The 69995-nt window shown below is 49.2% G+C and overlaps 2 protein-coding genes across 5 annotated transcripts; one reads left to right on the plus strand and one right to left on the minus strand.

Moving 5' to 3' along the window:
• Positions 1-15041: 15041 nt before the first annotated feature.
• Positions 15042-27798, plus strand: Tada1 (transcriptional adaptor 1). The gene is made up of 8 exons (XM_076832333.2): positions 15042-15189; positions 18225-18316; positions 18551-18616; positions 22316-22413; positions 23667-23876; positions 25029-25180; positions 26014-26176; positions 26573-27798. Exons 1-8 carry the CDS (start codon positions 15116-15118, stop codon positions 26723-26725), a joined length of 1008 nt encoding a protein of 335 aa, XP_076688448.1. The 5' UTR covers positions 15042-15115; the 3' UTR covers positions 26726-27798.
• Positions 27799-29278: 1480 nt separating this feature from the next.
• Pogk (pogo transposable element derived with KRAB domain) lies at positions 29279-42002 on the minus strand. Of its 4 annotated transcripts, XR_013088490.1 has the most exons (8): positions 41913-42002; positions 41228-41387; positions 40704-40837; positions 35865-35991; positions 35157-35255; positions 32323-33792; positions 29849-30949; positions 29279-29481 (listed from the first exon to the last, which is right to left on the minus strand). XR_013088490.1 is itself a non-coding variant. In XM_076832332.2 (7 exons), exons 3-7 carry the CDS (start codon positions 40833-40835, stop codon positions 30915-30917), a joined length of 1797 nt encoding a protein of 598 aa, XP_076688447.1. In that variant the 5' UTR covers positions 40836-40837; positions 41228-41387; positions 41913-42002; the 3' UTR covers positions 29796-30914. The 4 variants fall into 4 exon arrangements, 3 of the variants coding, with proteins under 3 accessions (XP_076688447.1, XP_076688445.1, XP_076688446.1); XM_076832332.2 differs by lacking the exon at positions 29279-29481 and having other exon boundaries at positions 29796-30949; positions 32389-33792; XM_076832330.2 differs by lacking the exon at positions 29279-29481 and having other exon boundaries at positions 29796-30949.
• Between the last annotated feature and the right edge of the window lie 27993 nt (positions 42003-69995).

Consider the following 69995-nt stretch of genomic DNA (forward strand, 5'->3'; position numbering starts at 1 on the left):
GTGAAAGGGAACCTGGATATGGAGTTCGGGCTTGGAAGATACAAGCCAGGCAGGAACATAGAGTGAACACTGCTTTTCTCCAAAGAGCCACCTTACATTTGGTTCATTTTTTTCCAAATCTCTTCTCAGAGTTTTCTTGTTAGAGTTTAGTGTGAAAGTGAAAATAAAATCAGTTTAAGGATTCTCCTGAACTTCATGTCATCCCTCAAAGAGTGTCTGTTCTAGCGTATCAGAATCATCTGGGATTTACAAAAGGTATTTAGTTTGTGCCTTATTCTTGATATGCTAGGTTAGAGTCACACAGCTAGGTTCCAGGGATTTCTACACCCAACTCTCTACATATGAGGGATTGATTTATGAATTTTGGAATAGAACAGTTTGGGTTCAAAGGCACATGTAAAACAGAATTTGCACAGCCAAGGCTATTATTGCTTCCTGCAACAGGTTAGAAACTCCTGGAGGCGGTAAGGGTGTCTCCTTCTCCGAAACAGCAAGTGAGGAATTTGGAGCAGTTCTCCCTCAACTCATGAACTCCCCGCTCCCCGCCTGTGCCTGTAAAGGGTGCTGGTTCATGGGGGTGAGTGTTAGGGCTGTGGATAGAACACTGATAACATCTGCTGAAGGAACTGACACCATTAACAAAAGACAAGACTAAAAATACAGATGCCCCTAGGACAGCAGACTGGGCTAGACCGGGTCGCATGCGCCCAGCCTTCCTTCCTGCCCTGTCCTTGCTGGGCCAAAGGGTACAGAGTGACCCACCCCATGGGCTTGTATTCTCTATGTGACTATGTTTTTCAGTGCAAGGTCAAAAGATGTCATAAGAGCAGCTTTAAGAGACCTGTGTGTGTTGGTTGACCTCCTGAGCTTCTGTCCTGTTTTTAACCTTGAATGCCATCGGGGGAATCAACCCACATAAATACACAGACACACAGATAAATTATGCAAAATGTGGCCATTGCAGAATTGAATACGAAGGCAAAATTTTGGGGAAAACACAACAGAAGAAAGGGTAAATAAGTTGTGGCACATTCTTACTATGGAATTTCATCTAGTACGCTTTTACATGGAAAGATGTGAAGGATATGTAAACTAAGAAAAGCAAATTATAGAACTATATACATAGAGAGTCCCATTTTTGTCATGACAAAAATTGTAATTATTCATATTCAAAGATACAATATTTGTGTCTTTCCTATGTAGGTAGAGAAAAAAACAGAATGTAAGAAGTATCTCTGGCCATTGCAGTTGGGGGAAGTGGAGAAAAGCAAACTCTGACAGTTTTCTAAATGTCATATGTGAAAACATGTAATTATGAAAAATTTAATAAATAAAAGATACAAAATGGAAATGAAAGTTTCTTTCCTTCTCTTCACACCCGCTCCCATGCCACTGATAACTGTTTCCTGTAATTCATTCCCAAATCCTTCCACACACATGTAAACACCATCCACGCATCTGGTTATGTTCTTATTCGTCATATTGCAACTTGTTGTTTTGATTTTCGAGGTTGCAGAGCTGCCTTGTTCTCACCCAGGCATTCTTGGTCCATCGCCAGCATGTACTACTATTTATAAACTTGTCCTCTACTCACGAATTCTGGTATTTCCAGTGTTTTGCTTTTGCCAAACAATATATAAACAATATATAAACACGGTTGTATGTGCATTTTGCTAAACATGTACAACCATGTCTCTTGGGTAAACTTCTGGGAGAGGGATTACCAGTGGACGGAGATGTGCAGTTTTAATTCTGACAGATGCTGTCAATTTCTCCAGAAAGAATGCACAGCACACAGTTCTACCCAGGACTCCTGAGCTCCCCTCAGCCCCAGCGCCAGGGGTCATTGCGCATCTCTAGTCGCCAATCAGAGAGGCAAAGAAATCCTATCTCTCTATTCATTGCTGTTTTGATCATTTGCATTCACTTGACTATGAGTCAGGCCGTGCGTCTTATCCCACCAGTTGTGCCCATTTTTTTGTAAGCGTTAGGGAATTTGGCCATTTTCCTCCTGGCTTCTTTTTCACACTGACTTGCAAAAGTTCTTGATAATCGAAGAAGTTAAGCTTTTTATCATTTGTTTTGCAAATACCTTTTCCAATTTGTCCTTGATCTTTTGACTTTGTTTATGGATTTTTTTCCCTTGTAGTTTTTTGAAATATTTATGTGGACAAATAGATTAGTTTCATTTCTTTATGATTTCTGGATTTTCTGCTTATTTAAAACCATCTTTCTTATTATGTGTCATAAATTCTTCTGGAGATTTATTTTATGCTTAAATTGTTGATCCACAGCATTGATCTTAGTGGAGACAGGAATGGTTTATTTTTAACCTTGCAGGCATTTTTATTGTTTGAGTTTTCTAAAATGAGCCTGGGCTTCTGTAATTTAAAAATCCCAGTAAATAAAAAAGGACGACAAGGTGTAATAACCCACAGGACTGAGCCTGGACACAGAGAGAACAAGGAAGCCCTGTTTAATAGTCTCGAGCAGGCTGTTCCTTCAATACCCTGACCACCCGTTATTTTTCAGACCAGCGCTAGATCCTGAAGATATAATAAGAGGCTGGATTGAAAAACCGACAATGGTAATAGGAAGGAGAGAAGGGATTGATGGAAGGGTTTTAGCCCATAGAAAATCGCCATGGCAACGGGAGCCGAGTCATTGCTATGGAGACACAGTGCTTGAAATTATGACTAGAGGGCTAGTGTGACACTGCTGGTGAGGCTCTGGAGAAGGTAAACAGCATGTTATAGATGTTTCCCAATCACACTGCTGCTTGCCAGACCCAGGTCATTGCCTTTTTCCTTCAGTGTTCTCTCGTGGGGGTGTCTGGAGACTAAATAATTCAGACAACACAGATTAGGATGAGCACAAGCTCCACGTGGCCATTGCACTCATGACCACACCAGTGGGGAACAGGAGTCCACTCAGGAACTTGCCACCCAGTACGACACACATTACTTACGGTGCCCCCGTGTCCCAGAGCTCTGACCCCTGTGCTGCTTGACTGTCAGAGAGACTTTTCTCCCTGCAGCAACCATGAAGACGCCCTGTCTGTCCAACATGGACAGAAGTCAAAGGAAAACTGACACCTTCGGGTGTGAGGCTGGGTTTTCATGGGACTTGATCAGGACTTGATATGCTCTGGAGCTATCTGATGATTCCTTTATGTGGCCGACTTGCTCACCAGCACAGGGGGGTCTCATTTATCACTATGTCCCCTTCACTCGGAGCTTCCAGCCACACTTCAGGGGTGCAGGCGCCCCAGGCAGTCCCAGGGCAGAGGGTTTGCACAGGCTCTAGGGTGGTCCCGACAACACTGGGCTTCTGCTGCCACCTGGCTTTGGGCCCTGCTCCTTGTGGTTCCTTCTCATGCTACTGCTGCCCCTTGCTGCCATGTCCAGCCACCACCTCAGCCTGAACAAGGCTCCCACTCCCCTTGCTCCACCTTAGACTCTGACTCTCCAACCACAGCACAAACCAGGTTGTCACCTTGGGTGCAAATTTCACTGAAGCTCGGGAATAAGCAAAAGGAACCCTGTCTGTTATCAGATGAGGCTGCCTTCGGCACCAAGACCAGGCTCAACTTCCTCCAAATGACAGAGCCTGCCCTTTACAAATAGACTTTCCTTTTTATAAAATGTCCCTGTCAATCTTTTTTTTTTTTTTGGGGGGGGGGAGTGCCATGGACTGATTGAACCCAGGGGCACTTTACCACTAAACCACATCCCTAGTCCTTTTTACTTTGAGACAGGGTCTTACTAAGTTGCTTAGAGCCTTGATAAATTGCTGAGGCTGGCCTCAAACTTGTGATCCCCTTGCTTCAAGCTCCCTGAACTGCTGGGATATTAGGCATGTGCACCACCGTGCCTGGTTTAATTTCTGATTTGAATCATTGCAAATGTCTTGGAAATTGCTTCCTTGAATTCAGTCTAGTCCAAGTTCAGGCTCTTCCAGGAATGTGGGGGGTTTCCAGCCCACAGGGATTTTCTGCCCTGGCTGATTCTGCAGGTGCTCTGTACGGTGAGTCACCTGTTAGGGTTGGGGGAAACTAGGAACAATGGCTGCAAATGGGAATCACCTGGGGAGCTCTGAAAAATACATGGTTCCATTCCGTAGACATGCTGATTCATTACTCTGGGGTACGGCCTGGACAAGGAGTTTTAAAACATGTCCAAAGCGATTCTAACACCAAAGTCAAGAACCATTGCTTTTATCAAAGCTAGTACACAGTATGGCAAATGAAATAGAAATAATTCTCTGTTAGAGCAAGCACAGTCCAGTAATCTCCCTTGGCCATATCAGTTTCCAGAAAGGGAGGCTAGACACCTTCATGTAATTTGTAGTCTCCCTTGGATTTTCCATGACAACCAGAAGGAACTGGATTCATCATCCTAGCCTGGTTCATCATTCCTAGGCATCCACTAAATGATATAGAAATGTCTGGGGTAGACTAGATATTAGAGTAACATATTACATAGAGTGACATATTAAGTGCTTGGTAAGTATTTATTAGCAGTTAATAAATAGTTATCTGGTCAGAAACTTGCTGTGCTGGGCACTAGGACACATGCAGAGGTGCCTCCCTCCATTGGCAACAGCAGAAAAACCTGAGGTTTCTATTATTAGCATTCTACCAAAAAATCAAACAAAAATAACAATAACTAAAACCCTGCCGTTCAGACACTTGCCAGCAACATATTAGGTCTTGTGGAGTTCAAGTCTATCCACAGCCCACTTTCGGCAGAAATCCCACAGGTTAAAATGATGGTCCTGGAAGCAGCCAAGCCCCATGAATCTGGTTTTTACAAGCTGCACCCTCTTCATAAACAAGTGTAAGTCCTGAGGCCTCCGGTAGATGGAAATGATGCACAACTAGCCTGGGTGGGATCTGCTTCATCTTCCTGAACTTCTGAATGGGGCCTGCTGTTCAGATCTAATTTCCACGTTTGAACTTTACAACACACTTGCTCACTGGGGACAGGTAACACACAGGTATCAGATATTTGTGCTTAAAAAAAAGTACAGTCTGTAGAGGGGGGTCTCTCAGAATGTAGCTAAGGGCATGGCTGAGCTCCAGCTCCAGTGTGCACAGGAACTGGGTTGCAGCAGGTTGATGGCTTCGGCTACCCTGATCCAGCATCAAGGAGTTTCATGTGTCTCAAATCGTCTCAGATAGAAGGAATGGGCAGGGGCCCCTGTAACAGGCTGGGCAGCAGAATACAGTAGCTAGTGTGAGCTCTGGAGCAGAATTGCAGGCCTCAGATCCTGCTCTACCAGTTACTAGCTGTGTACCGGTAGTTTCTTTACCCTTTATGATTTAGTTCATCTCTCTGTAAAGTGGAAACACTACTACTGCTACCACCTATTTCACAGGGTTGTGATGAGGACTAAATAAAGCATTGAAAAATACATACAGTTGGTTCTGTATTACTGTGGGTTCTCCACCTGCAGTCTCAACCAACTATAGATCAAAGTATTTTAAAAATCTTGTGCCTGCACTGAACAAAGCAGTAGAACAGCTATTCACATGATATTCACTCCGTATGCGTATTAGGAGTAATCCGGGGATGACCTAAGGCACATGGGAGGGTGTGAGGAGGTCATGCGCGACACCGTGCATTTTACACAAGGGACTTGAGCCTCTCCAATCCTGTTAGCCTGGGCCCTGGAACCCACCCCTTGCGGATACCGAAGGTCAGCAGTGTTAGGACAATGGTGGCAGCTGTTAGGCGTTCAGGGGCCGGGACTTTGGATTATGTTAGATAAACCTTGGACGCGGAGTCGGTCAGCCGTGGGCTCCAGTCTTGGTTCTGCTGCTTATGGCACAGCCGGGACAAGGGATTCGCTGAGCCTCGTCCCCTCGCTCGAGGCGTGAAGTCAGGGCAGTTGGACCTCCCAGTGCCCGAGTCTGGCTTGCAGGGGGCAGTGCAGACACGGGCTGGTACGGCCTGATGGAGGAGAGGCACAGCGGCTTCCGGCTCCACGCCGCCCTGGGGCCAAGCTCTCCAGCCCCCTCTGTAGGCCCCTGCACCCAACTGGTGAGGCTCCCTTTCTTTGGTCCTCTTTGGTCCTCAGTTCCCAAACATGAGAGTTCTGCGACTTCTTCCCGTAGGTGACAACCCTGTTTGGATCCCCGCAATGGTTTTGAGCTCATCTCTGTCGTTCTTGGAGGGTCTGAAAAATCCCGCCTTCGGACGGTCATGGAGTGTGAGTGCGAAGGCCAGCACTTCCCAGGGGCTTCCCTGAGACTCAGGGCGCAGGGGGAACCCTTCAGAGCCCTGGCTGGAGAGCGACGTCCCGGGCACGCGCGTCCTGGAGAACGGTGAGGGCGCACTGCCCCCTGGCGGCCGCCGGCCAGCGCCGGCTTCCTGCTGCCAAGGCGGCTGCGCAGGGACCCTTCGCTGGCGGCCCGGGCAGCTCTGAATCTTCGCTCCGCTTCTCAGAAGGAGTGGGCAGAGGCACCTGTAACAGGCTGGGCAGCAGAACACGGTAGCTGGTGTGAGCTCTGGCGCAGGATTGCCAGACCTCACATCCAGCTCTACCACTTACTAGTCGCTCCGGGCAGTTTCTCCACCCAAAGCAAATTAAGTGCTTCTACCACAGTTGCAGCCAGCGACAATTCGAGGAGTCCTTCACGTGGCACAGCGCCCTGCGCCAGAGCGCAGGTGCGTGCTTCAACTTTAGAGAGCCTGGGCAGGTGTCTGGGTCACAGCCCACGAGAGAGTCAACCCAGGCCCAGGAGGCCAGGTCAGAAGCCAGCAGGTAGGCTGGATGGCTTGAGACCCTAAGCCTGCGCAGTGCTGCTTCAGTGCCACCTTCAGGTCTGGGCCATGTCGCAGCCTACACCAGCCCCGGGTGGGGGGTTAGCTTTCCCTGCCCAAGAGCTTTTGGCTGCCCTAGAGGTTTCTTGGCTGGGTACAGTTCTGTGGGGCTAAACATAGACCTTCCAGGCCAGAGATTGCTCTGGCTGCCAGAAGAGACCAGCCACTGAAAGTGGGTTTGCCAACACGAGAATCTAAATGCCTCTTTAAATCAGACAGATAGACAAGCAACCAAAGAGCTAGGACCCAGAAATAGAAAACCCAGAGCATGACCTTCCTCTTAGGGGTGTCCCTCCGGAGTTTTCCTTGGAATGGTCACAGCAAATTAGGCCAGAAGCAGGGTAGGGCATGGGTAGGGGAAATATAATAGTGTATCGTGTGTCCTCCAAGAAGCAAGAAATGTGGTGGTGGCAACCAAGGTGTCACCCACCGCAGGAGCCCATCTTGAGCCTGGCAAACCAAGCACAGGTCAAGAGGGAGCTCCTGGAAGACCTGGGGGGAATGGAAGAGCACGCAGAAAACCAGAAATTAACAAAGGCGACTCTCCAAGGAACCATTCCAGGAACCCAAAGGCCAGGGAATTGAATTGGACATTTCCAAAAACCTGTCTCTTAGCCACCAAGAGAGCATGCTCAGATGGTGAATAAAGACGCCCCCCTCCCTTTTTAAAAAACAATTTGAGGATAGAAACAATAGAGAAAATTTTCCAACTAATTTCATGATGCAATATGTAATCTTGATATGTGCAAGGCACTAAGAATTATTAGACAAATTTTACTCATGATCATAGATAAAAATATGATCACATCAAATATAGTGATGTATTATAAATATGCATCATGACCAAAAAGGATTTACCCTGAAAATACTAGGGTGGTTTATCAGAAAAGAACCTATTAGTGTAAGTTACAGACCAAAAAGGCAAAGGAGAAAACCCATTTCATTCCCTGACTAGACAGGAATGAATTTGTGTCTTGTGATGGTCAACTTATGTGTCACCTTGATTTGGATGCCTAGGGAGCTGGTACATGTGATTTCTGGGTGTGTCTATGAGGAAGAGATTAGCCTCCCCATTATGCAACCCACTGAGTGCCATAACAGAACAACACGGTGGGGGAATTCTCTCTCTCTTGAGCTACAACAGCCAATTGTTCCTGCCCTGGACATTGGGGTTCCTGGTTCTTGGGCTTCTGGACTCAGGAATTTAACACCAGTTCCTCCTCCTTCCTCCCTGATTCCTCAGGCATCTGTACTTGGCCTGGGACCTACACCATCAGCTCCCTAATTCTCCAGCAGTTGGTAGATGGAGGAACCTCTCAGTCTCTGTAACCACATGAGCCAATTATCATAAATCTCTCCCAGTGGAGAGACGCTGTTGGACTTACAATGGCATTATGTCCTGACAAACTCATCATTATTTGAAAGTATCATGAATGGAAAAGCATCTAATTCCCCTAATTGATGGAGGAGCCTAGAATAGCTCCACGGTATGTGGTGGAGTCTTGGTTGTACCCCTCATGATCCCCCAGTTGACTGGGAGCTGTGGGTAGAGGACCTGCTGCCCCTGCCCAGCCTCCAGGGACAGTGTTGTATTGCATATGGCTAGCCCAGGAAAAGACTGAAATTCAAAACTCACAGTATGCTTTTTGCTGAATGCATATTGCTTTTGCACCATTTTGGAGTTGAAAAATCCTATGTGGAGTTCATCCCAAGTCCGGGACAGTCTGAGTGTGTGAGCACACATGCATACATATGCACGTGCGCGTACACACACACAGGTCTCCTGTTGGCTGTTTCTCTGGAGAGCCCTAACTAATCCACACATCCAGTGATAATTCCTGGTGAGACTTCCCCTGAACTGGGAATAAAGGGTATACTGCCAAACAGCAGAGACACTCCCTGGTGAAATGGGAGGGCTTTGTGAAAGCCAGGTGCTTGGCAGGGGGCCGCTGTCGGTGCGCGCCAGGCTGTAGTGGAGCATTAGTGTTGAGTGGTCAGTAGGGTTGCCACTAACCACGTGTGGACAGTCAAATTTAAATTCAAACTTAATTAAAAATTCAGTTCTTGAGTCCCACTGGCCACATTTCAAATGCTAAATAGCCATGTGTGGCTACTGTATTAGATAACCAGCTACAGAATGTGCCCACTGACATAGAAAGAAAGTTATGTTGGATGGCGCAGGTCTAGCTGGAGCAAAAGCAAAAACAAAACAAAACAACAACAACAAAACACAAAGCAAAAAGCGATAATCTTCCCCTTACCTAAAGACTGCCCACATAGAACATCTGAGAAAATCTGCAGAGAAATTAGAATAGAAGAGTTTGGCTCTATACAAGATCAACAGAGTCTTTATGCCGTCACAGGGTGACTTTCAGGTCTGACACTGTGTCACAGCTTTCCTACACTCTTACACCTTACAATAACTTAATTTTATGGCCATCCTGAGGCACTCTGTGGAAACTGAGTGATTAAGTAACTCGCCCAGGGTCACACACTTCTCCACTGAAGCGGAGAAGCCAGGACTGAGGCCTCAGGCTGAACAGCCCTGGGCCTGCACTCTACCCCCAAGCACTGTAGGCAACAAGGTGGACAGCATAACAGGAGGGAGAGAGACCCAGGACAAAGGAGATGTGCTTGTAGGAGCAACACAGTTTTAAAAAGAAATCAGGCACAAAGCCAACCAAAGACGTAAGACTGAGCGCCTTCCCTGGGGAAGTCCCAGTGGCCAGGATAGAGCAGACTCGGGACACCAGCAGGTGGATGCGGTGCTCTGCTCAGGACATTTGACGGCAAACACCCCCAAATTTCAGCCAATGAGCTGACCGGGCCTCCTAAAACTCACCTCCTGAAGGTCATGTTTTAGGGCAGCCGGAGAGTGCTCTCTTTCTGGGTCAGCCTCGTGGCTTCCCTCCTTCCAGAGAGCTTCTGGCATAGTCTCCCTCTGTCACTAGTAACCCCAGTGTGGACCTGAATCAGTCTGGACCTGCACCTGCCCAGAGTGCCGAGCCTCCCTCCTTGACCTCCATGAATGTGCAGCGATGCTTCCTCGCGCCCAGGAGAAGCTCGCGTCCACCCAAGAGTCGTGGCCAAAGGTTTCAGCCAACTTTTCCAAATTTCAGTTTGACTAACTGCTGATAGAGGAACGAAGAGGTTCTTTCCCAGTGTGTGCAGTTTGATAAGGCGGGTTTGGGGAGGCTTGGGAGGTCAAGTCCAGGCCAACCCCACCTTGACAGGAGCTCTGAAGCTGCTTCCCCGGCATCATCACAGCCTGTCCTGTTCTTACGGCCGTCTTGGAGCCAAAGGGACCTGGCAGGCTCCTGGAGTGAGAAGAGGACGGAGAGCTCCTTCTGAGGCTCTTCAGGACGTACAGACACCCAGGGGCAGCCTTGGGACTGTGCCCGTGTGGACCTGAGATCAATCAAGGACAAGAGGGAAAGCTCATCTGGGCTCACAGCTGGAGGGTTCAGTCCAGCTGGCCCCATTGCTTACAGGCAACCTGGCAGGGTGCGGAGAGCGGTGGAGCAAGGCTGCTCCCCAGGGCTGGGCAGAGAGAGGAAGAGGGGCTTGGGGTCCCAGCATCCCCGCAAGGGCACACCCTCAGTGACCTGCCTTTCTTCCCCCAGAACCCCCAAAGTTCCCACAGAGTGGAGGACCTAGCCTTCAACACAGGGCCTTTGGGGGACTCTTGACCAGACCATAGCAGCTGGCTACTTCCTGTGGGCAGAGCTTAGGTAGGGCCCCGCCCGGCCCTCTATTCTCCCCCTTGGCACCTGTGTTCTGGAGTTGGAAGTTACACTTGTAATTTGACTTGTACGTTGCTAGTGGGGGAACAGAGAATATCTACAGGATAATTCCACAAGTGGATTGAAAACACTAATATTTGTAGAATTCTTTGCATTTTCTAAAGTACACAGTTGATTGCCTTCTAGTTGTCTCCACTTGTGTGCAGAGGTCATGCTTACTCCTTCTATTCCTTAATTCCTTCTCTGTTCTGACTCCCTAACTCTAGAAAAAATGCTCTGATCAATTTGATTACACTCACGAGAGACTCAAGACGCATTGAAAAACAGTGCCCACTTTTCTGTGCCTTGGGGGTTGAGTCCTTAGACACACTCCATTTTTCAGGGTCCTGGGACTTTGGTCCCCAGGATCACTTGAGAAAAGGAAGTGGAAACGTCGTACTCTCTGTAGAACTGCCATAGACTGAAGGTTTGTGCCCCCGACTTCACAGGTTGGAGCTGTGACCTTCAGCATGACTGTTTTTGGAGAGGGGCCTCTAAGAGGGTAACCAACGTGGAATGAGGTTGTAAGGTGGGCCCCTGATTGGACAGGATTAGCATCTGATAAGAAGAATCTCCAGAGAGCCCACTCTTCCTCTCTCCTTCCATGATCATGCAGCAAGAAAAGCCATGTGGCTCGTAGATGGCTGCAGCGAGCTACAGGCTAGGAAGGGAGCCTCCCCAGACACCCCACTTGCCAGCCCTTGGTCATGGACTAGTTCTAGCCTCCCAAACTATGAGATCCCGAGTTTCTGCTGCTTAAGGCCCGCAGCCTGAGTAAACTAAGGCAGGCACCTAAAATGCTTCAGAGGGTCTTAAGCTGGGGCCTCTGGACCTTACAAGGGTCCATGGACATAGCTGTTTCAATCAAACTGGTTTAAATGTAATCCTATATAATTTATGGATTTTAAAGTGTTATTCCCAGAAGGGCTCCAAGTCGTCACCAGATAGCCAGTAAAGCCCGTGGCATTAAAAACAAACAAATAAGATTAGAGCCTCCTCTGGAAGATGTAAAGTAAACACAGGGTATGCAGTGCTGTGGCAAGGAGGCTGCAAATCAGTTTTAAGCCATGAATTTACTAGGGTGTAATAGATTCCAAATCCATAAACTTTAACTCTGTTACCATCTATAGATTGATACAGAGGTCGATGGGGTAAACATCATATAGAATTCTCTAAAAATACTTAATTCTTACGTTTCTGTTGAGCCTGAGCCCCTCATACCCCAACGTGCCCGTCTGTGCAGGCACCCCGTGTTCAGTGCCCCTGTGCCTGCACCCAGGTGCCACAGCGGGCACCGAGAGAGGCAGCCAGTGCTCTCCCAGCAAGCCCAGTGGGGGAATGTAAAGGCTGGCCCCAGCGTCCTGGCAGTGAGGGAGCCGCTGACGTCTGGAACGGGGGAGGGCAGACATCTGCTGGCCATGCTTAGAGAAGAGGTGAGGAGTCAACACTAACCTAACCGGTCAGCTCTCCTGTGGGTCTCAGCCCTGGTCAGGCGGGGTCAGTGGGCCACAGACAGCTCTAAAGAACCTAAATATCTATCGTGTCTGGGAGAGAACAATCACTTACAGAACCCCGTCAACACTAACAAAAGGCAAGTGTTGGTGAGGAGGGGAAACGGGAACCCCTGCCCCCCACCTGCACTGGACCACTGCAGGGACCTCAGAAAATTAAAAGTAGAACTGCCATACGATCAAGCAATCCCACTCCCGGGTTTTATCTAAATATCCTGATATCAGGGTCTTACAGCGATATTACTACTCCCACACTTACTGCTATTCTATTGACAACGGTCAAGATGTGACCAACATCACGTCTGTTGAAAGGTGAATGATAAAAAATGTTATATATATAACAGAGTACTACTCAGCCTTGAAAAAGAAGGAAATTCTCCAACATGTGACAAGGAGGAAACTTGAGGGCATCATGCTAAGTGAAATAGAGTCACCCAAAGCTAAATACTGCATGATCCACTTACGGAAGTCATGTAAAGTAATCTAATTCATAAAATCATGACAGAATGGTGGTTAGCAGGAACTAGGGGAGGGGAAACAGGGAGATACCGATAATAGATCTTCAGTTCAGCCAGACTGCGGCACTGGAGGTCTGCTGTTCACCTTGTACCTAGAGTCAGCAGTGATGCACACTTAAAATCAAAAACAGATCCCATGCCAAGTGTTCTTACAATAGAAAAATCTTAATGAAAAAAATCAAAGGAAACCAACCAGTGCTTAAAAAAGTATAGAACTGAGAGGAAGGAAAGAAGCAAGCAGAGGCCAAGTTTTTATGACTATATAAGTAAAATAGCTGTGAAAATAAACTCTTCAGGCACTTTTTCTTTGTATTGTGTTTGCATACAATTATCTTTATGAGGGAAAGAAGTTGCATAAAAACAGGTAAGATGTAAGAATAATCCCAATACCATCCATCTTCAATTATCCATCCTAATAAAATGGATTAAAACATATTGATAATGTAAATAGTGGAAATTCAGATTTTAAATGAGAACACATACATATACACTCATATTCCTTAGGACAGCTGTTGGTCATTGTCTGTGCTGGATTGGCTGACGACCCCCATAATGAATTCTGGACACTCAAGTTCCTCACGTGAAGTGTTGTACTGTATTATCTACACATATTCTCCCACATTTAAAATCATCTCCAGATTACTTACAAAACTAGCAAAATGTAAATGGTATGTAAATAATTGCATTTTTTAAAGGAACGACAAGAAAAATGTTTGCACATGTTCATACAGATACTATGATTTTCCAGGTATATTCTCCATGGATGTGGGGCCACAGATGGGGAGGAATGACTGCTCTTAATATTAGGCAAGGTCCGACCTTTAGATTATGTCTGTGTCCAACTTCCTATTGAGTCAACTCTACTAGTTACATTCGACCCACTTATAGCAGGTGACCACCATGGGATGGTCTGAAAAACAGATTTAAAAACACTAAAGTAACATTTGTCAAGTTCTTTACATCTCATAAAGCGCTTCCACACACGTGCTCTGAAGGCATTGAAGAATTGCCTATACAACATACACAATGTGCAAGCTCTGCGGTAACTAAGAGAAGATTTAGAATTAGTTTTTTTTAAACTATCAAATTAGAAGTGGTTCTAGTATTCATTCTATTAAGCACCTTGTTAGATCAGATGTCTGTTGTCTATATCATCTAATAATAAAGGAAAATTTAACTGAGCCAGGTGTGTACAGACGTAGGCATGTCAAAGGGGGCTCAAAACAAAATCTTCAAGGCTGTCTTTCTTGGTGGGTAGGTGGAGATAGAGGAGTCAGGCCTGTCCTGTTGGACAGTCCCTTTAGCATTCACATATATGTTTGAACTTGACTGAGACCACAAGTCTCAAAACCAGAAAGGGGGAGATGTGTGCAAAGGGACTGTTTGATGCCATTGCTCTGGAAAGTCAGGTTGGAATACCCTGCAGAAGGCAGAGAAAGCGAGGGCACGTGCCAGGTGAAGGGGCAAGTTAGTAGGCCCCAGGTAGCCAGGGAGAGCTGTTCACAGAGGAGAGTAATAAGGTCACGATTTCTCTGGAGTTTTATGACACAGAAAGACTTCACTTTCCTCATTCACCTCTGCATCCCCAACACCCGGAGTGGCAGGCACCGGGAGGAAGGAGCTCCCCAGTGGATTCAGTGCCCCCAGGAGAGCCGTGGCCCTGTGGGTAGCAGCAGGCTGGCGGGCTAGGTGGGGCCAGAGATGAAGCCCGTGAACGGGTAAGTTCCACGACTTGTAGGATGATTAGCTTCTGGCTTGATGTAGGTTCTTGCGAAATTTGGGGAGGCATTTGACAATGGGCACAAGGGCACTTACAAACACTCCTGTCATCCCATTTCCTAATTGCATTTGTGGGTCTCTACCCTAAATCAACAACCGAAGCGAGGGAGGGCTCTGTGCGTAAAGACGCTAACCACAGTGCTGCGTTCGTGGAAAAGGGGCCACCCCGCCTGGGAAACGGGGAACGGGCCTGGTACTCAGTCAAAGGCAACGTCCTAGGACAAGTGACACCTCCGGTGCTAAAACGCGCCCAGTGAACACAGTAGGTCTGCAGTCCCGGGGGCGAGGGCACCCCGGCTGGACGTCCGCCCGCCTCCCTCGGGGTCGTGCAGGGCGTCCTGCGGCCCAGGCCGGGAAGCGGCGGCGGAGGAGGCGCCGCCTGGCTCGGCTTGGCCTGGGTAGGGCGGCGGGCCACCTCCAGGCCCCGGCGGGCGCGCGCCGACCGCGACACCTGCTCGGCCGCCCAGGCTCCCGGCGGGACGCGCGGCGGAGGGGTCACGTGACCCGAGCGCGGCCGCGCGCCTTTCCGACAGCCGGGCGGGCGGAGCCGAAAACCAGACGCACGTCGCGGGCGCGGTGGGCCGGGCGGGGCGCGGCGGGGCGGGCCTGCGCGTCCGGGCGACGCCTTCCGCCCAGTTGGTTTCGCGGTTGCTGGGCGCCGCGGCCGGCGTGCGCGGGCGGGCGGAGCGCGCGGGGCCATGGCGACCTTTGTGAGCGAGCTGGAGGCGGCCAAGAAGAACCTGAGCGAGGCGCTGGGGGACAACGTCAAGCAGTAAGCGCTGCGGCTGCCTCCCGGCCGCGGCGCCGCCCGCCGAGGCCTGCGCCGGACGGGCCGGCGTCCCGGGCTCGGAGGGCCTCCGCGCGGGTCCCGGGGCTGCGGAGCGTCGGCCCTGGCGGCGGCCTGGGGCGGGCCCCGGGGGTCGTCCTGGAAGAGGCGGCCGGGGCGGGCTCTGGGGGGCGTCGCGGAGAAGGCGTCCTGGGGCGGGCTCCGGGGGGCGTCCTGAAGGGCTGAGGGGCGTCTTGGAGGAGGCGGCCCCGGAGGGCTGGGGTCGTCCTGGACGGCTGCGGGGCGTCGTGGAGGAGGCGGCCGGGGCGGGCCCCGGGGGTCGTCCTGGAAGAGGTGGCCGGGGCGGGCTCTGGGGGGCGTCGCGGAGGAGGCGTCCTGGGGCGGACTCCGGGGGGGGGCGTCCTGGAGGGCTGGGGGGCGTCCTGGAGGAGGCGGCCCCAGAGGGCTGGGGGGCGTCCCGGAGGAGGCGTCCTGCTCCCCAGCACCGCCCCCTCCTCACCGCCTTACCTGCTCTGTGTGGCGAAGTTCCGTGGCTTGGTGCCGTCTGTGATTTTCCGAGGTTCCTTCGTGTGTGAATTTGGGGTGGCAGTTGATTTTGGTTTTCATCTAGAGAAACGACCCAAACTTTGACAAAGATAGAATTCTCTCAAGTGTGTCCTAAGCGCTTGGTGACTTCCCCCAATACAGTGTTCTCCTTAATGTTTTAATATTCGCGTTTGTGGTCCATCTAGTCTTTGCTCATTTAATGAACAGACTTTAATGATTTTAGTAGGGATCCCGCCTTGAGCCTCGCCAGTTACGTGGCTTTTGGTTTGGTAATATGATAAGGGGTACGTTTTTTAGTGCCGACTTCACTGTTTTGTCTAGAATGCTTACAAATATTTGAAAGTGTTGATTTTACCCGGCACCAACTCGGAAGGACCCAGACTCGGAAGGACCCGGCAGGACCGTGTGAGGGACTTCAGCCCTGAGTGGATGCAGGTGCCCTCCATTGTCCCCCCAGGAGCCCAGCAGCGTTTGGAAGTTGGCGCCCCTGTTCTGTGCTGAGGGCCAAGGTGTGGGTGCGGTGCCATCAGGCATGGGTGCTGAAGCGGGATCTGGTGATCCTGCAGTGGCATTTGTGTTTCAAGCCCCCACCCCACAGTTGCAAGGATTGGACTCTGGGTGCGCTGCCCCTGAGCACATCCCCAGCCGCCTTAGAAGAACCTTATTTTGGAGAAGGTCTCAGGGACGTGCTTCAGCTTGTGCTCTCCCTGCCTCAGCGCCAGTGCGGGTGGCCCAGTGCGGGTGGCCCAGTGCGGGTGGCCGTGGGGCCTCTGGTGGCCAGGTTCCCTCCAGGGTCGTTGGCTTTGCTGTGTGCAGCTGCTGTTGGAATGTGATCCTGGGTATGGGTAAAACAAGGTGCACGACGCTGAGAGGAGCCGCGCTGTTCACCCAGGGGTCTGCGGGTCGTCCGCACCTGGTGGAGTCAGACTGTGGCCCTTTCCAGAGGGAGGTGGACTTCACTAGCAGACGCAGCTTGCGTAGTAATGGTGGAGTTCATGTTCCCATAGATGCCGAGTCTTGGGGGCCCTTGGCCGCAGCTGCTCACGGCCTGCCTGTGTCTGTGAGCCCTGCCACCTCACCCTTGCCTTGAGGACAGTGACTGGCTCCCTTCTGAGTGTGATGGAGCTGCCATCCCTGTTGCACAGGGTGGGCCTGGGGAGCAGCTCTTGGGTTCTGAGTGGCGCTGGCTGTGGGGCTGGGAGGTCGGCCCTGGAGAAGACAGCCCTGTGTTGGCACCGCTGCCTGGGAGAGCCGCGTCTTGGTCCTGGAAAGCTGGCGCGCTCCTCAAGGGCTGCATGGCCGTCTTGTTGAAGGCAGTCAGGGCTTCCGCACTGTGAGGCTCTCCCGTCCGTCCGTCTCCTGTTAGAACCGCGTGAGACAGGACCTCTGGTTTTCTGCAGAGCTTTATTGTACTCACTTCTTTATTGTTCCTGTCCTTCAAGAAAAACATGAATGTGTTCACCCTTGTGAAGTTGCTAGTGACCTGCTGAGCGGGGTTATCAGTGAAAGGTGTCAGGTAGAGCTGAATGTGTTCTGCTGTTGAAATAGGCTCGAAAGTGGCAGTGTTATAGGTTATGTGTCACTTTAAGACTGTAAAGTTTCTGGGTTTCCTGCTAAAAAGAATGCGCAGGACCGGGCAAGGCCTGGGGTGGGTCCTGCCTGCACGTTGACCCCCAGGGCGCTGAGCCTCACTTGGGAAGCCTCTCTTTTCCTGAACTCAGATGAGCTCTAGAAAGTAGGTGAGCTTGAGTTGAAAGTGGTAAGGCATTTACTGAGCCATTTTTAAAATCCTGTCCCATGAATAAGAAGCCCCCAAACAAGTGTGGCGTGGGAGACTGGAGTCCCTCCTGGTGCTGAGGAGCAAAAGGTGGAGTCGTCTCCTCCTGGGGTTGGGTCTGGCTTCCTTACCTCTAGGAACCTTTCGGGGTGAAGTTGAGAAACCCGGTTCTCAAGCCAGGCAGATGAAAAGGCAGGGCACTGCCCCCAGTAGGTGCCAACAGCCACCCGCTCCCGCCCAGGACCTGTGGATTTCTGTAAACCGTGGGTGGATGTGGGCTCTGGGCAGAGGTCCTGAGAGTGGAGTCAGTTCTGAGACCCTGGCCGTCCCTGTGGAAGAGACCATTTCCTGCTTGGTGCTCGCTGGTTTCCAGGGGGCTGAACAAGAGAAGCTTGACTCCTCACAGTATGGAGGCTGCAGGCCCAGGGGAGGACACCCATCCGCTGTCCCGTCTGGAGGCTTATCACATTGGATTTGGGCCCCACAGTGGTCCCCCTTAAATCCCTGCTGCTTTACAGGCCCTGTCTCCAAGTGGTCACTCTTTGGGGTGTGGGGTTGGGGCTTCCATGTGTGGATTTTGAGGGGACAGTCAAGCCAGCAGTGCCAGGGAGTGCGGAGTTTCTCCCCCGGGAGTTGGCGCAGGCGAGGTGGACCTGGGAGGGCAGCGTGGGTTCTTACTGCCGATTCTCCTCTGCAGATACTGGGCTAACTTGAAGCTGTGGTTCAAGCAGAAGATTAGCAAGGAGGAGTTTGACCTGGAGGCCCACCGGCTGCTCACACAGGACAATGGTACAGTGATAATACGGGGTTATTTTGCTGTTTGGATGTCTTCCCAGGTTTGCAATAAATTAAGGACTTTTCACTTTTTGAAAAAGAAAATTTTGGTCTTAATAGCATGTGAAACCATCTTAAAATGTGGTGCTTCAAGTGCAGGGTGGTGGGGGATCTTGGACCCCAGAGCAGGCTGCGCATGGAGCCCTGTGCGTGGGCACTGGGGTTTGACCTGCTGGCCTTCCCTTGCAGTGCATTCTCACAACGATTTCCTCCTGGCCATCCTCACGCGCTGCCAGATTTTGGTTTCCACACCAGGTAAGGAGTGGCAGTGCTCCAGTATGTGCCCAGGAGCCCTGGGTTTCCACCACCTCTAAGCCACGTCCGCGTTTGCAAGTGAAATGTTCTTTGAGCTGCTCTGGAGAAATTTTTCTCACATAGGTGCAAATTCTTATCTAGAAACTTTTTTCCTGCACTCATTGGTAACTGCTGGTCTTGCCCTCAGTGGTCAGCCGCGGTTCAGATTGCATAAGGAAGTGAGCAGGCCGGAGAGGCCGGAGAGGTCGGGTGGGGGACAGGTAATAACATGTGAAATCGTGGGGTGGGGTGACTGTGAGCACTAGGGAGCTGGGCTCCACCTGCAGGCTGGGGTGCTTGCTGCTCCTGGAGGGTGGGGCTGGGGTGCCTGTTGGCTCCTCACTTCGAGAGCCGCGGGTGGGGGCTGGTGAGAGTCAGCCTGCAGGGTTGTGTTCAAGACACTGACCCCTGAGATGGCGATGGCCGACTGTTGTAATATACCTCTTTGGGCTATCTTGTTCAGTGAGGCAAAGCTCCCCTCGTGACTGAGGTTGTCCTAGAAGGCGCCTCCTGACTGTGTCGATGAGGTTGGTTTATCTTTCAGCATCTCGGTGGCATGCTGTCTCAGAAGCCTGTGTCTTACCAAGAAGGGCTGGTATTTGTGTTGTCCCCCTTCAGGTTGTGTTCCTTGGAGGGTAAAGAGTCCCCAGGCTGTCTCCAGCTGACGCCTGCCCTTCCCAAGCGCTGCACAGAAGCTTCGAAGGGTCCTTGTCCCCCCCCACAGCCCCCTTGCCAGCTGCGTGTCTGATTCCTCACCCTCAGGGGCAGAAGAGGGCTTTAGCCAGACGTTTTACATCCAAAGTGGATGAGATCGTTTATCTACTTTGTTGCTCATCATTTGGTTGAGCTGAAAAGGCAGCACTGTGAGGACTGGTGGCACTTTCTAGGTGGGTCTGTTGTGAAGTGCCGCCACCACAGGTCGGGGGCCTGCTGAGAGGGGAGAGCCCTGGTTGGTAGAGCCCATGGGGTCAGGCTGGTGTGCTGCCAGCCTCCATCACATGAGCAAGGACTTGCAGGTCCTCAACTTCCACATCCACGTCTAGGTGTGCCCTGGGAGTTCACGGGAGAGCCAGGGGAGAACAGGAAGAAGGTGCCGAACAAACATAAGTGGTGTCAGTGTAGGAGCCGGCTTCAATTAACTAAATCTAATTAGTTAAAAACTTGACATTTTTGAATGTGTGTAACTGGTTATTTTAAAATAAGAAGCTTCCTCTTTGGACCGAAGAGTGTATGTCGCTTGCACGCTCAGTATTGATTCCTTTAAGACGAAGGGATGCTTGCCAGCAGTAGAGACGTCTCAGTGGGGATGGTGCAGTGCTGTGCACCTGCCCAGCGGCTGTGGCCGACTTCTGCTTTTCTGAGGCAGGCAGGAGCAGTGACTGAGCCGTCATGTGTTGGTGGCTGCAGCCTGAGGACACTGCGCCTGTCCTGGTCAGTGTCACAGCACGACGCAGGGTAGTGAGGCTGCTCTTACAGATGAGGGACAGCTTCAGAGAAGAGAAAACAGAACAGAAGCCCAAGACTTGGCTGAGGTGCTGTCCCGCCTGCCAAATGGAGGTGCTGATCAAAACCAGGATCTATGCTGGAGAAGCCCCCAGCCAGGGCCACGCTGCGCGTGCTTCATCCTCAGCCCGAGCTTGTCCGCGAGTTGCAGGTCCAGCCTGCGCCTTCTCCACCTGTCCAGCACTTGCCCTGGCCAGTCTACCTTCTCTCACCAGGAGAAGCTGACCTCATCATATTAGACCTGGGTGTGCGAAGGGCAATGGACAGGAGGGCCTGACTTCCCAAGAGTCCTCTTTTAACGAGGAACCTGGATACGTTTTCCCCCAAAAGTTATAAAAACTCCTTTTTTCCAAAAAAGAGCATTTACTGGATCATGGGTGGTTTTTTTTTTTTTTTTTCAAATTCTGGAGGCATTTTTTCGGGTGCACTCTGAGGAGCTCCTGCTGCTTGTGTTTGCATTGAGCTCTGTTCACTTGTAGGCTTCAGTGGCACAGAAGGTGCTGGGGGCTGCCCCCCGCCTGCCCAGCCTGCTGGCCTCCTGCTTGCCCCTCACGGGGGTTTGCCCGGGCCGGCCACAGTCTGACGGCATGCCTTTTCTCCCTTCGCCCTGTTGCTTGGGGTGTCCCCAACCCTTATCTGCTGTCTTTCTGTCAAGTTCCTTTTTTTTTTTTTTTTTTTTTAAATTCCTGTGGATGAACCCATACCTTTATTTATTTATTTTTATGTGTGTTGAGGATGGAACCCAGGGCCTTGCACTGCCAGGCGAGTGAGTGCTCTACTGCTGAGCCCCAACCGCAGCCCCTCCAGTTCCTTCTTTGATTCAGCATTTTTTACGGCGTTCTCCTCCTCTTTGGACGCGGGTCTCAGCCTCTGCCAGTGCCAGCTCTGTAGGACCTCTGTTTGCTTGGGTAGCTTGGTCGACTTATGGTGTCCAGTGACTTGGATGTGATTTGTCCCCCAAGGGCTCACTGTTAGTGGTGCTCAGTGGAGGTGTGCCTAAGGTGGCACCCTTAGGACATGGGGCCTGGCCAGAGGTCCTCAGTGGTTGAGGGAGTGGCCTCAGAAGAGCAGAAGGGAGCTAACAGGACTCCTGAGTTCTTGAGTGCTGTGGTGCTCTGGCTTCCTGTGGTGCCACGTGACCTCCCTCTTGCATGTGCTCCTGCCCTTGGCCATGAGCTTCTCTTAAGAGCTGAGCTGACACTGGAACCTTGCCCTGGGGACTCCAGAACTGTGGGCCAAATAAACCTTTTTCTTTGTAAAGCAGTTTGCCTTAGAGATTTTATTATAGTGATGAAAAATGGACTAATACAGTGTATTACCAAGCAGGGTCCAGCATCTGGTGATTTGCTGTCCTCTTCATTATAAGAATATAGAGTGTGATTGTCAGGAGACTACTTTGGAGAAAGCTGGTGGGAGTTCCCCAAACCAGTGTACAGAGAGCTTTGTGCTGGGGCCAAACATCTGCAGCAGCCACGGTAGCCAGTCCTGGAAGTTTTGTTCGGTGTGACTGGAGCAGCCCTCTGTCCCTCCTTCCTCCTACCACCCGCCCTGCCGTGCCCTGGGCCTGGGAGTGAGGGGGCCCCCTCACTTGGTTTGGGATGTTGCCTCCATGGTCTTGAGATGGTCAGTTTTTGAATGAGCGGCTAAACATTTGTTCTGGGCTGTCCTGGGTGCAGGCCTTGGTTAGTTGGTGTCCTTGCCTCCTATGTCCACTGGCCCTGTCCTCCCCTTGCCTGGCACAGTGCCGTGTCCTCGGCCACTGCCTCCTCCCTGCTGGCTGCTCGCTCTTGCTGCCCCTGCTGGGTTCCACCGCTCCTGGCAGGAGAGGAGATGTGTGCTCATGCTGGGCTCACGGGGCTGGAGGTCTGTCCTGCCTTTACAGTAATGCCCCAAGGGATGAAAGCCCAGTAAACACTAACTAAAGCAGAAAAATCACATTTGTCTTCCTAAAATATTTTTGGTTACGGCTAGAAAAAAATGTGATTTGAAGTGTCTATAATTTTGTTCAGAAAAGTAGAAAGAGAAGATCCAAATTTGAGCATTCATTCCTTATTTTCATTACGTGAGCTTCCATGCTTTAAAATTCCAAATGAAAACAGACTCAGCAGCAGGCATCGTCATCGCTTTCACTTACGATTGCTGTTTTCTGTCTCACAGAGGGTGCTGGATCTTTGCCCTGGACGGGGGGATCTGCGGCCAAGCCTGGAAAGCCCAAGGGCAAGAAAAAGCTCTCTTCTGTTCGCCAGAAGTTTGACGTAGGTCTTCCCTCACAGTGACGGCTGGTCATGACTCGAGTGGCAGTGTGGTGACCTGGCTTCATTTGAAATGAACACTAAAGAACTGGTGGGAGGGCTGAAGAAAGGATGTGATTTAGGGAGGAAAGGGTCTCAAGACTGTGGTCTGTCGACAGCTCTTTCTGTAACTTCTCCAGTGTTAATATGTTCTCACTCATACCCAAGGGTTTCCCGGGGTGGAGCGGGCCCGCTGGTTTCTCAGGTTGAGGGCGTCCCGGATGGGGCTTAGCAGCCTGGAGGCCCTGCATGCACCTGCAGTGCCTGCCTGGTCTCAGCCTCTTTGCTTATAACATTTGTAACTGTTTGAGAATATTTGGAAAAACCTGTATATTTCAAAAAGTTTATCTCTAGGGGAAGAAGTTTTTGATAATATCCCCCTTTGAGGTTGGCCTGGGAAGTAATCGTTTTGTTGACTAATATCACCAAACATTTATTTCTTCCCCCTTGTCTCAGTAACAGTATGCACTCTGGAGGGCCTCGGCATCTCCAGAGGCACACGGGGTTTACATAGGCCCATTCAACGTGGAGTGCAGTTTTATACTTAGAAAAAGGAAGATTGACAGTGGTCATTTTTATAATAGAGGCTTGGAGCAGGAACACTGCCTTCAGTGCAGGATCTGGGCGTTAGCCAGAGCTTCCAGGAGCCTGTCTCCCAGTGATGGTGGACAGTCCTGAGGAAGGCTGAGTGGTATGAACGAAGGGAGATTGAGAACATCGACTCAGATAGTGTGGCGAGGGCCGAGGCTCTGGGTTGAGAATTGTAAGTAGAAAGTAACAGTCGAGAGGTGGCACTGTCTATGGCGTCTTCAGGGTGCTTGTTACGCATCTGTCATTGGCCAGCGAGGTGGAAGGCCAAATGGCGGTGCTGACAGTGCCTTCAGAACTGCCAGTTAAAGTTCTCTGCTCTTTGAACATAACGTCGTGTCCTGTTCTGCTCCTGAGTTGTGAGCTTTAGCACAGGACCATAGAGCATGTGGCCACCATGGTCCTTGCTGAACAGAAGGAACTCTGTGTGGCCAGTGTCCCTGAGCTCACGTCTCCATTGTCCAGTGTGATGGGCACGAGAGTGTGATTATTTGTGAGTTACTGTTTTCTTTGCCACTGTCACGTTTTGGTGGCATTCATTTGAAGGGTCTCGAGTCTAAGACATGGCTTCCTCTTGTCTGTCTGCTGCTGTGGTGACGAGTGGCCCTGCAACGTTCTGTCACTCTCAGCATAGATTCCAGCCCCAGAACCCCCTCTCCGGAGCACAGCAGTTCGTGGCAAAGGATCCCCAGGATGATGACGACTTGAAACTCTGCTCCCACACGATGATGCTTCCCACGCGTGGCCAGCTCGAGGGGAGGATGATTGTGACAGCCTACGAGCATGGGCTGGACAACGTGGCCGAGGACGCCGTCTCAGCCGTGGTCTATGCGGTGGAGGTTGGTGTGCTGCCGGCAGAGGGGCTGCGAGTTGAGCGTGAGGCGCTCTTGTGTGTGGCAAGTGATGCTATCGCAGAAGAGCCGGGCGCCACCTTGGTGTCAGAGAGCCATCTCTGTCACACGTCACAGTTCAGAGAACTGCGCCATTGATGGACGGGCTCTTGGGAAGGTCGAGTAGGGCCTAACACTTCTGATCTGATGTGCAGCGGTGAGGGAGTGGTGTCAAGGACGGAGTGAGGCTGAGGGTCCTGGGGTCCGCCTCTGCGTGTGTAGAGTGCTGGGCGTAGCGTCGGAGTAGCAGAGGTGGCTCGCATGCTAGCCCATGCGTCCATGTACTTATCTAGCTGCTTGACAATTACACATTGTACTGTGACCTGGAGGTGCTCAGGGAGCACTGGGTAATTCCTTTCAATTCCTGGGGCCCCATTTTCCTCCTCTGTACATCAAAGATAACCATAGCTGTCTCATGAAGGTATAGACAGTCATGGGTTCTCTGTGAACCCCGTGTTAAATCGCAGTTATGACTTGATAGAAGATGGTCCTCTTGGTGTAAGTGAAACACCCTCCCAGGTTCCGGCTCACCTGTTAGTGACCATAGGCTGGCATAGTTCTACATCTATTTTCATAGACATTCTGCAACCTTTCCTTATATACTTGGCTCTCACAGAAGAAATTAAATACATAGTTTTAGAAAGGCAAAAAGAAATTAAATAGACATTGTTTGTGTCTACTTCTCTGAGAGATCCTGTGTTTGTTTGTGTGGCTTTTGAGAACACAGGCTCTTTTCACGTAAGGAATGTATAACCAGTAAATATCAGATCTTGAAACTTTTCCTCCCATGTTAAACCAAGTCTCCAGGTAGCTTGCCTTTCTTTAAAAATAAATTATCTATTGAAAATCATTTTTGAGAGAAATGAGCCAATTTAGAGACATGAAAACAAATTCATTGTAGGGCAAGACCATTTTTAAAGGGAGCCGGGTGAAAATGCGTGTGCCCTCCTCCCCGTGCCCCTTCTCTTTAGAGCGGCTGCTGGCTCTTGGCTGACCACTCACGTGGTTCTGGCTTGTGCCAGCCAGTCCCACGCCTCTGCGGATGGTCAGTGGAAGCCGTGGTCTGCTCTGAGGTGGTGGTGCTCTCCCTCTGCTTTCCAGAGCCACCTCAAAGACATACTGACGTCAGTTGTGTCCAGAAGGAAAGCGCACCGGCTGCGAGATGGCCACTTTAAGTATGCCTTCGGGAGCAACGTGACCCCACAGCCATACCTGAAGAACAGTGTGGTGGCCTACAATAGCCTAATCGAAGGGTAAGTGCTTTTTTGCGATTCTCCCTCTGCCCGGCTTGTTGGTGGCAGACCTCTCGTCAGGTCATTGGTCACTGGGTTCCTGTAGTGTAGCAGGAGTTCCGCCCACTCTTTGGTTCTGTTCTCTTCAGTCTTAGCCTCGCGGGCCATCTAGCGAATTACTGTCATTTTTATCAGTTCCAGGGTCGGGCTGCTGCCTGGGGTCTCTCTCTGCTGTGCGGCGGAGTGTGGCTCCCTCGGGCAGCACCCGTCTGCGGGCAGTGGCCCTGGGCCACAAGTGCCGGTTCTGGTCTGATCTCATTCTGCCATGTGTTTGGGATTTTCACTGAAGTCCTGCTTCTCTTGACGAAAACAAAAAGTGGCTCCTCATGGTGGGGGTGCTGGCCAGGGCGTGAAGGCTGCTCTTGCTGGATGCTGCCCGCTGTCCTGGCGTTCCGAGGAACCGAGCTCCTTCTCCAGCTCCTCTGACGAACACATCCCACCCGGCTTCTCCGCGCACTGTCTGGGCAGTTTTGGAAACGAGCTGCCCCTTGCTGGCCAGTGTCCCCTTCCTGCGGCTGCTGCTCCTTGCCTGCAGTGCTGGCCTTCTCCCCGTCAGCTTCCAGTGACTTGTGGTCTCTTTCTTTTTCAACTGGAAGCTCCTCAGGCAGGAGACAATCTGGCTCAGCCCCCGAGCTAACTCAGTATGAGTGTGCTTGTGTCCAGCCTGACGTGGGCACTAATGGGTTTCTGTGGAGTTAAAGGCAGCTGTAGGGAGCCGTGGCCTGGCCAGCCCATCTGTCCATCTGCGGGTTGTCTGTGGGAGATGCTGGGAGTGTTTCTGCCATGTCTTTCAGCCCTCCGGCTGTGTCCACTCCCTGTGCGGGTCAGAACCCAGCTGCCCACCTGCCCCCGGACGCTGCTGAGCAGCAGGCCGCACTCCTGCTGGCCTGCTCTGGGGAAGCGCTGCCTGCGCCTTTGCCTCCAGTGAACATGTACGACCTCCTTGAGGCTCTGCAGGTAACTCTCGGCTCCTCGGGTCCGACAGGCTGGCGGCTTTTCAAGTCTGTGGAGTCGTGCGCTGGCTTGTTTCTACTTCTTCGTTCTGTTTTTCACTTTTTGTTTATTATTAAAGCCATTAATACTAGTCTCATTTTTAAAATCCTAAGCCCAGGTGTCTTTCCTGATTTACCTCCCTCATCCTTGACCTCTCCAAAAAAAGGAATCGGCGTGCTTGCCGCTTATTCAGAACTCGGCAGTGCCTCGTTCCTTCTTGTCTGGCTTGGGATGCATTAGGCTCTCGTTCAAGTTCTGGGTTGTGTTCTGTCCGTGTGGTGTTGACGCAAACCCATTCTCTATGTTGGAAAAGCAAGCCTGCTGAAGAATAACTGGAGATTGCTGATGTTTGAACCCCAGGTACACCGGGAAGTCATCCCGACACACACCGTGTATGCCCTCAACATCGAGAGGATCATCATGAGGCTCTGGCACCCGAATCACGAGGAGCTGCAGCAAGACCAAGTCCACCGCCAGCGCCTGGCGGCCAAGGAGGGGCTTCTGCTCTGCTAAGTGGGATTGGAGGGTGTGGGGTCCTCACGGGTCATTGCTTGCTGAAGAGGGCATGTTTGGGGTCTGCATTTCGAGGCTGAAATGTAGAGTGTACATATAACCTTTCCTATGGAAATGGACAGTGAGTGTGTTTTCTGTTGCTGCTGCAAGGCCATTCGTGTAAGTACAGGCCACCCTGTCTGCGTGTTCCCAGTTACCGCAGCAGGTGTGATGCAGTGCTGTGCCTGAGAGGGGACGCCTGTCTGAGGCCCTGTGTAAGACGGACCATCCTAGAGTGAAGGTGCCGTTGCAGCCTGTCCCCTCGACTGGCAGGACGTTCTTGTGTTCTGTGTCTGGCCAGGTAAAACTTCTACACTCTTGCTTTTTGTTGGTATAACCTATCCAGTGTTGAAACTCGGACACCTCCTTTAGTGACGGGTTTAGTTTTTAACACCTTGAGGTAGCCTCCAAGCCATCCACCCGCTTCAGCTCCACAGAAAACGTGATTTGCAGATGCTGTGCTGTTGGACAAAATTAAGCCCAGCCAACCCACCCTCCTGGAACACAGTCTGCTTTAGAAGACGTCTTCCTGCGGCTCCAGTTTGTTTAGTGTTGAAGTGCCCAGGGATGATTGGCAGGTGCTTCTGTTAATCATCCTTAAAAGATGTCTTGCTATAGATAATCTGTATAGTGTTAATATGACCAGTGGTGACTGAAGGCACATCTACTAATTATTCCTATAGAACATGTTTTAAGAAATCTTACAAATTGGATTTATGGTTGGTAATTCTATTTGTAGGAAATATCTGTTTCTACCCTTTTAAGTGCTAAATTGAAAATAATCTACTTTGACAGTGTTACTGAAAAACCAGTTTTGTTTTCTAGAGATACATATGCTTTTTACTCAATAGTGTTGATGGACAAATTAGACTGTAGGTGGGTTTGTATAGGACTGAGGAATGGATGTATGTGTATGTGTATATAGTTCATACGTCTGAAGCTCTGTATTTGATTTTGTACTTTAAGCCTGACAAATGTTTTGGCAGAAAACCTTTTTGTTGTTTATTAAAGTAAATACATAAGGAAAAATATCATACAGAAATAGTAAAGCCCTGCTTTGTGAGATCTTGGCAGAGACTTTTCAGAGTGTACTAGATGAGAAAGACTGAAGGGTAGGCTCCCGTTAAGCTCTACCATTTCTCTCTTTTGTGATGTTTTTAACACCAAAGAGAAAAAGCAGCTTAGTTTCAGCTTTTGCATAAGCCATTTGGAGTATTCGGTAAGGCAGGACTCTTGACTTTAGAATCTGGAAGAATTTGAGCTGATACTGAAGTATGGAGGTTTTGTTTGGGACTGCAGTACCCCGGGCCTCCGCTGCCCAGGAGCATGCCGGCATCCCCTGTGCTCCCACATGGAGGCAGCCAGGAGCCGCTGTCTTTCTGCCATAGTGACAGGGCCCCTTGGAGCCTGTGCACAGCAAACCCAGGATGCCACTGGAGCTGCTCCCTGTGCTTCATGTTCATTTCTGTACTGATATAAGAAAGTCTGCCTCCATGACAGTTCTCAAGAGGACTCCCAAACTGGGAGGTGGCAATGAGGCAAGGCAAGAAGACAGAGTAAATGGGGTTTCAGGAGAGCCTCAAAAGGGAACCTTTGTGCCAAAGATGGGCTCCACCCTGCCACCTCCAGCTGGAGGGTCCCGGTGTCTTCTGCAGTTACCATCAGGAGTTACCCAGAAAACAGTTCAGTGGGGGAAAAGCAGCCAGAGACCAGGTACCTTCAGGAGGGTCCCAGTGATTTCTCCTGTAGACTATGGATGAGTCTTTGCTGCAGGTGTGCACACTCGATGAGGCCTGCCTTCTCCAGGGTGACAGGGCTGGTGTGGTGTGTGCCAAACACTCCCTTGCACTGACTGGTGGCTGACCTTCCTGGATTTCCCAAGGGTCTTCTCAGTGCTTGCTTTCCCCTGGCCACCTCTTACTATGTCTGACTCAAAATGGCCCTGGGAGGAAGGGTAATAAAGCAGCCTTAGGGGTCAGGCTTGGCCAGTGTGGCCAGCAGAACAGTCCATTTAGTTGAAGGTTTAAAAAGGAAAAACACTGTCTAGATGATTCTTGGAGAGCAGATGGTACTGACTTGAGTTCACAGAAAAGGAGCATTAACACGGCAGGACTCATTTTACTAAGCACAGGATAAAGGGAAGTACGGGCCCATGATGCTTTTGTCTTAGAAGACATTTATGAGAACAAGATACCAAGTTTTCTACCCATCAGCTTGTGGCACTGGATTTTCACTGATGGTAAATTCATATCCCTTAAGGACTTTCCTTATGTGGTTTGGTAACATTCCATTCCTGAGCATCCAAAACGAGAAAAAGAGCTATTTATGGTAGCCCTCCCCCACCTTTCTTCCTTTGCCTTCAAGGACACCAATATTACTGTATCCCATGAACACTTGGATTCAAAGGATAGTATGTTGGTATAGAACTAGATGGGGAATATAGACAAAAAGCTTAAAATGTAAGTAACTTTTGACACTGTCAGCAGGTAAATAAAAGCACTATGGCCTAGGGACTTTATTATCAAAGTTTATTGTTGGGGTCACTTCCTATCTATCTGCCAGGGAGTACACTATGTCCGGGTGTGCTATAGTCATTCTGCAGAACAGCTGTACTGGGGCTGTTAGGCATAGACCGCGGAGGGAAGCCAGGAGACCGTGGTGGCAGTGCCGTCCCTCCAGGAACGCTCCAGTGCTGCGCAGCCTGTAAGGCATCATCTCTGCTGGCGAGGAGACGTGAGGTATGGGTCAAGATGAGTCGAACCATTTCTGTTATCTCGGCAAGGTAACTGGCTCCCACAGAGGAACCTAAAATTAGGTCCTATAGCATCTTTTAAGCTTCCAAAGCAAGAGAAATAGGACATGGAGAAGGGCCAGGAACTGGGCCACTGGAGAAAAAATTAAGGAAGGAATGGAAGCTTCTGGAATGAAAAGTAACAGGTTCTGGGTGTCGTTTTTGGATGTGCAAGAATACAGAATATAAAGCAAATAGGGGAACAATTCAGATAGTGAAAGTTGAGTTTTCCTCCTATGGGGAGACTGGTTTAAAAAGATCAGAAAGGTGAATCACTGAAGGAAGAGGAGTACCTGAGTAGAAATGGGCGTTTCAAGATGCCAAGAGAAGCTTGTACGACGGCTGCGAGCTGCGTCTGTAGGAGTGACTACAGCAGCCAGTGAGCAGGCCTGACTTGGGAATGACGGCTCCTAGTGATGGCTTCTTCTGAGGATCTGTAGCTCAGACGGGCTTGAAGGAATGTCTTCATAACTTGCGACTTGGCGGGAATGTGAGTGACCACTGTGTAAGAACTCAGCGGCCTTCCAGCTGTCCTTGCAGGGTGGATGATCCCAAGTCTCCAAACAGCAGTGGCAGAGGCCTGTGCCCTCCCACATCCCTTGTTACAAGAACATTAAAAAGTACCAGATGAGTCTGCAGGCCTTGTACCTTGTGGACAGCAGACCCCTCACAGGGACGTCTGCAGGTGGCCCGAGAGCAGGAGCTCGTGCACCAAGTGCTGCCTTCACCGTTAAGCAGGACAGTGAAGAGGCAGGCCCATCAGACAAGACCCCACAAGTCTAGCTGCCATCCAGACTGGGAAGGTAGAACAGCAAGTTTACTTTGACCATGTCTTCCATACTAACCTAGTTTGTCTTCAGAAAAGCCACCTGCTGGCACCAGGCCAGGGTGTCTTAATTTTGCTGTTAGCATCAGTATCTCATATTCCCTAAGGGGCTTCTGATGCCCTTCTACAAAACCTGTGACCCTGTGGGCATGGCCTGTGCTCCTGGAAGCATTCTCAAGGCAAGACACACACCGACTTGAGGTCTTCTCTGCAGAGAGCTGCTTCACAGCACCAGAGCTGTGCCCACATGCGGGTCTCCATGTTGCGAGGTCCTGCTCCCCAGGAGCACCTTGCCCTCGCCTACTTACAGGCTTCTTTTGACGGAGAGGTGGATAATCTCCAAGAAATAGGCAGAAGGGTTCTTTCCTAATCTTGTTGCTGATGAAATTAAGGGTCTTCTACTTGGCTGCGGACACTTCAAGGGGCAGGCAGGGCGTGTCCCAGGATGGACACTGTTCGCTGTCCAGAACTGGGCTGTTGAGAGCCCTGTCGCCTCTTCCTGCTGCTCCCTGTGTATCCACTGCGTTCGGGAGTCATTTCCCCCCTCTGTTGCCGTCAGTGCCATTTGCTGGAAAACAGAACTAAATGTGAATTAACCTTTGGATTTCTGGATATCTTAACAAAAACAGCAATTCCATTAGTTTTATGTCCGTCTCCTCCCCTGCCGCCTGAGCAGCCAGACAGCTGCGTCTGTGGCAAGAAAGCCCAGGCTGAGGTGTGCGGAGGTGCCCGCGCTCACAGCTGCAGGGTAGTCAGCTTTCTTCCCTTCTTGGCAGTTCCTGAACGAGGCCCTGGGGGGGGGGACACTCGGAAAACTGAAAATGCCCCCCCCTCCCCCCCGTTATCTGACAAGGAGAGGGAAAAGCAAAAGGTGAGAACACTGGCTCCAGAAGAGGGAGGCTGGATCAGGGGCTTATCAAAGTGGGGGACGTGAGGAAGCAACAGGCCATTTCTGTTACCCGGAGCATACAGTAAGGTCTTGCTCTGTGGTAACTGCAGGGGCCCAGAATGACAGTGGAGTTAGGGACATGACTAACTGATGATGTGGGGGTGTGCAAGGAGGCCTGAGCCACTCTTCCACACCCATGGAACTGTACTTTCACATACAGAACCACATCAAGGTGGTTCAGTCTTCTGTCTAAGGGATGACCTCACCTCTTGTGAAGCAAGGAGGTTGGAGTGGCCTGCCCTGGGCCCTTCCTGGCTGCCTGCGGCCTGCTGCTCCCTCCAGGGGAGTGTGGGTAAGGGAGGCTCCTTCCCTCTTCCTCTCAGCTGCTGCTCTGCACTCAGCCCTATCCCAGGCCCTCCATTTGTAGTGTTAGGTGGCACCCTGCTTTATTTTGTTTCTGGTGCAAAGATTTCAGTTCTACAGCACCATCCTGCAGACATCTGCTGACATAACAGCCCACCCACCCCAAAGGCCAGGATGAAACGGAAGATGTGAAGATGCGTGTTTACTCCTGGCAGGTGTTAGGTGTAGACCAGGCCAGGACGGAGACCCGAGGCCCAGCAGATGAGGTACTGAAGGCAGGCCTCCTGCCCTGTGTCCTGGTCCTTCAAGTACATCAGGCACACACTGGCCCTAAACATTCTGTGTGAATTATAAGGGAAAGAAAAAAGCTGTCTTTTTCAGACAAAATTTTTTGTGAGCTGCACATTATCAGACCCTTTTAGGCCCAAATAGTTTCTTACAAAGTTACAGCTGTCAGATTCCGAGTCGGGCAGCTCACCCTTTGTTCATTTCACTAGTATATAAGTGCTCCTGGTCTGGGCCCCAGGGCACAGTACCCATGAAGGGCGTCAGACAGCCCTTGCCTGGGAAGGAGAGAATGCTGCTGGTCTGGCACCCGCACACTGCCCCGTGGACTGAGAACTCGAAACAAATATCGGAGAGAGGTAGGTTGGCTGGCAGCCTGGGATGGCAGAGCCCTGAGCACTTACTCCGACCAGCCACCAAGGAGCTGGCCCCTCAGTTGCCCTCTGCTGTGCTCTCCACAGGGGGTTCACCTCCTCCCTGTAGCTCGCTCTCCACTTCCCACAAGACATCATCTTCCTCCTCCAGGTTGCTGGAGATGTGGCACTTCTTGAACCCCTGGACAATGGATTCGCTGGAGATGCTATTCCAGGCCACCATGACCCACTCCAGGAAGAGGCCCAGGGGCGGCTTCTTGGCATTGCCGGTGGGGCTCAGGGCCAGGTTCCCAGCCAGAAGCCAGTTGGAGTACTGGGCGCGCACGCTGTCGTTGAGCGGCTTGTAGACCACCACGTCCAGCACCTGCAGCTGCGAGGTCAGGCCCCCGGGGATGATCACCATGTCGGTATTCATGCTCTCCATGGAGCTCTTCACCGAGTCGGTGGCGTGGCCGCGGAAGCCGTTCAGGATCAGCATGCCCCGCTGCTTGGGCAGGGCCCCGGTCCGCCGCCGCCACACCACCTCCAACCAGTCCTGCATCAGGTCCTCCGTCATCCACCCATAGCGGTGGCAGCGGATCTCCATGCCGCTGGGGAACTTCCCAGGCGGGATGTACGTGCCCCTCAGGATGATGTAGGGCGGCAGCTTCCGCCCGTCGGCCAGGACGCCCAGCATGGCCGTGATCTTGAGCTTCTCCCTGCCCGGCGTCTTCACCAGGACGGGCTTCTCACCCTGGTTGTCGACGGTCACCCTGGACGGCACCTCCAAGCAGATGGGCGTCTCGTCCGCGTTGCCCATCTGCGCCACGTGGTAGTCGTGCGCCCTGCGCAGGGCCAGCACACTGCGCTGGTAGGTGACCAGTTTCTCGGTCAGGTCCTCGGGCAGATGCTGGGGCACGGGCACCTTGTGTCGCAGGGACAAGTCGTACCTTCTCATCATCCTCCGGCACCAGCCCAGGCTCGCCTTGAAGCCCTTCTCGGGGATATTCATCTCCTGGGCGATCTCCAGTGCCTTCAGCTGCATGGCCTCCCTGGTGATGGGGTCCCCCTTGGCCTGCATGTACCGCACATACTCGGCCACGCGCTGGTCCACGAGGGCGAACCTCCCGTTCTTGGGGCCGCGGAAGGCCCGCCGCATGGCGTGCGCGTTCTGGAGCTGCGGCTTGACCTTGCGCCAGTCCCGCACGTTCTTCTCGAGCACCCCGAACTGCTTGGCCGCCTGGCAGTTGTTGGTGCCCTCGGCGTACTCCACCACCATCAGCTTGAAGCCCGCGTCGTAGCTGCGGCGCATGCCCCGGCTAAACTGGAACCTCCCCGCCAGGTCCTCGGCAGACAGGTCGCACCCCGGGAAGCCCATGGCCATGTAGAAGGGGTACCCCTCGCTCCACTCGGGCAGCTCGGCCAGGCCTAGGCCGTCCAGGTGCTGGGGCTGAGGAAACTGTGCGTGGGGGTTCACGGGGCCTGCCCAGTATGGAGGCTTCACGTCGGACTCTTCCTTTTCTGGGAGACAGAACAATGCCAGTGAGTGAGACGGCGTTTCCCAGAGCTTCCGGGTCAGAATGCTCCACCCGAGGTTTACCAAGACAGTGACTCTCTCAGTAGGTCACAGTGCCTAAGTCCCACCTGGAGTCCACCAACCTCTCCAGGAACTGCACACCCTCTGCCAGGAGAAGAGAGCTGTGGAGGAACTGACCTCCAAGCTTGGACTACATAATTTGGGGGCCACATGTGGGTAAAAATGTTTATGGCCAGGTGTGGTGGAACACACCTGTAGGCCCAATGATTCTGGAGAATGAGGCAGGAGGAAGGCAGGTTTGAGGCCATCTCAAAATAAATACAAAGGACCTGGGATGTAGCTCAGTGGTATAGTGCACCTGGGTTCAATCCCTAATACCAAAAGGAAAAAAAAAAGTCTATGTAGATGAGAAGATAAAGGTAACCCATACTACCACATGATATTACAGAGATTTAGGTGCACCCTGCACTGAATCATCTCCTTTGAATCAAGAAAACTACAACAAAAGCCACATTAGTTAAGTTCATAAGGCAGAAAACTAGTTCTTGCACACCAATGTTAACACCTGTTCCACTCACTGTGTGTCTGTATCTGGAAGGTGGCAGAAACTGAGTATGATCTGAGGAAATTACTGTGTTTCACCAAAACCCAAATGCCATACTGCAGGATGCATGACTACAAGCCATTAAAAGAAAAATAAAATGCCACTAATTGTAACTATCACATGCCATCAATTTTAAGGAGCATTTCAGAGTTGGTAGTGTTACAGGGGAAAACATGTCTTAGAATTGATGAATTACGGCACTTTAAATTCTTACCTAGAGAAAAGCAAGACCGCTTTGGTGTCTGGAAGGTATGTTATATTCATCCCACTGTGACCCCTTTCTCTCTACAAGAGATTAGGTGCTTCTCAGACACTTGCTCAGATGAGCACGGGAGCTGTTACTGCTTTTCCCACCCAGTGGGAGGCGGCAGTGCCAGACAAAGGCTCTGAAAGCTCGCTCCCCAGTTCCTAGTCTGCAGAGGCATCAGGTGTGCTGAGAGGTGGCTGGGCTTCCACGATGTGCACTGGACCAAACGGCGCACAAGCCCCATCCAGCTGCTCCCACATCAAGGCTGCACACCAAGTCTTATTTAGACCCACAAGAGACAAATGGGGAAACTGAGGCTCAAAGAGATGAAAGAAGCTGCCTAAGGCCAAAGCATGGGAAGGAGGAAGACCTTTAAACGCCAAAGCCCCATAACTTTTGTGTCTCGCTCCTAAATACACCACGGAACATCCGCGGGGGCTGGAAACCCAGCTCCATGGGGCTCCCTTCAGAGGATGGTGGAACTGGTCTACTCGTACCTGTGGAGGTTCCTCTTTGGAGCTGCCACTCATCAGAGTTATGGGACTCCTCTTCCCCTTCCAAACGAGTGATCATGTCTGGCTTAGGGAAAGGGAATTCTGTTTGTAGAAAACAAAACAGACAATAGCTGTATGTCACTGCCTCAGAGCAGTCCCCAAATAAGTACTTTGACTTAACCCCCCGTGCCTCCACTACTTTGTGAAAGATGGGATGCTGGACCTCTCCAGGCGAGAGCTGGTCAGCAGCCACCAGGGAAGTGCAGCTGAAGAGCAGGCGATGAGCACCACCACCATGAGCCAGCACACTGGGGAGGGCTCCAAAGGCCAGACTCTGAGAGGAGGATGTGCCAGAGTCCGAGTGGGGCAAGTCCCCAAATTTCTGAGGCTGGCAGGATACCAACGAAGGCCTTGCTTCCTTTCTGGAGATCAAAGCACAGGCCCAGATCCACGGTGATGTTTCCAAAGCTAAGCCACCTTTTTAAAACATGTGAATGCCCGCCTGGGTTGAACAAGGACTCAACAGGACTGCCGAGTGGGATGGACATAATATTCATATCATGCCTGAATCAAAACCAGGGGGTTAAATGGGCAATGGCAAGGAGGGGGCAGAATCCAAGCTCAGGACGCTGGGTACACCAGAGAAGAGAGACAAGGACACAGTTCTCTGGGTGCAGAGCCTCTAGGACACAAAGGAAAACGAAGTGTTACCCAGGGACAGGACGGTTTCATAATTCATCCTCATGACTTCCCGGTACAGGGCCTTTTGTTGCTCCGTCAAAACTTCCCACTCCTCATCGGAAAAATATATGGCCACCTCATCAAACAGGGCCGGTACCTGGAACATAAACAGGCCTTTCTCAGTGACGTGGGCGCACGCAGACATGGACTTTCTGGTCCCACAGGGTCCCCAGCCCTGCCTCACAGGCCAGGTCAGGCCCCCCTTGTCTGTGTTCATGCAGCTACTCAGCTACTGGGGGCAAGAGCACAGGCCCTCCCATGCCCACTCCAGTGGCCACCACCTCTTTAGTTCACAAACAAAGGAAGCAGCACCTTGAAAAGAAAACTACCTCCAGCCATCAGCAGGTCGGGGGACACTCGACGTCCTATCCTCATGCACTGTGAGAGCTGCCCACTGCCCACACACTCCATAGGTGGAGGCCAACCACACCAGAGCGTGCCCATCAGCACTCTCATCCAACCCGCACCTCCCTACCTCCCAAAGACCCTCAGACCAGCAGGGGGAGCTGGGTTTGCATATTTAAACGCATCCCCTCTTCCCACAGGATCTCTGGGGTTTTCCAGGATACTCCATTTTCAAGGCACTAACCCTAGTGTTTGATTTGGAACCCAAAGCAAGAGAGGAGCCAGTGAGAGGAGGAGCCTGCTGGTTTCTGCAGCCCAGAGAACCGGGGGAGGGGGAGGGGGAGGAGGAGGGAAAGGCGATTAGCACTTTGTTTCTGTGATGAGCTGCCAGAGCCGACTTCAGCTGGACACCTAGATCAGGTGGCAATGTCTTGTGCAGAGGGGACGATGCTCCGGTCCCCTGCAGGAGGGGTGCTCAGGGGCTATGGGCAGCCAAGCCACCAACCCCCTCCTTGTTTTTTTAGTTGGTTTACTTTTCTTTTTACTACGTTTTCTCTCTCAGTCATTGAGAACCCCACTCCAAAGCTCACCATATCAGTGGTGGGAAACCACCAAACAGCTCGTTTCAAGCGGGTCACTGTATTCCTGCCTCCAAAGCCGTTCCCCAGAGCTGTCCCTGGGCCTGGGGACATGGCTCCCTTGGCCTGGAAAACCAGCTTTGTCAGGCGTCAGGCGCCCTGGCCGCCCTTCCTCCCCAGCACCTTCCACTTACAACACTTACAAGCCCTGTGGTCGCTTCACTGATTCCTCCCAACAACCCTGAAAAGGAGCACAGATGCTCCAGCTAATGAGGGAGGAAAGGGGCTCAGTCCCGTTTCCAGGATAAAGTCACACAGCTAATAACGGCCAGGCTGAGATCAGGACCCAGCACCGTGTGACTTCACTGTGGCTCTGTCTGGGGAGCCCAAAGCCGACTCCCTGGTGACTAGCCTCAACCTCTCTGCTCCAGATATGCTCAGCTGCCTGTGATCCCTGCCGCCTCCACACCTCTGCCCACTCCAACCTGGGCCTTGAGATCTCCTTGACCATCTTGGCCTGAGGAACACCCAGCCAGCTTCCTAGCCTCGGTCCTATCCATCCTGTTCCCCAGGCAGCCCGCTCATGTCCCCATGATACCCTGGGCTCAGCACCACGGAGGCCCTCGGCCCTGTTTGGCTTTCCTCATCTGCTCTCTCCACTAAAACGGCGTTCTCTGCCGGCAGAGCCTGTGCGTACCCACTTTGCTTCTCTAAGCTGAGGACGCTTCCTGTAGCTAGCAGTCACTTAAAACGTGTTTCTGAATGAACGATCCAGGCAGATAATCTCTGGATTTCCCTTCTCTTGTTGTGCTTGGAACAGTTTCAAAGAATCATTAAGTTTTATCTGTCACAAAACTGAGCCAACTCTTAGTTAGGAGTAAGAATGGACAAAAATCTCTTAAGTGTGAAATAGTAGGAGGTAAAAATGGATTGGTCTCTGGAAAGCCAGACATCCCAGGAATTTTCCACCCGACTCCCTCCCACTTCCCAGGTTTTTGAACATCTCTCCCTTTGGTCTATTCTCTCCCTGGGAGGCTTCAGATCTAGGCCATACCTATTTATAATCCCTTTCCTTTTGCTGATAAACCAGGACACAGCCTGGCTATGCAGGTCACCATGGAGGGTGACACATTCTAGGCCTCAGACACTGGTTGGGGAAGGCTAGAGGCTGGTGTGGGTCTGATGATGGGGCCTCGGAGGACCTTGGGACAGGCCCAGGCTGTGCAGCCCAGGCACAGTGCAGAGGCTCAGAAATCCCCACGGCAGCCCGTTCACTCCAGAGGCCTTCTACCTAGTGAACACAGCAGAAGATAAACAGGGCAGCCTGCAGCACACCCAAGGCCAGGCAACTCTCCCGGGGACTGGCAGGCAGGGCCCACTCCCTGCTTGCTCCCTGCCCTCCGACTCTGCCTCTGGCCTGTGTTCACTGCCTTGTTCCTCCTGGAAAGTGGCATTCCAGCAGTTATCTCCAAGGGCTTCCACTGCCTTGGCTGCTGGGAAGTGTTTACACACTCACGGCCTTGCAACCACCCAGCAGTCACCTGGCAGAGCGGGGAGACCTGAGGGAGCCTGTGCCGTTTGCATGGCATGCCTGCTGTGCCAGGCCTGGTGCGGGGCACTCCCACGTACATGACAGCATCTCTCTGACAAGCCAGCCAGGGACCTGCGGATGCAGACCCCACTTACACGGCGAGGAGGCAGTGGTGTGTCCAGAGCTGGATCAGCTCCGTCAGTCTGAGCACTGTAGCTGGAGAGCCAGCTTCCCTTGAAGAGATGCCTCAGACTCATTCCTCAGAGCTACTGAGGAGGGAGAGCTCACACTCCCCCAGGTCTCCTTCCTCTCCCTGCCTGGTTTGGAGCAGCTCCTGACTGCACACAGCTTCTCTCTGAGGCCTTTGCCTGTGTACTAACCCCTGCCTTCCCTTGGCCGACTCCACCCGTGACAAAGGCTGATTTCAACATACATTTTTTTCTCCTTGAAATTTATTTCTATTCTAATTTTCTGGAATTTTATAACAGAGCATAGTTCTTTTACTGATCACCGTAACGTAATCCTCTATAGCCAAGATGTATATTTGAAGCACAGATTCAATTCTTTCCTTCCCTGATTTAATGCTCTGGAGCAGTGCTTCTCTACCTAACATGACTGACACTTTGGGCAGTAATTCTTCATTGTGCAGGAGGCTGTCCTGTGCACTGGGATGTGCAGATAGATCCTGGGCCTGGGTGCTGGTAGGATATCCCCCCTATCTTGAGTCAAGACAACCAGAAGTGTCTCCACTACTGCTAAGTGGCTTAGGGTGGGGAGGGGGCAAAACTTGAGCCTACTGCTCAAGACCAGGCCTTCCTAGAAGCATCCTCCAGTCTGAATGAGGCCTTCCTGCGCCTGGCTGCTATAGCATCCTGAGCTCACCTCTACCACACACTCTGTAGGCTGTCTACTACTTTAGGTCACTTCCCTGTCTTGCTCATGAGATTAGAAACTCCATGGGTGTAAGGGTCTTGCCTTAACACCCAGCTCTGTGCAGTAACCACGGATGGGTGGTGGACTGCCTGGGGGCCACAGATGCCAAATCCCCAGCACCACCAAGCTGTCAGCTCCCTCTCCCGTCTCCTCTGGCGGCTCCTCCTTTCTCTGCCCAAGCAGGGACCTCACCTGGCTCTTTCCTCATTGCCCCAACTCATTCAGATGCCTGCTTTGACTGAACCCATTTCCCACGGTCCTGCACCCAGGGTCAGATGTTCTGGGCTGGCCAGTTTAGCCTTAAAACCCAGGGCTTCCACTGCCTTGAGGTCTCCTTCCTGGCCAAAGGCAGCTGACTCCTGCCTGGATCAGAACTGGGGAGGTGGGCCAAGAACAGTGATGAGGCAAAGGCGCGTGGCCCCCACAGCCAGACCAGCTGACCAGAGCCTGGTGTTCACTGTTTGTCTTTAGTTAGGCACAACATACATTCAGTAAGAGGTGCTCGTGTTAGGGGTATAGTTCAGGAGCCCTGTTATTTTATTTTTATTTATTTTTTAGTTGTAGTTGGGCATAATATCTTTAATTATTTATTTTTATGTGGTGCTGGGGATCAAACCCAGGGCCACACCTGTACTAGGCGAGTGCTCTACCATTGAGCCACAATCCAAGGGGCCCTATTCTTAAAGAACAAATACCAGTGGACATGTACATCCTGAAGGCAAAAGCAAGACAGCTTTTCTATACTTTAGTTCCCTCATGTGTCTGTGGGAGTGGACTGGACAATTGGAAGTGGCATGGCTCTGTGAACGGCTTCTTGTCGGACACTGGGATCTTATGTGTTATTGATATCGACAATGTTCATACACAACGGAAAGCTAAGCAGAAAAATGTTGTGTTGCTTATTTAAAATGTTTACAATTCATACCCAAATTCTAAGAAGTCCAGTAAATACTGTGAATAACTAGCTGGAACTCTGCTGTTTGCCTCTATCTCGCTTTTCTGTTTGCCTACGCTGAATTTCCCTCTTCCCGACTGCTTACCATTCCAGGCCCAGCAGGAGCAGCTCTCCCGGGTGAACTACTCTACGTCTAGCCTTCCTGTGGAGCTCAACAACCAGGTCTTGCTCAGAATGGGTCCCTTCAGCCAGCAGTAAGTCAGCAAATGTCCATTTACTGCCCACAAGGTGCCTGGCTGCAAGCTCGGTGCAGAGAAAGGGGGAAAGGAAGCCCAGGTCTGGACTCCTGAGACTCGCCATCTATGACGGGCCTCGTGGCCTCCTCCCTGGGCACTGCCTTTTAGAGCGGCAGGGCTGTCTCCTCAGGAATGCCAACACTCAGGCTAGGCTATCTTTACTTCCCATGAATGCTGGAGGAACTGGCTCCTAGGCCTGTTCCTCACCCTGCAGGTCACCGTCTTACTCACCCATCCACCCTCTGAGCAGATTCTCACTCTCTGCATGTCTGTGGGGACATCCTCCAGTTCCCGGCTCCGGATCTCTTCTTCCTCTTGCTCTTCTTTCAGGGTCAGATTGAGAGGGTAGGTAGTGGACTCCATATCTAAGAGCAAGATGCAGTTCAGACCATCAGGTGTCAGTGTGCTCAGGCTAGAAGGCAGGCAGGAGCAGGGTCAGGCCTGGGCAGGAAGGACTTCAGTGAAAACACCAGGAAGCTGGCAGGTGGCATATTTAATTATGATAAGAGGGACTGTGGGCAGACAGCCTATCTGGCTGCTTTCAGATATTTAAGAAAAGCTTTCTGTGACAGAGAGGCCAGACCGGTTGGTAGAGATGGCAGGGTGGAACCCAGGCCAGGGGTAAGTGTTCTGGGAAGGTTCTGAACACTAAACTGACAGGCAGAACTTTCCCCTACCCTGGGCTGCCCAGGCAGGGAACCAATGGGTGTTAATTTCTATACCTGAAGGTGTCTGGACACAGGGCACTTACTCACCTGGTGTGTGTGTGCGTGTGTGTGCGCGCACGCGCGTGTACCAGAGGCCAGTTAAGAAAGAAGGATGGTTGGCCCAGAATACCCATCATCTGGACTTTCCAATTTCCAAGGTTCCGTCCAAGAGCCAGTTCAGAAAACAGTCATTCTGCTTTAAGGGACTCTGCAATCCGGAGAGTCGGTGATACACAGTGAGGGGGACGCCTGGACGCCCAGGAGGGCGCAGGGCTCCGCCGGGCCCACCCGCCCCGGCCGGTACAAAGCGCCCGCTCTGCCCTCTAGGGGCGCGGGCAATTCCTGGCGAGCCGTGAGTGTGCCTCGCGGGCCACCTCCGCCCAGCCTTCCAAAGAAAGGGTCCTTCCGGAGTCCGCGCTCCTGCCTATCTCCAAGAGGACCCAGCGCGGGGCGTCAGCGCCCACAGCCGGGGCCCAACTTGGCGGCCTCCCCCCGGGCCGCTGGGGCGCGACGCGAGGGCTCCGCCCGGCGTGAGGGTGCGGGCGAGGCGGGCGCGGCGAGGCGAGGCCCTCCGCGCCCGCCGGGCCCGCGCTCGGCGTCCCGGGCGCGCCCGCCGGCCCTGCCCCGCGGCCCCGCGCACCTGCCGGCCGAGCCCGCGCCGCCCGCACCCGCGGCCCCAACAAAGGCGGCGGCGGCCCCGCTCGCCACGCCCGCCCGCCGCCCGCGCACTCACCGCCGCCGCAGGCCGGGCCGCCGGGGACGCGAGGGCCGCGGCCGCTGTCACGGCGCCATCCTGCCCGCCGCCGGCTTCCGTGCGCGCGGCCCCGCGGGAGGCAGCGCGGAGGACACGTGGTGGGCGGAGGGAGGGCCCGGCCGCAGCGGAGCGTGTTGGGAGGCGAGGGGAGGAGCGGCGGATGTCAGCAGGCCTAGCGGCGCCGGGACGCCGCCCGCGCCCACCTCCTCCCGCCGCTTCCGGCCGGCGGTGCGCTGCGAGCCCGGCGCGGGCCCCGGGCGCGCGGGCGAGAGAGGCGGCCTGGCCTCGCCGAGCGCGCTCCTTCGCGTCCCCCGGGAAGTGCACTTGCTGGGCTACCGCCCGCCGCTCGCGCGGAGCCTCCGCAGTGCGCTGCGGAGGCCGGAGCTGCGCGGAGGCCCGGGCCCTTGGGCCACGGGGGAGCGTCCCTGTCCCCGCAGGCTTGTTCCCGCCCCGCTTCTCCGAACGCGCGCCTCTGGTTGCCTTGTCCCCTGCCAGATCCCAAGCCTAGAACCCCGTGGACGAAGTCCTTGTGCGTGGACGCCCTTGCCTCTGAGTGCTCGGAGGAGTCCTTGCTGGCGACTCCGTGGCCCACAGAACCAGCGACCCAGAAAGCGCGCACTCCTCAAAAAGACTCTGCGTCTGGATTTTCGTGGGCAACTTAAGAAATAATGACTTTGGCATTTATTAAAATAGTAAGAAGGACTTCGTTCAGAGAGAAATGGTATTCAACACGGAATACAAGCACCGAAGGCTGGAGCTTTATGTCAATGAGTAGAACAAGGGAGTCTGTGGGGTCAGTAGGTGGGAATCACCAGGACGTCCAAGGGGGGGATTTTTTGCTAAACCGATTGAACAGGATTGTTGCTGAAGGCAGGCCAGGGTGGCGAGAGGTGAGGTATTTGGTCAGAGATGAGGGGTGATCAGACCCCAAGGTGGGGATGCTTTCCGAATCAGCTTTGCAGGATTCTTCCTGAAACTAGGCTGGTCAGTGAGAAGGTTGGCACGGGGGTCAAGGAGTGAAGCCAGAATTTGACACCTGTGGGTATAGACAGATAAAAGGCTGCTCCCTGAGGGAGTGAAATCCCTTAAGAGCCCTTCCTCCTCTCTTCCTCCTCCTCATCCCCTGCTCCGACCTGTGGCTAAGGTAACTCCACCATGCGGCCAGCGCAATGGTTTCATTAATGAGGTTCTTGGCATAAAAGTTAGCTAGCAGAGATGGAAATAAACACACAGACTCAGTTACCTTTTTCCATGACCAGGTCCCAGACGGCTCCCCTCTCTGGTTCTCACCTCTAACTGCCCAGTAGGGCAGCAAGGATTACTCAGGGCTAGCAGGAGAGAGAGCCAGCAGCCAGGGAGTAGCCTTTTATTGGGGAACAAGAAATTCAGGAGAAAATTCCATCCAATGAAGGTTGAAGAGGGGGCTGCACTCCAAGGTCAGGGTCAGTGATTGGGCCCCAGGGGTCAGTGGTCAGTCACACCCCCACACCGAGGGGTTCTCTCATCAGGAGAGGGCCGGGACCTAAACCAGGAGTCGCCCAGTCACGTGTGAGAATGGCTCCCCACAGGTAACCTGTGGAGGGACTGCCCCTCCCTCCCTTGAGTTGTAAAAGTTGTTGATTAATATGTCCTGGGCGCTCCATCTGCCCGTCCCCTTTCAGCCCACCTGTTTCCCACGTTTTGGCCACCCCATGGAGGGCACCTATGTAGGAAGGAGAAAGAGAAAGGGAAGAGAGCAGAACAAAGGAAGCCTAAGACATCAAAAAGGCGGAACACCTTCCTGGGTGCCAGGACACCAGCTATGGCCCTTCCCCTCCTGGGAGAGGGCTGTTCCCCTTATTAAATAAACCTGCTTCGCACACTTCCTCAGCTGCTTCTCTAATGCTAGACTTCAACATGTGGGGAAGCAGGACTCGTCCCCAGTAACTGGCGGAATCTGGAGTGCATCTTTGTCACTTTTAGGAATGTCCTGAGACCTGCCTACCTTCTGGAAATGTCACAAAATTGGGACCTTCTGGGAAACTGGGGGGAGCATGAAGATCGCCCCCCATTCCAACCCAGTTCTTAAATCAGAAGGATTTCAAAATGTCACTCAGTAACAGGCATGAGTTTATTGAAGGGACAGGAAAAGGGAGTGGGGACACACTCAAGGGGGAGAGTGGGTCCTTCCTCTCAGAAAAGAAGGAGCAAGGAGCTTCTTCACTCCATTTTTATTGGGGATCCCCGAGAAATATCCAGAGATTCCTGCCCAGGTCCACCTCTTGACTTTTTTTAAAATTTTATTTTAATTTTTTAGTTGTAGGTGGACATAATACCTTTATTTTATGCACTTATTTTTATATGGTGCTGAGGATCAAACCCAGTGCCTTGCATTTGCTAGGCAAGTGCCCTACCACTGAGCCCCAGCCCCAGCCCTTCCTCTTGACTTTTGACTGACAGTAGGATGGCATCAGTCCCCACTGCCATGACTCACTCTGGATCACCTTGGCCCATGCTGACCATGGTCAGCATGCTTTATGATTCTTGACCATAAATTCTTACAGATTTTATGATTAGGAGGAATTATCTTTATCTCTCTAAGTTTGGGGATCTGGTCCATAAGAAGGGTCACTGAAGTGTCCACCTTCAGGCTAACTTGTATTCCTCTTATGGACATTATCTTCATTTCTCCCTCAGATAACGGGTAGTTTGCTGAGGAATGTGACATCTGTCCACTTAGGCCAGGCAGGGGTGCAGGTAAATTGCTTCTTGGAAAAGAAAGCCTGTGGGGGTTACACAGTGGGCCCATTTTACAGAATTGCTCCCTTAATCTCATGTCTACCTCAAGTCTAAGCGCTATCAGGAAGATCTTTTAAATCTTCACATTTTTGTTTACATGTGGATTTAGGAGAGGCTCCTGTGGAGGCTTGCTCTCAATCCATAAACTATAGAATAAACTGCATCAATCACATCTTCCAAGTAGTGTAACTGCTGCTGCCCAGGCCAGAGAAGGCCTAATGGTTGGCTGGAGACTTCGGGTATTGGGAGAAGAGGTTAGGATTTGTATAGGTTTAAATGAATATTTCCTTTTTTTGTATGTAGTTTTAGTATTTTTTGAGCAGGTGCAACAGCTTAACTCAATGTTCCCATCTTTTCTGAGGAAACAGAAATGTTTCAAACGGAAAAGCGGGTAAGGGCATCAGGAAGGGGAACTGTTGGGGATGAGGTCCACACCTCAACTTCTGAGAAAGGTTCTGATGTAATCAGAGGACAACATGGTGTTAGGATTTCAGTCCCTGAGAGCCTGCATGTCCTTACAAAGCTTTGACCAGGTGCCCCTGGGAAGATCTGTGGCCCACAGCACCCTGGTCTCAGCAACTGTCTTAGGACCCTTCTTCCACAGGTGTATGCTTGCTAAGCAGACTTACTCTGGGAGCAAAGTGCTGGTGTAGGCCCACCACACTGCAGACCTCATCAAGGGTTTTGTGAATCTCGTCACTTCTCTGCTTGGATTCTTCCATCTGCTGAAAGAGTTGAGCTACCTACTCTCCAAGGTCCCCCCACTCTTACTCAGCAGTGCATCTTCTTAGGCTTCATCTCTGATCTGGAATGACAGAAGCAAGGCTTTGAGACAGTGCACGGCTTTGATGAGTCAACAGGATGGGTTTCTGGTGGCAGGTGGTTGATAATGTCCGCAGAACACCTGCATAATCAACATGACAGTCCTTCAGTGACCTACTGTCTGACCTCATCCTTTCTCCTAGTGAATTACTGCAGGACACCAGGGGTTCCAAAGAGCTCCAAGTCCCACACAATACTCCTTTTGAACTCCTGTGTCCTCTGGCAAACACACATTCCGACTTCCTGGGCAGAGCTCCGGGGCCTCGGTGCACGTTCCTCCATGTTCGAGGCCGGTGGTAGATTCTGCAGCCTCCACAGGCTCTGTCCCTGCAGCAGTGTTACCCATCACGTCCTTGCCGAGGCAGCCTGTGCAGAAAGTACTTGGCTGGCCACGTGAGGTCCTTTGGCCAGTGGAGTGTGGGTGGAAGTGGCTGTGTGGTCCAGGACGTCCTGAGAGTTTCATGTGTCCACCTGCACCTCTCGAGCTTTGGACCTTGGCCATGGCAAAAAGCTTGGAGGGTAGTCATGGCCTTTGTCCTTGGGGCCAGAATGGGACACCTGTGATGAGCTGCCTTGGTCAATGTGAAGGCCAGTGACTACGAGGAGGGGTCATTGCTGTTTTAAGCTACTGCAGGATGGCATAGCATTTTTGTGGCCTTAGCTAATTGAGACAAGATATTTTGGGAGATCTTATGGTGGCAGGATGGAAAGGGAAGCCCTGCTCTGGATATTTCTTAGGGCTTAGCAGTTCCTGGGGAGGAGGCTTGTGGTTAGAGCAGACCAGAAGGTTCAGGAGCTCCAAGTGTTTTAAGTCTCCACCTCAACCCAGGGCCTTGTGGTTTTTTTCATCTACCAAGGTCAAAGGGAGAAACAGGTAGCTTGTTCTTGGCTCTGCAGGGACACATATCTCTTCTGCTCCTGTTTTGATGGTTAGGATCAGTTACATCCACACTATAAGGACACTGCCTGTTGGACAGTTGTTTTCTAGTGACGGTTCCATACATGGAAAGGGGGACAGGCTGAATTTTTCCTGCCACAAGGGTGCTCTTCTCAGTGATTTAAACACCTCCACTCTTCTGTCACTCTGCTTGCAAGGTTTCTGAAGAGATGTGCTGCCCCCGTCGCTCGTGTGAATTTCCAGGGACACCAAATAAGACACAGACACCACTTTACCTTTAACCAATCTTCAGGGCGGCTTCTTTGCTCTGGGCCTCAGGCTCCCCATGGGAGAGCAAGAGAAAGTCACGGGAGGCTGGCGGGAGAGAGCGAGCACGTTTGAAGTGGGCTTTTATTGGGGGGAACCTTATCTTAGAGAGTTCCATCTAAAAAACACCAGAAGGAGCAGGGTTACAAGGTCGGGTGAGAGTGATTCAGCCCCGGGGCGTCGCCTACACTGAAGACACGTCTGTGATGTACTTTTTGTAATTTCCTCACTGTTTTGCTTTTCCATTTGGAAGTTTTTGTTGACATACTTCAGCTACGGAGGTGCAGTCAGTAGATGGTGTGGAAAGTTCTCCACTGCTGTGACAGTGTTTGAGACTGTCCCTGAGACCCCCCTCTTGGGACATCACCACCTCTTCTTGCGTGGGGGTCCCTTTTGCCGCAGGAGCCCTGAGCGCACCACTCTCAGACTTGATGACCCCCAGATCCTGCCAGGTCTGAGTCTAGTTCTGATACTTGTCTTCTCTCTCCAGCTGCGTTTCTTGCCTTTGATTTTTTGCCATTTCTCAGGTGAGGTGCCCAGGTCGCCTGTTGGGCAAGAGCTGGCTGCTCGCTGTAGCTCTGGGGCCAGGGCTAGAGCTCCCTCTGTTGCCTCCCTCTGCTCTGGCCCCTCTCCCGCCATTGTCTTTGATGTCTAGAGACTCTTTTTTTTAAGAGTGTTTTTTCCTCCCCTTTTTTATTGGTGCGTTATAGTCTTACATAACGTTGGGATTTGATGTCACACGTCAGTACGTGCACACAATATGACAATTTGGCCAAAAAAGACCCTTCCTTACGTCAGGCTTGCAGTTCTTTGAGAGGCAAGTCCCTGTGACTGCACAGGAGCCTGAGACAGGCCGCTAAGGTTTCAGAGAGGGAAGACGTTCTGTAGTCCTGTGAGTAGGTCCCAGTCCTAGTGGGCTTGTGACCCTGGGCTCTGGCCTTCACAGGAGCCTCTCAGCCTCCTCCTGTTCCCCGTAAGCGGGCCAGGATGAGGGCTGGAGTTGCTTTTTTCCCTTCCCCGCTGAAAGGCTGTGGAAGGCCCAGGCTGGGACTCCCCTTGAGGGCGCCTTTCCTGAAGATTGCTCTGGGCATCTTTCTGAAGGACCCTGTCTCTTTCCTGTGGCGAGAGGCCTGCGGGGATTTTTTTCTGATCTTTACCCTGAGCACCTGGAGGGGTTCCTGGAGGAAGAGCTCAGGACAGTTGGGGTGCGCTTCCCAGTGTTCCCTGGACTGTTCCCCGCTCTCGTGTCAGCTGGGGTACTACTGGAAGGTGACTGGACTTTGGGGGCGGGGCCAGGTTGGAGAGGGTGGGTCACTGGGGATGTGGCCTGGAAGGTACTCCTTGTCCTGACCCTGGCTCTCCTGCTTTCCTTTCTGCTTCCTGGTCGCCAGGAGCCAGCCTTGCTCTGCCACGCACCCCCTCCACAGGCTCTGGCTCACCACAGGCCCAGACAGGAGTCGAGTGACCGGGAGGGACCTCAGGGACCATGGGCCAAGCCAGCGTCTCCTCCTTGAGCTCCACCTCTCTCCGGTAGCTTGCCACAGAGATGGAGAGCCCACCTGCGCAGGCCCCTGGAGTTCTGGTGTCCCGCCGGTCCACGCTCAGGCCTCAGAGCTTCGCCCTGTAGGGTCCCGCGTGGCTTGGCTTCCAGTGGGCTGCAGTTGTGACCTGCACAGCTCCTCTCGGGGCGGGGGGAGTCCTTTTGTCCTGCAGCCTCCGTTCCTGGTGGGCCTGAGGCCTGCCCGTTCTGAGTTTGGCCTTTGGAGGATGGGGGCAGTGACTTCCCCGGCCCTCCCCATCAGAGCACGGGCGCTTCACAGTGAAGTTGTCACAAGCGCAGAGGTGGCCTCCGGCTTCCCTGCCTCCTGCTGGCTGGCTGCCTGCAGAACACCCCGGGGTTGAGCCTGTCCCCGGGCTCCTCCCTCCCCGCAGTTCACTCGGTGCAGAGGAAAGGGCAGTGGGTTCTTGAGCAAAGATGTCTTTCCAGCAGCAGGATCTGCTTTGAGACTCTGAATAAGTCTCTTGCTTCGGTTTGGGTCACATCTGTGTAGAGTGTCGTTTTCTGTCCTTTGCTTTCCGTCAAGATGAAGTGAGTTTCTCATAAGCAACATATAGTTGAGTCTTATGTTTAAAAACTCTATTCATCACTGTGTCTTTAATTTGGAGAATTTAATTCATTTATATTTCAGGTAATTATTGATAGGTAATGTATTATTACTGCCTTTTTATTACTGTTTTCTAATGGTTTTATAGTTCCTTCCTTTCTGTATCCATCTCATAGAGTGTTATTTTGTGGCTGAATGATTTCTATAGTAGTGTGTTTTGGTTCTTTGCTTATTGTTTTTTTGGTGTATTTATTATTTGGTTTTTAAATTGTGGTTACTATGAGGCTTACAAGGAATATCTTCCATCCTAGCAATCAATTTTAAAATAGTAGCAACATTGATCATAAAGATAGAAAAAGAAAGAAATCTTTGCATTTGCACTCCATTCCTCCTGACATTTTAGACTGTTTTGTTTGCCTTTTGCAAGGCTGGGGATTGAACCCAGGGCTTCATGCTTGCTAAGCAAAAGCTCCTCCAATGAGCCACATCCCCAGCTCCCTGTGTGTTATTTATTTATTTGTATTAGGGACTGAACCCAGGGATGCTCTACCACTGAGCTGCATCCCCAAGACAGGATCTCACTTAGTTGCTTAAGGTCTTATTAATTTTCTGAGACTGGTCTTGAACTTGCCATCCTCCTGCCTCAGCCTCTTGAGTCACTGGGATTACAGGCATGTGCCACCGCGCCTGGCCATGTCTTCTAAACAGCACAAGAGCTTTATCAATGTAACCAGAGACAGCTCAGAATGGAGGTTTTCTGCTGAAATCTCATTTGAAGGTGCCAGACAGGCCTGGACCTTCTTCAGCCTGTGGGTGGACTGCATTCGCTCACAACTTGGTTCTTGATAAACACAGGAACGTGCAGATCTCCTGCAAACATCTGGCAAGACGGCTTTGCTTTTGGAAAGTCCACCTGATCATGGAATCTTCCTAGTGCTATGATTTGTTCCGGGTTATGTTGACACTCGAGAAGGGAAACGTGAACCCTGGTTCGCAGTCTTTCATCATCACGAGTCCTCTTATTGACAGCATCAGTTCTCCAGCTGTCCTTCCTAGTGAGGAGACTCACTGTATTCCACGTGGAGCTGAAAGCTTGAAGATGTCCACTTTTATCTTGGAGTTGGTGTCAACCTTCTTATTTTCTGCCAAATGGTGAAGCCCCATGTTTAACTCTGTGGCACAAGGCTTCTTGAGCAATGCCTGACTGATTTGTGGCTTGTTCTTTATGGACTCCTTCAGCCTCGTTGCGGGCGGGAAGTAGCTGGGGTATAAGGCAGCGCTGATCGGGGTGATAAAGCCCCAGGAAATGAGCCCAGGAGGCAGCTGCCAGGAAGTGGCAACGGGTGGGCAGCTTCCCGGACCCCAGAGGGCTCCGCTTTCTGGCTGGCCCGAGAGTGACGTCGCACTGCCCATAAGGCTCTTGAAGCTTGTTGGTATACAGTGGTGTGTGTGTGTTGTAGGATTAGGGGTTGATTCCAGTCTTTGCAATCAGGCTTTGCACCTGTCCTGGAAATGGGGCGCAGGCTGTTTCTTATTTTCTCTGAGTCTGTGGTTACTGCTGCTATTTCAGCACTAGATGGCACCTTAAGACCAGGTTTCCTTGATTCTGCAGCCGGTGTGTTAACACAAGTTCAGCACTAGATGGCACCCAAGCCCATGTTTGTTGAAAACCTACATCTAACCTACAAAAAATTAAAGTGATTCCCTATATTCATTTAGAATTTTTTTTAAAGAAATGATGTCCAATTATAAAAAATTGTGACTTTATTTTCAATCCAAAAATCAGAAGAATGCCTAATATTAAGTTACAAAAGGAGCATAGCTAAACAATTAGGCAGCTTATTTGAAACCAAGATTTCCAATTGTGAATGATGCTCAGCCTAAGACTATAGACTCTTCTAATTTAATTACTAATATTTTGTTTAAGGCATTTTTGCATCAAGGCATGTGTAATTTGCTCTCATGCTCAGAAATTCATGTAAGTGGGGAAATGGGTGTACTGCTAACTAATTCTGTTAGACCCCAGAGGTTTGTGGCTCTTGTAGGAGCCTGAGGCTCCACCCTTGATGGTTTGGATCTGTGTTCTCCTCACTGTCAATGAGTGCAAACTACCAAAGCCAAAGGAAGGGGAAAACTAAGAAGGAACTACACCTCATATAACCTATGCTTCAAAGTGGATGTGATTATTTCCATTTTACTGAAAGGAAAATGAGACTTAAAAATATGAAAGAGCATTTCCATACATTCCATGTCAGGACTGAGTTTATTCATTTCCAAAGACAGTTTTTTCTTTTTCTCTTATTGAAAATGGCACCCCATTGCTTCCACCTGGGGTGGAAGATGATCAGATCAGATCAGATGGTCAGTGAATCCTCCTGGCTTCCTAACGCACAGCGGGCTGCTGAACCTTGCCTGGCTGGGGGAAGCACAGTGCACCTGGATGTTGCCCTCCTCAGCTCCCTGGCGCTTTCCTCTCCCCTCGCTGGTGACCCTGGCAAGATGCAGAGTCTTGACTATTCAGAGCATGGTCACTTGTTACCTTATTTGATCCTTGCAATAATCCTAAGACGTTGGCAGGACTGCTCCTATTTTTGCTATTTGTTATAGATGAGAAAACTGAGGTCAGGTGGACTGAGTGTCTTTCTCATGATAACACCAAATAGAAAGCAGAGGAGGAACTAAGTCCAGGCGCCCAGCCCCACCCAGGCACCCCTTCTATTGTTGGTGTTTATTCTTGATTTTCAGTGAATTTTCTTACCTTTTCCAGGTCTTGTCAATCTGTGTAGGTGCTGGGCATTGCATGTAAAGGATGGAAGAGACTGAGCAGGTGCTGTCCTTCCCCAGGAGGGTCTCACTTTCGCCAGGCACAGGCACAGGGACGGGCTGATTTCTGTCCCAACGGGAAGGAACCAAGTCAGAGCTGGGCTGTAGAATCTGCTAGACCAGCCAACTCTGGTTTCAGTTGCCCTGAGGATGACACTCCTTGCCGTCCTCTCCCTCTGGCAGGGCGCTGTCTCTCAAGCCACAGGAGGCCATGAGGTCTCACCTCCCACCCAGGGTCCCATGCCACTGCAACACTGGGCATGTGACATGGGCTCCCTCACTGAGACTCCTCTGGACTCTCGTGCCATGCTAGCAGGTGTCTACAGGGAAGAAAAAGGCTGATGATTTCTGATCAGCTAGAGAACCCTCCAACTCTCAAGTTTTAGTTCTTGGTCCTGTTTCTGAGCTCTTCAGTGTCTTTAACACCGATACTTCTGCGAGGTGCCTGTTCTTCCCAGCTGCTGAGGTGGAGCTGAAGAGCTGCTGCTGTTTGGACGTCCCACCTGGAAGCAGTTCTTGCACTGACTTTGAAAAGAGCCACTAAGCACTAACCGAGAGTGGCTGACTCTGTACGGCCCCTGCACACATACAGAATATGTTAGAATATGTTTGTGGGCTTGGGGGGCCGAGGCAGGAGGACCATGAATTCAAAGCCAGCCTAAGCAACTTAGTAAGACCCTAAATAACTTATCAAGACCTTGCCTCAAAATAAAATATTAAAAAAAGGGCTGAGGATGTGGCTCAGTGGTTAAGTGCCCCTGGTTTCAATCCTTGGTACAAAAAAAAAAAAAAAGAATATGTTTGTGCATGTTCAGGAAGAAACAATCCTTAGTTTGATACTCTAGATCTTTAAAAACTATAATACTTTATGTATATAACATCATACACTATTTGCAACATATTATATGATAAACAATATATTCATGTATTCGTAATTATATATCATTAAATATGTAATTTCAACACTCTGTGTGATGTTTCACATATATCAGTACATATATGAGCATGATATGTAAATGGTCACGTGTCGTAATGAACATGGTCATATATGCACTGGTCATCTGTGTGGACCTGGAGACCATGCCTTGGAAGCCACTGCATATGTATCTTCATTCTAATAATGAGAGTTATTTGTCAGATTGTTAAGATCCCCCAAATAGAATGTGGATTGGTTTAGGAGAGCAAGCCAGTCTTGTTCTTTTGATGGAATGGAGTCATTCAGACTTCATATGAGCCAACTCTACCAGCCCTAGTTTTCAGGCAGTCTCAAGAAGGAGAGTGGGATCACCTGGTGCCTGCTGGGTGTCTGGTGCTGCTCTCTCCATGGTTCCTGAGAACTGGTTGCATGTCTTTGGAACTTTTATACAGTTCAAAGGGTATGTTTTAACTTCTCAGCTCTTCCCTGGAGCACACCCCTCCCCAGCTGAGCCCAACAGAAGGCCAGGTGGCGCCTAGTTCTCCACTAGAGAAGCTGGAGCTCCTGCCTCTGTGCTGTCCGGCTGTGAGGAGCCCGCCCAGGGTTTGGCTTCAGCCATCAGCTTTTCCAGATGGACTTTCCAAAGGTCCCATCTCATCTCTGTGCCCCTCTGGTGGCTGTGACCCTCTGGAACACGGCTGCTGCCACACCACGTGGTCTGACTTTCAGTTCCAGCTGATGCTGGAGTTCGCTTTGCTGGAGGGCTGTTCGTCTGGTGGTTTTCCGGTCCCTTCTCCACCCCGTCTAAGCCCGCTGTGAAGTTGACTGTGCCTCCGACACGCTGAACTGCAACAGTAGCAGTCTTCAAGGTCCAGTCCCCAGATGACAGGTCCTTGATGTCCTTTCAGAGTCCGAGGGGAAAATGGGCCTCCTGGTGCTGCCGTCTTTATTTGGCGTTTTCACCCTGTTGACCTTCACAATCATGGCACAAAAGCAAGGGCGGGTAAGGTGCAGGTGCCTGGGACAAACCAAAACGGTGACACCAAAGGGTGCGTGGTCACTGCGTTGCTCACCCAGGCATCTGTGGGTTGAAAGAGTCAAGTTTTCCCCAACAAGGTCCTTGGTGAATTACTGACCTCACTTATTTCGGCCCCTGAGTGTGTAATGTTCTGCCCAGTAGGAAGGGAAGGGAGCACCCGTGCTGTGCTCGCGGGAGAAAGCCTGTGTGCAGCTGTCTAAGTGGGAAGCTGAACTAGGGGCTCTCTTCAGGAAGGGCACTTTGAAAAGATGATTGCCAGGCAAACCGTGCTTGCTCTGCCCAGGCGTTTGGCAGTCAGTATCTGAACAATGGAGGAAGCAGCCTGTCATTCAAGGAAAACAGCGGGCGGCATATGTCATCAAAGATAGCATTAGAGCCTTCAAGCAGACGTTAGAATAGGGGGAGACTTGTACGTGCACCATGAGCTGATAGTCTCCCAATACTTATGGGCCTTTCTGATGAGAAATGAATGCGATTCTCTGATATTGTGTCATGGTCGAAGGTCAACATTAGGAACACGTTCGTAACTCGGGAAACCAGTCCTCCTAAACCACCAATGACGATGTCACAAAACGCCTGAGACATGCCCCCAAAGGGCCAGACAGAGCAATAGGTCTCAAGGAACAGGCCAGAGAAAGTTCATCTATATGGTTTCGTTGTAGCTTACCACGTTTTATTTTAAAAATCAAAGGGGAATACACACAGTTACCTGCAGAGACAATTAAAATATGATCTACTTTCCCATCCACATCTGAGTGAAGTTGATTTTCCTTCATAAACTTCAATCAAAATAACATAAGTAAGAAGACTAAATGCCTAAGCAGATGTTATAATCCAGCTGTCTTCTATCAAGTCAGACATTAGCTTTGCAAAATGCAAAACAGTGCCACTCTTTTCACTAAAACTTCCTTGTTCGTAACAGATAATTATTTTTCATGAACTTTTTTTCATTAATATGCATTGTGTTTACTATTATAATTTTTAAGTAAACAAGTGCATTCTTTTTTTTTTTTTTTTTTTTGGTACTGGGGATTGAACTCAGGGGCACTCGACCACTGAGCCACATCCCCAGCCCTATTTTGTATTCTATTTAGAGACAGGATCTCACTGAGTTGCTTAGCGCATGGCTGTTGCTGAGGCTGGCTTTGAACTCCCGATTCTCCTGTCTCAGTCTCCTGAGACACTGGGATTATAGGCGTGTGCCACTGCACCCGGCTATGTGTTTATTATTATCATTATTATTTTTAAATATATTTATTTTTTAGTTGTAGATGACACAATACCTTTATTTTGTTTATTTATTTTTATGTGGTGCTGAGGATCACACTCAGTGCCTCACATGTGTAAGGCAAGTGCTCTATGGCTGAGCCATAACCCCAGATCCAGTTCATTATTTTTAAATGAACAAATATTATAAATAAATATCTTTAAAATGTCTCTTAATTTCTAATTGAGTAAATGCCAATAGACTTAACTCACATAAAGAAGGGTTCTTTGGGGATCTTTGACAATTTTAAGGGTTTAAATGGGGTTGAGAACCACTGACATTTAGAATAAGTGTAGAAGTGTGGCCATTTACTGGTTTTTTGACATCATTTCAGATAATTTATATAATTGGTACACTTTATGAAACAAAAAACTAACGGGTGATTTGTTTTATAAAAAATATTACTCATTAGGGATAGCCTCTTAAGGATATGTTTAAATATTTGATAGCAAATCAGTATACAATACAACCAATCAAGGCTAGAAAGGAAATAGTCTCTTAAATTTCAAGGAAAAAGTCAAATAGAGAACATCTTAAAATCCCAGAGGCAGAAATTTGGGCTTACATGATTATAAAGGAGAAAATTTTAAGATGGGAGATCTTTTATATAAAAATGAGCTTCTGTTCTCATTTAAAAGAATTCATTAACCAAAATGCTTTTACTGATGGTAGCCATTGCAGTGTATGAACTGAGAAGGAGTTAAACAGCGTCTCACGGAGATGTCCCTCCTCTAGGGTGCTGCTCTCAGCTGGGATTTGCCGACTGTTCTCACCTGTAAACTTGACCTCAAGCCTTAAATTCCCCAGAATGGTCCTTCCGACGGGAGCTCACCGTCCATTCTTGCTTTTGCTTCCTGTGCTTTAGAGTCCCATCCAGGGAAGTGTTGCCTGTACTAATATTTTGGTGTTTCCATGTACCAATCCCTTGGTGTTTTATTCTAGTAGTTTCCAAACTTCAGATATTACATTAAGGTCTTTGATCCATCTTGAGTTGACTTTGTGTAGGGTGAGAGAGATAAGGGTATAGTTTCTATCTTCTACATGTGGATACCCAGTTTTCCCCAGCACCATCTGTCAAAGAGACTGTCCTTTTTCCCAATGTCTATTTTTTTGACAACTTTGTCAAGAATCACTTGGCTAAAGATGTGTGGATTTATTTATGGGTCCTCTGTCCTGTTCCATTTGTCTACGTGACTGTTTTTATGCCAATATCATGGTTCTGCAGGCCTTGAAATCAGGTATTGTGATGCCTCTAACTTTGCCCAGGGTTGTTTTGGCTATTTGGGGTCTTTTGTGTTCCATATGAATGTTGTGATTTTTTTTTCTAATTTTGTGAAGAATGTCATTAATATTTTGACAGGTAACATATTGAATCTGTAGATTGCTTTAGGTAGTATGGTCATTTTAGCGATATTAATCCACCTATCTGTGAATACAGAAGGCCTTCCCACCTTCTAGTGTCTTCCTCAATTTCTTTCATCAGTGTGTTATAATTTTCACTTTTGAAGTCTTTTGTCCCTTTAGTTAGGTTTAATTTCCACTTATTTTATTTCAGTCTGGCTATTGTGAATGGTGGTTCTTTCCTATTTCTTTCTCAGCGAATTGATTATTGGTATATAGAAAAGCTACTGATGTTTGTATGTTGATTTTGTATCCTGCCACTTTATTGAATTTGTTTATCAGTTCTAAGAATCTTTTGATGGAGTTGCTAGGCTTTTTTATGTGTAGCGTCATATCTGCAAAGAAGGATATTTTCATCTCATATTTTCCTATGCACGGGGCTTCCTTTTCTTGCCTAATTTCTCTAGCTAAAATTTCTAGTATTATTTTGAATGTTAGTGATGAGAATGGGACCCTCTGTTTGTCCTGATATTAGGGGAATGTCTTGGGTTTCCTCCAGTTCAGTGTGATGTTGGCTGTGCAGTTGTCACAGGTAGTCTTTATTTAAAACGTTGCAGTATGATTCTCCTGTACTTTATTTATTCAGGGAATTTATCATGAAGGGATATCAAATTTTAATCAAAGGCTTTTTTGCATCTATTGAGATTGTCCTATAATTTTTGTCATTAATTCTATTTATGTGCCATATTATGTTTATTGATTTCCATTTGTTGAACCCTCCTTAAATCCCTAGAATGAAACCGACTTGATCACGGTATATAATCTTCTTAATGTTCTGTTGAATTTTATTTGCAAGTATTTTGTGTATAAATTTTTCATCTATTGCATCAGGGATATTGAACCTATAATTTTCTTTTTTGTATCCTTGTCAAGTTTTTTTAAAAATATTTTTTTAGTTGTAGTTGGACACAATACGTTTATTTTATTTATTTTTATGTGGTGCTAAGGATCGAACCCAGTGCCTCACCTGTGCTAGGCAAGTGCTCTACCGAGTCCCCCTTGTCAGTTTTGGTAGCAGGATAATGCTGGCTTCTTAGAGTGAGTTTGGAAGGGTTTCTTTCCTTTCGGTTTTATGGAATACTGTGAAGTGCACTGATATTAATTCCTCTTTAAATGTTTGGAAAAGTCAGCAGTAAATCCATTCAGTCCTGGAGTTTTCTTTGTTGAGCGACTTTTAATTCTTGATTAAATCTCATTACTTGTTATTGGTCTATTTAGGTTTCAAATTCTCTTTGTTCAATTTTGGTAGGTCATTTGTGTCTAGAAACTATCCTTTTCTTCTAGATTTTCCAGTTTATTGTTATATAGTTGATCAAAATATTCCATATTGTTCCTTTTGATTTTGTGTTGTAGCATGCGATGTCTTTTTAAATTTTTTATTTAATTTATTTGAATCTTATTTCTCTGTCTCTTGGTTAGTTTAGCTAAAGGTTTGTCAATTTTGTTTATCTTTTCAAGGAAACAATTCTGTTTCTTTGATCCTTTTTATTGTTCTTTAGCATCTATTTCATTTATTTATTCTTTGATCTTTATCGTTTCTTTCCTTTTACTGACTTTGAGACCTCCAGTTAGGCTATTTAAATCTCTCCATTTTTTTTTTCTTTTTGTGTGTGTGTGTGTGTACAGCCTTCCATCTGAGTACTGCTGTTGCTGTGTCCCATAGGTTTGGTATGTTGTGTTTTCATTGTTGTTTGGTTCAAAAAGTCTTAACCTTTCCCCTCTCACTTCCTCAAGGACTTGGTGTTTATCCAGTAGTGTGTTGTTCAATCTCCACGTGTTTGTGTAGTTTGTAAATTCTCTCTTGCCGTTGCTTTCTAGTTTCTGATCAAAGATGAAGGATATCATTTCAAGTTTTTTGACTTTGTTAAGACTTGCATTGTGGCCTAATATATGGTCTATTCTAGAAAAAGATTCAGGTGTTGATGAAAAGAATGTGCATTCTGTAGCTGTTGGATGGGACATTCTGTAAATGTCTGATAAGTCCATTTGATCTGTAGTCTAATTTAATTCTAATATTTCTTTGTTGATTTTTTTGGGGGGTTCTGGATGTTCTACCTATTAGTGAGAGTTGGGTATTAAAGTCACCCATTACTATGGCATTGGGGCCTATCTCTCCCTTTATATATACTTGTGCTTGTTTTATGAAATTTGATTTTGTGAAATTTCCACATTAGATACATATTAATTTATAGTTATCATGTCTCTTTGAACTGTTTCCTTGATCAACATAAAATGGTTTGTTTTATTTCTCTTGATTTTGTCTCCGGATCTACTTTGTCAGATGTAGATATACTCCTACTGCCTTGGACTTTGTTTGCTTGGGATATCTTTTTTCCTGCTTTTATTTTCAGGGTGTGAATATCTTTGCAGGTGAGGTCAGTTTCCTGTAGGCAATATTGTTGGGTCTTCTTTTTTAATCCTTTCAGCCAGTTTTTGTCTTTTAATCAAGACCATTTACATTCGCAGTTACTACTGAAGGTATGTACTTTTTCTTTGAAAGGTATCTTGTTTTCCTTTGAGTTGTTTTAAATATTGTTTCTTCCTTTCCTAATCATCTTTCAAGCTGATGGTTTGCTATATTGTCTCTTCTAATTTTTGTGTCTCTTCTAACAGTGGGGATTACACTTCCACGAACTCTCATGATAGTGACTCCATTTCTTCTGGGTGTAGGATTCCCTTAAGTATCTTTTGTAAGGCTGTTTTAGGGGGTCATACATGTTAGAGTCTGTAAACAAGTTTGGATGGCGCCTGGCAAAATGCCAAAGGGAGTGGTTTGTGAAGTAACGCCAGCAAGCCATTAAGTGTGGAGATTCCTTATTGGTTGACTGCTGTATCTAGTTTATGCTAATTAAGATAAGCTGTGTGGAATGTATAAATATCGCTCCGGTCCTACAATAAACGGCTCCCACTCCTGCTGTATCAATGTACACAAGTTGCTCGTCACCCCCCGCCACCACCCCCCGTTACTTTGCTGCAGCCAGACTGCGGCACATACATTCCCTTAGTTTATGCTTATCTTGGAAGATCTTTATTTCTCTTTCCACTCTGAAGGTTAGTCTTGCTGGGTACAAAAATCTTGGTTATCAGTTATTTGTTCAGATTTTTTTTTCAGGTGGTAGTTCTTAATGAAGAAATTTTATTTAAAAGAATAAAACATCATAATAAAATTTTATCTCAGATAATTCTACATTTCTTCTCCACCAGACCCATTTCTGAAAGCAAGAACATTGAGGGGCAATGTTTCTAACAGTGGAAAAAAATGATTTGTTTCATCCCCTTTGATCCTTGTCATCCTTAAATTTAGGCTGCTTTTCTTTTTTAGATAAAATATTGCTAGTAAAATATAAGACCAGACAACTTTCTAGTCAAGGCTTGTGGATTCATAAGTGCTAGATTATTCATTGATTGCTTCCCCCATTTATTCATTTTAAGCTTACTAATCATAAGAGAAAACTAAATAATAGTGATTTAGTTTGTAATAAAATTTCATTACTATGGTATGATTCATGAGATTAATGTTTCATCAGAATCAATGACTACATAAACTGAATTCTTAGAGATGTTTAGGGAATGCACCAAATCTAGTAATTATACTTAAGATTTCCCAAGAAACTATGACCCAGATCCTAAAGGTGGTTCCATTCATTCTTTCCTCAGGCCACAGTCCATAAATCATAGCTTTTGTTGGCTCAAGAGTCACTACTGCACAGTTACTGGGGCCAGTCACGAAGATTCAATGGCAAGAAGGCTCTCGCCCAGCTGTGGAGCATGGAGGATGGACAGTCACACAGTCAGTGGGGTCTTCAGTGAGTGTGAGAATGGACAGCAGTGGACGCACAGAGGGGAGAGGCCAAGTTTCACGGAAGTGGGAAGTCAGGGAAGGCATCACCAGTCCATCCAGTCAAAGAGTTGAAAGACAAAGACCTGGTCATAACACCCATGCAGGCACGACCCAGTGTTTGTCAACCACAGAGGGGGCAGAGCACCACCTGAGAGTGGCAACGACAAGTCACACAGGGCCTTGTAAGTTATCCTTCAACTCATGAAGTTTATGTGAAGGCCAGTGGGTAGGCATTGAGCCAATCAAAGAGGTAAGTGCACAATCAGCCTTACATTTAAGAAAATGCCTCTGGTAGCCACAGGACCAGGGGATTAGAAGAAAACAGGTGCAGAGATGGCGGTCCAGTGAGAAGACGAAAGGGGCAAGAATGGCTGTGAAAATATTTAATAAGAGAAGCAGGAGATCATGATGAGTTAACTTTTTTTTTAAGAGAGAGAGAGAGAGAATTTTAATATTTATTTTTAAATTTTTGGCGGACACAATATCTTTGTTTTGTATGTGGTGCTGAGGATGGAACCCGGGCCGCACGCATGCCAGGCGAGCGCGCTACCACTTGAGCCACATCCCCAGCCTATGAGTTAACTTTTCGTTCTGTATGCATCTGTAGCTTTGAAAATGCCACTGTTTCCCCAAAGTCATAAACCTCTTCTGTCCACTTCTGCTTCTGATCTTTTTTTTGGGGGGGGTGTGTGGGTAGGGGGGAGGTACCAGGGATTGAACTCGGGGGTACTCAACCACTGAGCCACATCCCCAGCCCTATTTTGTATTTTATTTAGAGATAGGGTCTCACTGAGTTGCTTAGTGCCTTGCTTTTGCTGAGGCTGGCTTTGAACTCATGTGATCCTCCTGCCTTGGTCTCCTGACCAGCTGGGATTACAGGTATGCACCACTGCACCTGGCAGTCTCTGATCTTAATGACTCCATGGGCACCTGGATGGCAGAGAAAAAGGTGATGAACAGGCTGATGTTCATGTCTAGTGTCCAGGGGCAGCACTCTCTGCTGCAGGAACTCAGGGGCCTGCAGTTTCTGCTGCTGCTTCCTGTGCCCCTGCTCTGCATCTGCTCACACAAGAGTTGCTAAGTGAAATTTCCTAATGGAGGACCATTTTATCAGTGGCTTGGAGGCCCCAGGAACTCTACAGAACTGCACTGAAAGGCCGTCAGGACAAGCATTCCCAAGGAGAGGACAGAAACAGGAGCAAAGCTTCATAGGTAGCAAATGCAGCTCAGTGAGAAGCAGTGCTCCTCCCATTTGAGTCCTGAGCCACGGAGCAGCTGGACATGCTCCTTAATCTGCCACCTTGAATCCCCCCATTTTAGGTCTTGAAATACACCATTTCATGTGCTTTCTTTGAGGGTTTCTGCGGAGAAATCTGATGGGGTTTCCTTTAAGTGTGACTTTGGTGCTTTGCTCACAGATTTTAACATTCTTTTTTGGTCTTGTACCTTTGGCAATTTAACTATGACAAAATAGACACCCCAAAGGCACATCTGAGGGACCTGCGTTCTCCATTCTCCAGTCACACCCTTCCTGCCTGTGGTTACCACCCAGTTAATCCATCTTCACTGGATTAATTAGGTTACACCTCTCCTGATCCAATCACCTCTCCTCCGAACATTCTTGAATTCTCTCACACTGACAATGCTCTGGGGCTTCTAAGCCACCTACCTGCTGACTGCCCTGCCCAGAAGTGGTGGGAGGGCAGTGCAGTGGGCTCCTGTGGGTTGGAGGGTGGCAGGAGCCCGCCATGCAAGTGGCAGGCCTGAGTCGCTGCGAGCCAAGGTGCCCCGACCTGCCACCCTTTGGTGGCCAGGACCTGGTGAGGACACCTGCTGCAGAAGCCCGTTCCACACAGCGCTATAGCCCAGGAACCTTCCAGCACAGCCCAAGAACCTCAACCTCTGGCTTCCAGACCTGCCTGCAGAAACTGGAAGTGGGGGCAGAGCTAAATGAAAGTCTGGACTCCAGAGTGGACCAATAGCATTAGTTTGTTTCCAACCCTAATTAGCATAAACTTTGACCAATAGCGTTAGTGCGCTTCCAATGCTAATTAGCATAAGTTTGGACCAATAGCATTAGCACTTTTTCAAACTCTAATTAGCATAAGTTTGGACCAATAGCAGTGAACTGAGTGCTATATAAACCCTTAGAGCCAGTTTTATAGCAGGGGAGTCTGTTAATGGTTTTGTGTTGGAGCAGGAGTTTTGTTTTTGTTCTGCTGTTGGATAAGTCACACTGTTAAATTCACACATTTAAGAACTACTTGTCCAAGAATCTGGAAAAAATAAATTGAGGGTGAGTTTTGGGGATGTGGGGCATGGCTTTCCTTTAGGAACTGCGATACGTTTCATCTGGGGACTCCTGTGCTTGCACAGGATACATTAATTTATCTGAACACTGCAGTTTTAATCTGTGAGTTTTGAAGGACATTTTGTATCTAAACCGTAGTAATTGCCAACATCTCAGGTCTATATTATGTGACAATGATTTGTATTGTGTATATAAAACTTCAACTTTAAAAGAGAGCTACTGGCAGAGTTATGAAAACCACCAGCCCCAAGTGAAGTCCACTTAGAGTTGGTTCCTTTAGGCACAGTTGAGTCTAGGTAGGACCTCTCTGGGCTCTTGGTATTGGGGTGGGCATTTTGGTAGTCACTACTATGCATACAAAAAAGGACCATCAGTTTTGAGTGGTCATCTCAGTGTGAAGCACAACAACCTCTTAATAAGATAACAGTATTTATGAAGGATATTATTGGTATAATTTCCCAGTGGAAATTACTGCCTTCCTCTCCTCAGCTTCCACACAGAGGAGTACATGTTTTGAGAAGCTCTCTAGCAAATTGGATCTATCATGGAATGTGAGACACTGTGCAGGGGCCTCCAAGGAAGCTGTGACTCAGGGATTCTGCACGAGCATCATTGCTAAAGCACTATTCAGCTCCCTGTGCTTCTCACATTCATACACAAAGAAAACGATGCAGAACCCAAGCTTATTAATTCTATAGTCCAAGTTTGAAATTACTCCTAACATTAAGGTTTTTGCCTGTGAACTTTGTTTTTTTGAACACTCAAGTTATGTTTTTGCCCCTAATTTTCTAGATTTGGCTTCTAGAGAATTATTTTAGTTGAAGATATTTAGAGCAGAAACATGAATTTATGGGTGTGAAAAGGTGAAACGCGATGCAGAGGAAAGGGGATTGTATGGAGAGTCACTACTATTTCAGGGAGCTTGCTTTCTTGGCTACAATGTGGAGGCTGCAGCAGAGTCCCAGTGGTTGTATGGCAAATGAATTTGACAGGGGAAAAACTATGCCAACAGATGAGAGGATGGGGAGGGGAGCAAATAAGAAGTATAAGGCTTCTTTCTGCTTCTGGTCATCAGGAAGTTTTAAGCGTGGGTGCAGGTGAAGGTGCTATGGCAGCAGACAACTAACATTTTCTCCTCCTTTGACTCACCTGGTCCATTTCTATATCTGGTGGAAACCAGGGAAAGAGAATGGTGATAATAATATAGAAAAATAATTTCTCTGTGAAGGGGGCTGCTGAGTTGTTTGAGACGCAGTACTGTTATGGCTGGATCTGGAATGTCCCCCCAGACTCATGTGATGAAGGCTTGCTTCTCTAGTGGCAATATTCAGAGTGGGGCTTTTGGAATTGATTGGGTCATGAGGGCTCTGACCTCATCAGTGGATTCATCCATTGATGGATTTATAACTTGATGGTATTTTGGGGGCATGGTGGTGGAAACTATAGGAGGTGGGGACTAGTCTGTGGAAGTAGGTCACTGGGGAAGGGCATTCCCTGAAGGATATCTTATTACTAGCCCCTTCAGATGTGGACACTGAGGGACTATGGCTGTTTTTATGATTCAGGATAGACTGTTTGTTAACTCCATGTAGAACTTTTCACTTGTACAGATCATGTAGGAACTTAGTAGGCATCTGGTCTCCTCCTCCTCCTCTAGCCAATGCCATGAGTCCACATGAATACTGACTGCCATGCCCCTATCGTCCACTACAGTGACCTTGCCTTTGGAAGCTGAGTGCTTCCACTTGGCTTCTGCAGCAGGTGGGGTCAGTGACTCTCACTGCATTTAGGGTTCCCAAATGGTGACCGAGTTCCCACACCTCTATCTGGACTACACAGAAGAGTGATCACAGAGCTCTTAAAAAATGTTGGAGCTTGCTTCACAAATTTATTTCCCACAGTAATGATGAAAGGAATGTTTTTGGAATCCCAAATATGGGTGAGTAGGTCATAAATGGCAAATCTACCCTAATTTTCTGATCTCCCCAAGCCTTTGACTCTCTTTTTCTACTTAAACCAAAGCAAAATGGCCCCCCAAAATTGCATTTCTAATGATTTCTCAGGCAATTACGCTGCTTCTAGTAAGTGATCACACTTAGAATCAAAGCTTAAGATCCTAAATATTTTTCATTGCCTCCCAATTCATAATGGAATTCCATCTCATTCTGCTCTGAGCTTGCACACACATGCACACACAAAGGTCTTGCTAATCTGTGTTGAAAGGAGAAAGCTGAAAACGTGTAAGAAAGGTTTCTAGAAATGTTAGTCTATGGTGAACAGAGTGTTTTGTTGGGTTATCACTGTGGGTGCTCTTGCTTGACACCTGGATTTAATGCAGTCATTCCTGCATGTGGAAAAGCCCCCATGTTTAGTTGGTTGACTACTGAAGCATGGATCCAATATCCTGCATTCCCTGACATGATGTGGAAGAAGGGATCTAAGGACCTAGGGAAATAAGATTTATTATATGCACATTTGGCTTACTTCGACTATGGTTTCTGGGAGAGCCAGAGAATCTTAATGTCATTAAGACATTGATGATGCATTAGGGAGGGAAACATGAGCATCCCTGTGGGGCTGTATATGATTCTTTCTAGGCCAGGGAGGACAACTGCAGAGGGCACCATTGATCTAGTGACCCTGATTTCAAGATGACAGTATCCCAGAATAGTAGAGTCTGAGTGCTGAACAGGCATTGATTGCACCTGGTGAATGGAAAGTAGTATGTACCCTCAATGCTTTAGCAAGACTCGGGTGCCAATTGGTGAGGGATGAACCCATGAAATATTGGTGAAGGTTTGGGAAAAAGGTCCAGGGCATGTCAGGACCTCCTTTCTAAAGTGAAAGAGAAGTTGCTGCATCTGCTCGTGCCTGCAACTGACGAGGCACAGTGCTGTGGGGAAAGAGCCATTGTTTGACTTTGCAGCAATGTACACCACTACACCACGTGCTGGGATGCCTTTGTGATTTTGGTGCTGGGATGTCTTTGTGATCTTGTTTTCCAAGTCAAGTCCATGGTTTGAGTTAAGCCTGGGACAAAGGGAGGCTTAGCAGCAACACAAAACTGGTGTTTTCCTTCCAAACTCTTAGGCCAACAAACAGTAGCTTGAAGAATAGAATGGGCGCTGTTTGTTCAGGGAGCTTCATCCTGGGGTGAGGAGATTCATTCCTGGTGCTTCCACAGGGCGCAGTAGATGGCCTCCAGCACAAACGTTGTTGTCTTCCTTTGTGTACTCTGCTTTTCACCAAGACTTGGAGTTGCGTTCCCTCCTCTGGAATCAGAGCTATAGGAGCTGGCCTTGTGACTCGTTTTACCAATTGATGTATCAAGAGTGATATTCTGGGATTTCCAAGCCCAGTCTCCAAGACAGTAGGTAGCTTCAGTTTTCCTCTTGGTGTCTGGCTCTCACAACACAGAGAAGTTGGCCGGGACTACTGAACTGCAGAGACCATGGGAGAGAGGGGAGGGCCTGTGAGGAGCCCCACGGTGACAGGCCTGTTGTAAAGCCTTCTAGATCTTCCATCCCAGCCACCCACAGGTGAATGGAACCCAGTGATCTTAGCTGATGCCACATGAAGAGCCTGCCTGAATTCTGGCCCCATGGCCTTGTAGGACATGATGGATCATTGTTGTTTTAAGCCATGAAGTTGGGGGTGCTTTGTTGCACAGAAATAGTCGGACATATCAGTGGTCCCATAGCATTTGACACTGAGCAGTTTGGGCTCCTCAGGCCAAGAAACAACTAACAGGCATAGAAGAGGCAGGCTGTTGGCTGGGGGGACTGCTTCTGGTTACCTTAGGGCAATGGAGTTGCTGCTGCACAGTAAAGACAGAAGCCTGTGTCTAAAACCCAGGAGATGCATGGGGAGTATTCTGCTTGAAAATGATGTTTGCTGAATGAAAAGCAAAACTGTGGTGAGAGTTGCAATTTTTACTAGAATGAACATTTGGTAATCTTTGGTGAATTTGTGTAAGATAACTATTGAAGTGAGGCTGATTATGTCTAGAATCTTTTAATAGCTTTTTATAGAAATGCAGAAATATTAAACACATATGACAGAACTGTATATTGAACACCTGCAGGAAAAGATCTGCAGTGTCTGGGTAGCTGAACTGTCTTGCTTGTTGGCCATTGTCTTGGTGTTGGGAAACTATATAAATGTGTTCGTTTTGGGGTTAGGTAGAAACTACATTAAAAGTCATGTGTATTGTAACAATCATAAAATCAGTGGAAATAAATCAGGAGGAAGAGAATGTTGGGGAGTTGTAGGATCAGGGATTTGATAGGAGCAGGGATGTGAAGGCCAGAAACAGGAGCAATAGAGAAAACAGCGTCTGGTTGAGCTTACAGCTAAGGGGCCCCAGCCCTTAGCCTTGGCTAGAGCCCTGTGGACCCTTGGAGCTGGCCTCTGCCTGTGCCAGTCCGTTCTCTTTTAGCTTAAAGTCGTTTTCCCCAAATACCCAATTGTGTCATCACTCTGCCCTAAACCTTTAGCGGTGCCCTGTTGCCCTGATCACAGACTCTAGACCACCAGCCATTCTGCAGGGCTGTGGTGGACGGCCTTGCAGCCTCCCGCTGGCCTCGCCTGGCCTGCCTGGCACAGCATACTGAACCTCCTTTATGTGCCTGCTTCCAGTGTCCTTAAGACGGTGGGTTACAGCACACTTCTCACTAGGGTTTGGATTGGATGTGAAATCTTGTCACTACTTGAAAAAAAAAATCGTCATTTGCATAGTAGAGTCCTTAAAATGCTGTAAGGGCAGGAGCTAGTTCTGTCTCACTTTCTTCTATGATGTCAGTGCCTAGCACATTCAAAAAAATATCTATTGAACAAGTGACGAGCATCTTAGAAATGTGCTTCTTTGACTATTAGGGAGCGTGATGAGAGCGTGGAAAGCGGTCTACCTGTGGCCAGCTCTTGGCAATGTTCTCTGTTTCCCTGTCCTGCACCACATGGAACTGGGGAGATGCAGAAGCTCAGTTGAATTTAGCCTCATCTTTGTGCATATGAATTAGTTGCAATGAAATAACCACACATCTCAGGTGTTGGCTTAAAAGATATCTTCTGTCCTCTGTCAACTGCAGTTTTTAGATAGTCACAGGCATTTATGTGAATTTTTGGCATTTTCATGAATATTCGTTGAGAGTTTCTGCATTTTAGGCCATCTGTCTGCTTTTGCAAAGTTGGTTGTTACTGTATCAGTGACTGGCTTGGCCATTAGGTGATTCATTGACATGCGAATCGTGAGAAACAGCTTTGGTAACAGAAATCAGATGCCCATGTTAGCTCAGCATAGGCGAATAATTAGCTTGTTTTAAGATTTCTGTGAAATAGAATTTTTCTTTCTGCAATCAAAGTTACCATATGTTCCCATGATTTGGATTTCAAAGTACAGATAATTTGATGTGTGAAGAGTCTGTTGGCTGGAGGGACTGTTTCTGGCACCCGGGGCTCCTCACAGGCCCTCCCCGTCTCCCATGGTCTCTGCAGTTCAGTGGTCCTGGCCAACTTCTCTGTGCTGTGCCAGCCAGATGCCAAGGAGGAAAACTGAAGCTGCCTATTGTCTTGGAGACTTGTGTGAGGGTGTGTGAGTGTGTGTGAGTGTGTGTAAGTGTGTGTGAGTGTGTGTGTGTGTGGGGGAGAGAGAGAGAGAGAGAGAGAGAGAGAGAGAGAGAGAGAGAGAGAGAGAGATAGATAGATACTGGGGATCAAACCCAGGGGGCCTCATGCCTGCCGGGCAAGCACTCTACTACTGAGTTACTAAACCTGTTCTTGATTTTGATCTTTGAGAAAACATTTGTTGTGAATAACTCTACTAAAACTTCTCCAACTCGATCCACATTTTTTTCTGAATAATTTTATCTACTCATTCTTTGGTTAGAGGTTAGACTTTCAAATGAATAAATTGTTGCTTCATGCTCCTTTGTTTCTTAATGTACGTTTTGTTACCAGCTTTGCTCGGCTTATTTTCAGTCTCAGGGTGTCAAAAGCAGCACTGAAGTTAAGGTACCCTTCATATGCACGGTGCTGCTCACCGTGAACCTGACTTCTGAGGATATCAAGTGTCAGCAGTCTCTCTGACCTCTCCATGAGGGTCATAAAGAAATTGATCCAGTTCTGTTCCAGCTGGACTTCTGGAGCTGGCTCCGAGCTCAGGGCAGAGCACTTCCTTGCTTGCTCAAGGCTCTGGATTCAATGCCCAGCACCACCCCCACTCTGCACCCTCCAAAAAATTCTTAGTTTTCCTGGGTTGTTTCTTTTCTGTCTGATGATGGCCCATATGTCATTTTCAAAGGGTAATTTATTCAGCCCTGGGAAAGAATATTCAGAATCTGGAGAAACTTAAAAAAAATGTTTTTTAATATCTTTATTTTATTTTGCTTATTTATATGTGGTGCTGGGAATTGAACGCAGTGCCTCACGTGTACGAGGCAAGTGCTCTACCATTCAGCCCCAGCCCAGCCCCAGAATCTGGAGAAAATTTTACAGGCAAAGAACTCAGTCAAGGGAAGAGGGCTAGAGAGAAAGGACACGCACAGGGAACTGTCTCTGCCCTCCCGGGGAGGTCTCCCAGAGCTGGCTCTTTGTGAGAGTTGTGAAGCAAACATTACCTTTTTCTTAGTGTAGAACAGATTATTTGTTTTTATCCTCAATTAAAAAAACAAAAACAAAAACTTGTGCCTTGAGATGTTAGTAGTTACCCTGATATATTTTGAATAGCGGTGTGTATGGTTTCAGATTCTTTTTCAACACTTCAAAAATCCAGAGACCTCTTTGTCCTCACATATTTTTGTTATGAGACCCTGCTCCAGAGGATTCGCATTTTCTTTTTCTTTGCTTTTTTTTGTTAACTGGGGACTTAACTCAGGGAAACTTGGCCACTGAGCCACATCCCCAGCCCTATTTATTTTTATATATATTTTTTAGTTGTCGATGGACCTTTATTTTATTCGTTTATTTATATGTGGTGCTGAGAATTGAGCCCAGTGCCTCATAAATGCGAGGCAAGTGCTCTCCCACTGAGCCACAGCCCCAGACCCCAGCCCTATTTTTGTATTTTATTTAGAGGTAGGTCTCACTGGGTTGTTTAGTGTCTTGCCGTTACCGAGGCTGGCTTTGAACTTGCGATTCTCCTGTTTCAGTCTCCCAAGCCACTGGGATTACAGGTGTGCACCCCTGCGCCTGGCAGAGGATTCATATTTTCTAACTAACTTCCTTGAGTCTTGGGACTAATGAGCAATCTCTCAATGCCAGTTTTTTTAAAATACAATGTATAATAATAGAAAATATTCTGATCCAGCAGTGCTTCTCATAAAAAGGAAGAAAAATGGCAAAAAAGTAAAAAATTAAAAAGATACAGTGGTTGGATTATAGTGGAAAGAAGAGTGTTGTTGGAAGGGTGATTTAATGTGCTGAATGGCACTAGGGATTTGGGTTTGTGTGGTCTCACTAGTTATGAGATCTTGGACAAGTTAACTTCTGTCACTTTGTGTTCTCTATGAAATGAGGACGGTGACATCCGTTCTTACAGGTTGTGAGAATTTCATTAGGT

Source organism: Callospermophilus lateralis, chromosome 13, assembly GCF_048772815.1.
Source record: "Callospermophilus lateralis isolate mCalLat2 chromosome 13, mCalLat2.hap1, whole genome shotgun sequence".
In the NCBI taxonomy this organism is placed as follows: Eukaryota; Metazoa; Chordata; class Mammalia; order Rodentia; family Sciuridae; genus Callospermophilus; species Callospermophilus lateralis.

Bases quoted from the DNA above. Each gene is read 5' to 3' on its own strand.
- Pogk (XM_076832331.2), bottom strand. From the start codon at position 40,835: ATGGAGTCCACTACCTACCCTCTCAATCTGACCCTGAAAGAAGAGCAA. The intron at 35,256-35,864 runs GTAACACTTCGT...TTCTACAAACAG, and splicing joins TGAAACCGTCCTGTCCCTGG to AATTCCCTTTCCCTAAGCCA. The intron at 33,793-35,156 runs GTACGAGTAGAC...TCTGTCTCCCAG, and splicing joins CCAAAGAGGAACCTCCACAG to AAAAGGAAGAGTCCGACGTG.
- Tada1 (XM_076832333.2), top strand. From the start codon at position 15,116: ATGGCGACCTTTGTGAGCGAGCTGGAGGCGGCCAAGAAGAACCTGAGC. The intron at 18,317-18,550 runs GTACAGTGATAA...CTTCCCTTGCAG, and splicing joins GCTGCTCACACAGGACAATG to TGCATTCTCACAACGATTTC. The intron at 22,414-23,666 runs GTAGGTCTTCCC...TGTCACTCTCAG, and splicing joins CTGTTCGCCAGAAGTTTGAC to CATAGATTCCAGCCCCAGAA.